The sequence below is a fragment of the Macaca fascicularis genome, chromosome 1 (genome assembly GCF_037993035.2).
Source record: "Macaca fascicularis isolate 582-1 chromosome 1, T2T-MFA8v1.1".
Classification (NCBI taxonomy): Eukaryota; Metazoa; Chordata; class Mammalia; order Primates; family Cercopithecidae; genus Macaca; species Macaca fascicularis.
In genome coordinates, this window is record NC_088375.1 from 14,370,647 (window position 1) to 14,442,735 (window position 72,089).

At 46.0% G+C, this 72,089-nt stretch overlaps 1 long non-coding RNA gene across 2 annotated transcripts; it reads right to left on the bottom strand.

The window, feature by feature from the left end:
• Positions 1–24,283: 24,283 nt before the first annotated feature.
• LOC102122044 (uncharacterized) lies at positions 24,284–30,987 on the bottom strand. Of its 2 annotated transcripts, XR_012428437.1 has the most exons (3): positions 30,238–30,987; positions 29,111–29,283; positions 24,284–27,131 (listed from the first exon to the last, which is right to left on the bottom strand). It is a non-coding gene; the product is annotated as an uncharacterized lncRNA (long non-coding RNA). The 2 variants fall into 2 exon arrangements; XR_012428433.1 differs by having other exon boundaries at positions 27,500–30,987.
• Between the last annotated feature and the right edge of the window lie 41,102 nt (positions 30,988–72,089).

Below are 72,089 nucleotides of genomic sequence, written 5' to 3' on the forward strand. Positions count from 1 at the left end.
AAACTGGCCATGGCAGGAATATTTCCACTATGGAAATCAGCAAGTGCCACAAAGCGGGGTGATTGCTTCCCGAAGAACTTACTTCTCAGTATACTGCTGCACAGTAGGCACTCAATAAATGTAGCTATCATTAGTAAACTTGGGTAAAACCCACCTTCATTCAAAATGTAGAAATAGAATACAACCCTTATACAGAACATAAAAATCACTGCTTGTTTTATAAGAAAAGTAGTATCACATCTGCCCAAAGTTGATCACACAGAAAGACGAATGTGCGGCCTCTTTTGATACATGTTGCTTGTCATTTAGATCTATTGCTTTTGCTTATGGAACTTGGGAGCATATTTTCTGTTGCTTCTAGTAACTCCAGCAATTGTCTGGCTTATAATAATGCACTGGCTAAAACCCAAACTAATAGGAAAAAAGAAAGGAGAAACACTTGTCAGTCAACAAACACTCAACATGGTGCTCGATTCCACAATGAACACAGAAATATACAAATGATTCTCGACTTCATGAAGCTCATAGTCTGCATGGGGAGGCAAGGGAAAAGGCACACATATTTTAAAGTAGTATAAAAAATGAATAGCTTTCGCAAACACATTGTATGTTACAATACGTTTTTACATGTAAGAAATTCAGGCACAGGGAAGAAGTGAAGTAAATTTTTTCGGGTTACACAAATAGTAGTAGGTCGCAGAACTGAAATGTGAACTCAGACTGTAGATTTACTTTCCACTGATAATTAGAGAGCAAGAGATGACATTACATGCCGACATAAAAAAGAGCTAAATTTTATATGTAGATTATTAGGGAATGAACAAACTATAATAAAAAGTTAATTATGTGATCCTGGACAATGTCTCAGGGTGTTTGGGCTGCCATAACAAAATACCATAGAGTAGGTGGATTATAAATAACCGATATTTATTTCTTACTGTTTTGGAGGCTGAGAAGTCTCAGATCAAGATGCCAGCAGATTAGTGTCTGGCAAGGGCCCACTCCCTGGCTCATAGATGGCAGTCTCCTTGCTGTGTCCTCACGTGGTGGAAGAGACAGATGAGCTCTCTGGGACCTCTTTTATAAGAGCACTAGTGCCATTCATAAGAGCTCCTCCTTCATGATCTAATCGCCTCCCAAATCCCTACCACCTAATACCATCTGATTGCGGGTATTTCAATATGTGAATTTTGGGGGGACACAAATATTCAGTCCACGACAGACATCAACTGCAGAAAGATCAGAAGAATTAAAAGGGGGCAGGAATCATCACATGCTAAAAACTGGCGGGAAAAGCTCCATAGGAAGATGGGATTTCTCCTGTATCTTGACAGATAGTTTGTGATATTTTCAACACAATGAACACAACCTGGTCTACACATGTTTTTGCTAAATGCAATAAGCCATCTGATGAGACTGCTGTGTCCAAGATGGATTGGGTGAACCGCCATGAAAGACAGTACAGAAAGGCAGTGAAGAAAGGCTTCTCTTTTCTATGCTTGGACAATCTGAAAACATCAGGGAAAATCCAGTCCAAACAATATTTTGGTACTATACAGACTTAGTCTATTTCTCTAATTAAACAAATCTTTCTTGTGTCTCTCACCTTCCTCACCTTCTTTCTTGGTCTAATGTGAAAAAAAAAATGATGTGTTTTTTTTCCGACTGTAGCCAACCCAAACACAACTTCAAATAATAAATACTGAAGCAATGATGACAGAGCCATTGCTTGGCTGGAGGAAGCAATATTTCATTTCAATACATCATTTGCTACTGTGCTAGGCAGCAATTTCAAAAAGCCAGTGAAGATTTGGAGAGTTAAGAAGGGAGGAAAAAAATCTCAACAATATTACTGCTCCATCTCCATTATCTTATAAGACATATTGATGCACAATAAGAGGTAGCCATGACTGTTCTGATTTACACGGTAAGGACAAGATGGCACTAAACTGTTTCCATAGCATTTTATGTGTCATGGGCTTTATTGAAAAGATAGTGATTTCTCTCTGTGGCTCAAATCTGGGTTTTCTAGAGCTTGTTTTGGGGTTGAAAGCAAATATGATGCACATGCGCTATGGACTGAGATAATCTGAGGTCTCTATGGCAGAAAAGTAACTGAAACTTGCCATCAGTCCCAGCAGCCACTATCCATCCTTAGGCTTTTGACCAAGCCAGAAAGGAAATCGGGGATCCTGTCTGCAGTGGAAGAAAGAAGATGCAGGCGATAGAGGAGGTGGAGAAGGAGTAGCTGCCCCCTCTTTCCTACCTGATTATCTGAGCTAAAGAATTCCAGTGCATAATTTCATCCCCATCCCTCCCTCATAATACACAGATTTCCAGCCTCCACCAGTTCTCCATCACTCCATTCCCTACTTCCTACCACCCCTCCATATCACAAGTTCATGTGGGCGACTCAGAAGTCATATCCACATTGTCTGGGTCTTATAGTCCTCCCTGTGCTGACACTGGAATATCTATGGTGCAGTTTCCTGACATACTGTTTGCCCTGGCCTTGCTCCAATCAATCACGAAGACTGGGTTTGAAGGTTGCAGGCCAGAGTATTAGCACACTGAAGAGTTGTTCCTGACACACAAAACCTTACCCTGATCACTCCTGAGAGGTTGTTGACCTCAGGAATGGCCAGAGTATTGTGTGTTGTTAAAATGGAGTATCAGTTACTCGTCCCAAAGAGGAAAGAGAGACCCAGATATGAGGAAGGGTGGCCCCAGGGTAGCTGACCCTCAGCTGTAGTGAGGGCAGCTGCTGGAGTCAGGCCACATCCACTTCTCCTGGGGCCCCTGTGTACAGTCTCTCAATTCTAAAGGGTGCTTCAAAGCAGGTTCCATTGGGTCTGGCTTACTGGGGATCCCAATGGCTTCCTGCCCCACCCCACCTCCTGCTCCCTCCAGACAGCCCTCAACAGCTCTCAGCCCGCACTAGGCTCTTTCCTGGACTCTAATTTCAGGAAAACATGAATTTGAAATCTGCATGACCCCTTGGATTCGTTACTTAAAACCTCAATTTCTCATCAGTGAACTGGGGATAAGAATACTACCTATCCAGTGGTGTGCTGGTAAACGTTGAACAATAGCTCTCAAATAATGAAACCAACCAATCAACAAAAGGAAACCTCTGATTTCATAGCACTTGCCAATTTCCGTGGTGTACATACTTCCACCATGGCCAATGTCAAGCTGTTGCCATGATGTCACTGGATGTGAAGATGGGAAGAGATAGACATAATCGTCCCTTGTGAGCTGGCTCTAAGACACCCCTCTTTCTATGCACTGAAGTTACTGAGGTAATGCACAGGCAGTACTTACAGCGCTAGCCCAGCGCCTGGCACACAGTAGGTGCCCTTATTATAGTAGTGCCTCACACCAGCCAGGGCTCTCAGCTTGCAAGTCTTCTTGCCTTTCAGAATGCAGTTAATGGATCCTCTCTTTTGGGAGAAGCAAACTGCAATGATTTTTAAATAATATAAGGCTGTCATTCCTGGCTCCAGATCCACTGCCCTCAGCATCTTCTTGGAAATAGCTCAGAGTCCAGTGCATGTGCTTCAGGATGGCATTGGAGAGAGAATCATTCCCTGCCACCACAATGGTTGAATTGTATGGTCCTTAGAGCCACACTAAGCTGCCTTGGCCGGTATCACAGTAGTTTTGCTAATACTCTGCAGTATCCAAAACATTGTTTGACTTTTAGCAAGCTCCTAATGTGTTTGTTCCTTTCCTAAGCAACAGCTATGCTGCTGGCCACGTCTGACAAAGAAACAAAGTCACATTGTTCAAAGCAAACAACTCCAGTATCAGTTGGAACAAATAGACAATCACACTCCCAGACCTCAATCTCCAAGCCCAGCTGGACCAAGCAGAGTGAAAAGGCTCAAGGCCACAAGGCAGCAAAACACACCTTTATCTGCCTTCAAAAGGCCTCTGTCAAGTACAGTTTTTATGTGGATTTTTCCCCCCCCAACTGTTACTAGTATCCTTTTAGAACCTGAAAATAGCCCGTCTGTCCTTACTGATGGGTTCTGTTCCAGGTGACTTTGATTGATTTATTTTTTTTCTCACCGCCCCCTGTGTTTAGAAGAGGACAAAAAGGTTTGCTTTTGCTTCTCTGTTCATTTTTTAAAGGTCTTCCTAGTAAGACTATAGTTTCATCCTTTTAAACCCAGTTTCCCCATCTGTGGGACCAGGTGATCATTTGGATTCTTCTCCTGTTAGATCTACTACAATTCTGGAAGCAGTCGTCCCTTTTCTGGTCTCCTGCCACAAGAAAGCCTGGCACTAATGGGCAGAGGGGTGTGTTGTGTGGAGGGCTTTCTGCTACTTGCAGAAGTGCCTGAAGACTGTTGTTTGCAGCCCTGTAGGTTCATGGTAAGAGACGCTCAGAGGAACCTTCTAGAGAGCTTCTCCTGCAGGCCACTGGGCCAGCAGAGCACAAGATCCAGCCACCGGCAGTGGTGGAGAGTCTCACCAAGTAGAAAGGGGTCGAGATGAAAATGAAACTAGACTGGCCCTTAGCCAGCCCTGAATATGTGGTGTGGCCTCATGCACACATTTGTTGTTGTTGTTGTTGTTGTTTGTTTGTTTGTTTAATTAGAAAAGTAACTGGTTACTTGGCAAACACCTAGTCAGGAGCTGCTCACAGGTGGGTTGGAGGCTGCTAACCTTGGTGCAACAGGGGAGTATCAGGGGAGCAGAATGGATTTGCCACTTTGAGAACCTGACCCAGGGAGAGATGGCCTTGTTTGGAGAGATTGGAAAGGTGGGCCCCTAAAGACTCCAAGGATAAGGAACTGTATCCTGAGGAAACAGCAAGATGTCTCCAGGCCTGGAAGGATGAAGAAGGGAAATCCAGGCAGAAAGAGCAGCTTGGAGAAAGGAGCAGAGACACAAAGAGCCCACAAGCCTGTGTGTGTGGACATGGGCTAATGTTTTCCTGAACAGAGAGTGGAAGAACGCGTTCTTATGAGATGACTAACTTATTAAATTATTGTTATGAGCTTTCTGGGTTCCGTGGTAAATTCATAAGGAGCATGAGGGATGGGTGCAGTGGTTCACACCTGTAATTCCAGTGCTCTGGGAGGCTGAGGCAGGAGAATCCCTTGAAGCCAGGAGCTCGAGATCAGCCAGTGCAACACAGTGAGACCCTGTCTCTACAAAAAATTTGTAAAAAAATTATCCAGGTGTGGTGGCATGTACCTGTACTCCCAGCTGCTGTGGAAGCTGAGATGGGAGGATGGCTTGACCCCAGGAGGTTGAGGCTGCAGTGAGCTATGATCAAGCCATTGCATGCCAGCATGGGTGACAAAGCAAGACCCTGTCTCTAAAAAAAAAAGGAAAAGAAAAGGGGGAACATAAGGTGACCCACCTGGCAGACACTTTTCCTTCCCTCTGTGCTCCTTAAGGTCCTGATGTTTCTCCTTTAAAGACCTCCAGGATCTAAGGGAATGAGTCCCTCCTTTTGCCTGTCAACACAATTTTCTGTATAACTCAATTTGCTATTAACTGTGACTTGCAATATCTCTTCCATCATGGTTGTTTTGCACTGCTTTTTGCATTTTAAAGTACGACTTAATTCTCTACTCTTTTCACTTTTAGATGAAGTCGCTGTCACTCAGGCTACAGTGCAGTGTCATGATCTTGGCTCACTGCAACCTCCACCTCCAGGGTTCAAGCGATTCTCCTGCCTCAGCCTCCCAAGTAGCTGGGATTATAGGCATGTGCTACCATGCCCCGCTAATTTTTGTATCTTTAGTGGAGACAGGGTTTCACCATGTTGGCCAGGCTGGTCTTGAACTCCTGACCTCAAGTGATCTGTCCACCTCTGCCTCCCAAAGTGCTGGGATTACAGGCATGAGCCACTGAGCCTGGCCTCTCTACTCATTTTTAATCAACTCAACTGGAGTATAATTTACATACAATAAGATGCACAGAATTGAAGCGTGTAGTTTGATGACAAATGCATGCATGTAAGCACTATCCCAGTCAGGATGAAGCATCTCCATCACTTCAGAAAGTTCCTGCATGCTCCTTTGCTTTTGTCATCCCCCTCCCCGTTCCAACCACCAACCCAGGCAATCCAGGCCACCCATAATCTGAGTTCTGTTATAAAGTTTTGTTTTCCCTCTTCTGGACTTGCCGTATGAACAGAATCAATTGGTATACAGTCTTTCAGGTCTGGCTTTTTTTGCTCAACATAATGACTGGGGTTCATCAATGCTGAGTAAGCCTATGAGTAGTTTGTTTCCTTTTACTGCTGAGTAGTACTATATCGCATGAATACAATAATCTTTTCTTTTTTAATTTATTAACAGATATTTAAGATTGTTTTCTCCATTCATTTTTTTAGGGGAGAGGGACTTGCCTTTCCAACTAGATTGTGAATTCTTGAAGGGCAAGGATGTGTCTCACAGGCTCTGTCACCCACCCCTGAAGCACCTTATCGAGTGCCATGTCAGAATAGGCCCTCCAACGTGTTCATTAACTGAATTATAGTCGTGGATAAGATGTGGTCCCTGCCTTAAAAAGCTGTTAATCTAATTATGGAAGCAGCTAAAAACACCAATCCATTATTCCAAGACAACACGTTTATCCATTCATTCAGCCAGTTTTTATTTTAAAGAAGAGAGAAAACATGTCCATGAATACCTAAATCATGGGGCAGAAAGTGAAACGTGGTGTAGAGGAAACTCAGGCGAGGAGACACAAAAACTGAGAGCAAAGTGATGTCTTTTGCTAAGAGGCTCCGGGAAAACTCTCAAAGGGGAGGAGCGAATGCCCAGACCTCAGACACTGGGCAGAATTTGGACACAGGGAAGTCATTGTGGGCTGACAGTACAGGGTCCAATAGACGCAAAGAGCTGGAAATGCAGGAGAAGAAAGGGGAACATCCTCCTCTTCCAACAGAGGAAGCTGGGTGAAGAAAGGCTCAGGAGAAGCGCTGCGCTGGTGTGGGAAGCATGGGGCCGCTAAGGTTGAAGTGAGTGGAGGTGGGAGGTGGTGGGAATAACTAGGGGCTAGGAAGAGAGGCTCACATGACAAAGGGGGCCTTGAGTGCCAGGCTAGGAAATCCATGAGTAAGTTCAAACACACATCACATGCCCATCAAACTTATATGAGGATGGGGATATAATCATAATGATTTAGTATCTGTCCACTGCAAGGAAAAACCCCCATTGTTGATGAATTATTACATGCATGTTACAGGTGAATAACTGAGGCTGAATCAGGATTCAGCCCTAATTTCTGTTAACTCTGCTCTGGGCACAGTGAGGCTTTATGCACAGCAGATGGTAAATGCATGTAAGAGCATGTGACTCAGTGTGTAAAGATCAGAGAGAGTTAAAGTGTGTGTGTGTGTGTGTGTGTGTGTGAAAATCGTTATAATTATATAGATATATAGAAGTAAATTTGAATTCTTTGTTTTAAGGGATTGAAACGCAATGAACTTATCATCAACACTGCATGATACTTTGAGTGCTTCCTACTTTTTCAGTAATTTTATATTCATTTTGTCGTTAGATCTTCACAGTAATCCTGAAAGTTCAACAAGTCAGATATTATTATTATTATTATTATTATTATTATTACTACTACTACCACTACTACCACAATGATTATTCTTGATTTTTCAGGGGAAGACTCAAAGGAGTTAAGAACCTTTCCAAGGGAACCATAGCTAATTAGCCAGGACTCAAACCTACATACTTGAATGAATTTCTACAACCTGTTAATGAAGAATAAGGAGTAAGAATTCTGCTAGAAGACTGTGTTGCCGAACCAATCAGTTTATCTAAAATTCTCTCACTCCCCATCCCCAACTGTCTGTTGGCCTAGGGGCGGTCTGAGAGGGGGCTTAGAATAAATCAGAAGAGGGTCTCATTCAGATTGTTTTGCTATGATCACGTGGGAGTCAGATTTTTCTTCTGTAACAAGAGGTAGTTGAAGAGGTAAATCCCTAAGCTTTCTGCCATTGTAGACAGGTGTCCTTCTCTGATCCTCAGGGCCATAGTCGGAAAGGAAGTTGTCTGCACTGAGAACAGGGAGGGATCCCTCCGTTGCTTCCGTGAGTGTGCCGGACTCATGGCTCTGGGCCTCCGAGGCACCGCAGCCTCTGGCTCCACTCCACCCTCCCCACGCTCTCCCCCAACCTCAGGCTTCTTTTTGCTGCCTGCTGTGGGGCTTCTCAGCCTGGGTTGGATCCTGGACTGACAGGCCCAGGCAGGCTGTGCACTGTGACCTGGGGCCTCGCTGTGAGGACTTCAAGAGGGCATGGTCTGGAGGAGTTCGCCTTTGTGGTCATTTTGCTTCAGGTAAATCCTGTATAACCAGGAACCAGGGATAATGAGTCAGGGACCAACCATGAGAAACACACTGCTCTAACACGGCTTCTGAAGAACCTTCTCGAGGGGGCTCCAGCTTGCCACATGGGGTGCCTCTTTCCAAGACCCAACTGCCTAATTTGGAATCTCCCAAAAAGAGTTGTTTGCTTTTGTAGGCACATGATTCCCAAGACAGTAGTGTGCTAAATGACTTGAATGAACCATCCGCTGCTCCCTCCATTTATCTACCACCTGCTTCCTTTTCAGTCCGTGACAACCTGGCTTCCATCAAACCCATCAGCCCATCACCCAACATTAGATGTTCCAAATATAAATCATTGTCTTTGTCACTTTGCATAGTCACTCTCCTCTTGAAATATACACATGTTGTGAAAGGACTCTAGAAACAAATCTTTCCTCATTAAAATGTTCTACACATGCATTAATTTCTCCTCCCTTTTCAACAGCGGACCAGTCAGCAAATAATGACTGCCCTTGGTCATCGCTGGGAAGATAAAGGATTATTAAAAGAGGGGCCGGCTGCTTGCAGATTACACCTGCTACATTTGGAGAGGAAAGAGGCTTCTCTGTCAGTGCCCCTTGCCCCCATGGAAAGACTCTAACAGCAATCTTCAACCAAAATTGTTTGGTCCATTTTGTTCTGGACCAAGTTTGCATAAGTTTTAAGCCTGAAAGTCAAAGAAAAATGAAATCTGACATGTAAACATGGCCTTTCAATCCATTGAAAAAGGCATCCTCTCTCTCTCTTTCTCTCTGTCTCATAAACACAGCAGTCTTGCTCAGAGCAATCTTGAGCTCTGAGCTGTGAAGAATTGCTGTAGGTAGGAAGAAACGTTGGCTCTGGAATTCAATTAACTGTCAGCATTGCTGTTGGAGTCGGGATGACTCACTCCTCTTCAGCAAATGGGCATGGGGGCTGTGAGCCTCCAAGATTAATGGTGATTGATAAGCTGCTGGGGCTCCAGGACGAAGCCTCCCAGAATCCTTCCCTCACCCACACACGTTTTTACATGAAAATATAATAGAGAGACAGTGGGAGAGGCTGTGTGAGCACAGAGGAGACGCTGTCAAGAATGTGCCTGTATCCTTTTCTTTCATATTGGTAAGTTTCACTGGATTCTAAGCTACTGAAGAGGAGGGACTACGTTTTATATTTATTTTCCCTCAGTTCATGTCCAAATTAATGCATCAGGTGAAAAGAAAGGATGCTGTCGATACCCCATGAGGTAGGTATATTATGAGTCCCATTCTATAAATAAGGGGAAGCAACTTGCTATTAAGAGAAAAAGAGCTAGGACTTGGTCCCAGAAAGTCTGCCAAGGGTGCCAGCTCCAACTGCTGCAGGTGCCGCCTCTTGAAGAGCACGTTACACCATTTCTCTCTTTAACACGGAGAGCAAAATGTGGACCTGACCGTGGTGAGGGCACGCTTTTCCATTCTAGATGGCAGCTAACATGCATTATGTACAATACACAACAGGAATACAATACGCAAGACAGAAAATCTTCCCTCTCCTTTTCTTCAGGCACCTGGCTGGTTCAGGCTCCCGTGGCTTGGTTTTGTCGCTGGTGTTATTTGTTAGTGTCCCCCAGCATCCCCATTCATTTTCCAGAATCCTCTGTCCCTCATTGTAGTTTTGTATTTGCAGATACAATCTAGGAAACAATTCAGATGGGAAAAGAAATCTTTTAATGAGAAAGGATGGTAAAATTAACAGAAAGCTGGTTAAACTTACAATTTCCTCAAGTATTGAGAATAAAAAAACCCGTGAGAATAAAAACTCAATGTGGATTTGTCCACAACGCTTAGGAGGAACATGTTGGAAATGCCACATGCGGGCCAGGCGAGGTGGCTCATGCCTGTAATCTCAGCACTTTGGGAGGCTGAGGTGGGAGGATCATGAGGTCAGGAGATTAAGATCATCCTGGCTAACATGATGAAACCCCATGCCTACTAAAAAATACAAAAAATTAGCGGGGTGTGGTGGCACACGCCTGTAGTACCAGCTACTCAGGAGGCTGAGGCAGGAGAATTGCTTGAATCTCGGAGGTGGAGGTTGCAGTGAGCCAAGACATGCTACTGCACTCCAGCCTGGGTGACAGAGCGAGACTCCATCTCAAAAAAAAAAAAAAAAAGAAAGAAAGAAAAGAAAAAGAAACACCACATGCATGTAAGAGTCCAGGCAGGGTGGCTAAACTGTCAGATGCACAACATTGGTGGGGCAAAAAGGATGAAATAAGATGCTCTTGAAACACATGAGCAAGACCAGCTGTCAGAGCACTGGCGCCTTTATTCACACATTTTGTAAACCTCAGGTAAACAGGAGACGACAGTAAGCACATGACCTCAGCGCGTGATCCTCATTCAAACTGGAATTCGGGTATCACTGGTCTCAGCTGCAGACATTTCAGAGTGGGTCCATTTGCTCTTAGGACCTTCCAGGGCACCCCAGCGCCACTTGTTTCTGCCTTTGTCTTTGCTTTCCTTCCCCGCATCCCTACAAAACTAAACAGACTTGCTCTCCCAGCTTCACAAAGAGAAACGGATTCCAAGAGGAAATCACTTCACAGCAAGTGAGCCCTGGGAAGAATTAAAGACTGAGGAGCCCTTGTAATGAGATTAAGGGAAAAATGCTTTTGTGCATCCAACTCAGACCCGTCCTCAGTATGCAGGACGCGAGTGGAGCCAAAACAAACATGGGCATTGTTTTGGGAAGGAAAAGGTTAACAAGCTATGAAAACAAAATTAGAGATATTTTCAAAGCATGACCCTCAGCAGAATGAGTAGAATGCAGTCTGCCCAGGCAGCAGCATTCCCTCGTCACCGACATTTATCCTGCAGCTTGTCGGGGAGCAGCCTCGGCTGTGATGTTCCCAACAGATGAGGAGGGAGCTGCACTCCTTGCGGCAGAGAAACCGCATCCACTGGGCAGAGGCATAAAAGCCTGGGTCCAGGGGAAAAAGACATCGAGCTCCTTGGCGCCTTCTTAGAGATGAGCTTAGAGAAAATTCTCTGTGGATCTTGCAGAGCTTGAAACATACGCTTTCATCTTCCCTCTGGCAAAAGCACTTAGCCTGGAATTGGAAATTCTGAGCTGGTTTCCAGATTTGGTCTCAGAATGGCCCTGAACACAAGAGCTGTGTCTCAGTTTCCTCGTTCTGTCCATTCAGGTTTATCGGACACCCATCGTATACCAGGCTGAGGGCTTCCTGCTGTGGCTCTAAAGTGGAAAGGCTTATCCTTGTCTTTATGGGACTCATGCTTTTGTGAGGAAACAGATACGCAAAGAGACAATTATTATTGCCTTATAGAATGCATATGCATGTCATGTTTATCAAATGGAACAGCTTTTAATTGGTTCCCAAATCTAGCAGTAATGTGGCCAATGTCAGCGGACATCTGATACACAAGTAGAGTGTGCGTGTGTGATGGGACACCCAGTACCCCTCCTCGTTCTTGAAGAGCCCGTGAGAGCCCCCGCCCATGTCCTAAGCCTGATTACGGTGACAGAGACTGTCACTTGGCCGTAGAGTTGGAGCCACAGCTATGACATGGTATGTGAAAGAGCCGAGATGAAGGAATAGGGAATGGTTCCTTGCTACTCTTCATCCAAAAAGATAGCTAGTGCCCACGAGTTCCCGGGCTGTCTTAGTTTAATTCCATGCACACAGACCCCAGCATTTAACCAGCAGTGCTGTTGATGATAAAAGTCAGAGATGTTTTATAAACAGTCACGAGCCCAAGCAAGAGAGAGAAGCAGGTCAGAGCGTTGAGGTGTCTGCGCAGGTTTTGTGGGAAGACACCCCGTTTTCTCCAAACAAGACTCAAAATCTTGCTTGTTGCATTCAAGTCTCAGCTCTTGCAGGGTCTTCCAGCATTATTCTTGGCATTTTAGATGAACTTTCTGAACTTGGCTCAGAATGAGGTGGTGAAGCTTATTTCCAACGTCTTTGTGATTATTTCATACTTGACACCTCACATCCCTGGCTGGAGATCTCCCAAGATCTGAATTGACGGGTTTCATTTCCATACATCTCAAAGTAGACATACCAGACGCAAGTGCGCGGGGCGGCTCGGGCTCAGAGAGGACGGGCTGTGGGCCGTGACCTACCTAAAATTGTTGCTCCAGTTATTGAAATATGGCCACATCATTTTTCTGAGACTTGTGATAATTAGCCAAGAAATTTGCTGACACTTAAAAGTAAATTTGGTGTGAGCAGGTATTATAGAAGAACAATTCTACTGCCCATTCCTTTTTTTTTTCTTTTTTTTGAGACAGAGTCTCGCTCTGTCGCCCAGGCTGGAGTGCAGTGGCGCGATCTCGGCTCACTGCAAGCTCCGCCTCCCGGGTTCACGCTATTCTCCTGCCTCAACCTCCTGAGTAGCTGGGACTACAGGCGCCCCCCACCACGCCCGGCTAATTTTGGGTCATTTTTAGTAGAGATGGGGTTTCACCGTGTTAGCCAGGATGGTCTCAATCTCCTGACCTTGTGACCCGCCTGCCTCGGCCTCCCAAAGTGCTGAGATTACAGGCTTGAGCCACCGCGCCCGGCCTCTACTGCCCATTCCTTCTTAATTCACAGAAGAATTACCTATAATCTACTTTTTGGCTCTGGTTAATTTCTGGTTAACTGTTAAGTACCAAGAGTTCTGGTAACCTAATGTGAAATTAATCAAGCTTTTTATTTCCAGGCCTGTATGTGAGATTTGACTTGTCCTTCTAGATAAGGAACTTATATCCTAACATAGGTTTCTTTGCATGTATTTACCCAGTCCTTGATTACCTGGAATAAAAATTACTAATCTTATACTGGCTTCCTCTCTTGCTTCTGGGTGACTTACCTCCTTTGTCCTGCCCACCCCAGTCAGAAATTCTATGGTACTGAATACACCATGGCACTTATTCCATGACGTGTCTTATGGGAAACAAGAAGCTTGATACCCGTTTTTGTTGCCCTGATGAATGAAGCTGACATTTGAAATTTCTTTTTACAAAATTTTAAAACATTTATTATTTTAATACTTCAAATTGTTTATGGTAACATAGGCTGAAACACCTGAAATCTTAAGTCTTACTTATTTACAGATGTTCTAAAATATTTCTGACACTCATAATAGATCCAAGGACCTTCTTGACATCTCCAGGAAGCTAATCAACATCTGCAACTCAACATGCCCGAAACTGGGCTCCCTGTTCCCCTAGGCTGCCTCTCACCAAACCTGTTCCAGCCACAACCTTCCTATCTCAGGTGGGAGCACTTCGTTCTCCTAGTGGCTCAGGCCGCAAACCTCAGAGTCATCCTTGACTTCTTTCTTTTTTACTCCACATCCAAACTGTCAGGAAATCCCACTTACTCCCGCAAAATATATCCAGCTCCACTGTTGTCACCCTAAGCCACTGCCATTTGGCCCCGGATGACAACTGTGACCTCCAATAGGTCTGCGTCTACCTTCAACCCACCAGCCAGAGTGATTCTTTGCAAATGTAAGGTAGTGCTACACCTGCTCGGGACCCTAGAGAAGCTTCCCGCTCACCCAGAGAAGAGCAGAAATTGTTACACCCGCCCCCACCATCTCTCCAACCTTATGACCTACCACCGGCCCAATTTCACTCCAGTTCAGCAGTACTGGCCTCCTTACCATTCCTCCAATAAGCCAGACATGTTATCTCTGTACGACCTTTGCCCTACTTCTCTCTCTTCCTTTCTTCCTTCCTTCCTTTCTTTCTTTCTTCCTTCTTCTTTCTTTTTTCTTTCTTTCTTTTTCTTTCTCTTTCCTTCTTCCTTCCTTCCTTCCTTCCTCTCTCTCTTTCTTCTTCCTTCCTGCCTTTCTTTCCTTCTTTTTTTTGATGCAGTTTTGCTCTTGTTGCTCAGGCTGGAGTGCAATGGCATAATCTCGGTTCACTGCAACCCCTGCTTCCCAGGTTCAAGTGGTTCTCCTGCCTCAGCTCCCGAGTAGCTGGGATTACAGGCATGCACCTCCACTCCCAGCTAATTTTGTATTTTTAGTAGAGATGGGGTTTCACCATGTTGGCCAGGCTGGTCTTGAACTCCTGACCTCAGGTGATGACCCGCCTCAGCCTCCCAAAGTGCTGGGATTACAGGTATGAGCCACCACGCCTCGACCCTTCTTGTTCTTTCTGTCTGCAACGTTCTTCCCCCTGATAGGGCTCTGGCCACTCCTCCCCTCCCAGTGCCTGCTCAGACCTCACTGCTCAATGCCCAGGTAAGTTGAACTTACCTGCAATACTGACCCCATCTACTTGGCCTCAGCATCCCTGGTCTCCCTTCTCTCACTCTGTTTTTTGTTTGTTTGTTTGTTTATGTTCTTTTTTCATTTTTTGAGATGGAGTCTCACTCTGTCGCCCAGGCTGGAGTGCAGTGGCGCAATCTCGGCTCACTGCAAGCTCCTCCTCCTGGGTTCATGCCATTCTGCTGCCTCAGCCTCCCGAGTAGCTGGGACTACAAGCGCCCGCCACCACACCCGGCTAATTTTTTGTATTTTTCAGTAGAGACGGGGTTTCACCGTGTTAGCCAGGGTGGTCCCGATCTCCTGACCTCGTGATCCACCTGCCTCGGCCTCCCAGAGTGCTGGGATTGCAGGCGTGAGCCACCGCGCCCGGCCTGTTTGTTGATTTTCTATAGCATTCCTCCTCACCTCCCAACAAGTCCAGGATCTTTGTCTGTTTTGTTTACTGATGAGTCCCTAGCCCCTAGAGCAGTGCCTGACACTTAGTAGGTGCTCAAACAAGTATCTGTCAAATGAACTGATGACTCAGGGGATTGGAGCTTGGTGTTGAAAGAGCACGGGTTTGAAATCAGATGACCAGGGTTAAAGTCATCTGCTAGCTGCCACTTACGAGCTATGAGACCTTGGGCAGATCACTTAAACTTTTTGAGCCAGTTACATAAAATCATGACTATGTAGTATGTAAGACAGTGCCTGACACATAGAAACACTCATTAAATAGTGAGTGGCATTGCTACTTCCATTGTATATGACAATACCTGCTGTAATGCAGCACTAACTCTATGGAGAGCCTGTTTAAGCCCAGCTTCCCAAGTCTGACCATAAACCAAAGATGGGGTAAATGGTCTTTGGCACCTGCCAAGCTTCCCTCTTGCCGATTCCTGTTGCTCCTCTGTATAGTAAAAGGAAGATGGAGAGAAGGCATGGAATTTCCTTGCCAAGAATCTGCTCGGCTACACTGAGTCCAACCCCCACTTACTTATGCTGAAGCTGTTGAGAGTAGGTCGGGGGGTGCTGGCAGGCAGGGACCCGCTCCTTCTGCCTTTCCTTCCCCTCTGGCTGGCTCAAACCAGCTTCATCATCATCATCATTAGTCTAGGAAGTAGCAAGGGGCAGCAGAAGAGGCATGACTTTGAGAGTCTCAGCTCTGCTCCTTGCTAGGTGGGTAGCTTTGGACAAGACCCTCCTGCACCTCACATTTCCCAGCTGCACAGTGGACAAAATACACCCTCGTCAATGGAATTCACGTGACACTTACCAGGTGCTCAAGAGAGTGTGGAAGGGCCTCACGGCATGAGGGGACAATCCCACCCATGGAATAACCAGCACTTTTTGAATTTTTTAGAAGGAAATTGTTCAGTCATTGAATGGGCCTTCTCTTGAAGTCGGGAGGTAGCTATCTCTAAAGGCGTTCAGGAAGAAACTGGACATCCACTTAACCGATGAGATGACCAGCTCTCACTCAGGTCTCTAAGACCTGTGACTGCAATGAGGTTTCCTCCTCTGGTTCCCCTGACCCAACAAAGCCCCTGCCTCGTCCCACCATAAACGTAACCAGGCTCTTGGCCTGGCGGAGACAGAGCTCGGCCTTCTCACAGCTGGCTTGTCTCACTCAGGAGAAGCTGTCACTGTAGAATGAAGGCACAGAAAAAGAGACATGCTCAGAGGGCTCATATCAAAATATATATGTGGTCAGGTGCAGTGGCTTCATCCCAGCACTTTGGGAGGCTGAAGAGGGAAGACCACTTGAAATCAAGAGTTCGAGACCAGCCCGGGCAACTGAGCAAGACCCCATCTCTACAAATAAAATAAAATAAAATAAAATTAGCTGGGCATGGTGACACGTGCGTGTAGTCCCAGCTACTTGGGAGGCTGATGCAGGAGGATGGCTTGAGTCCAGGAGTTCAAGGTTTATATTACACTGTGATTGCACCACTGCACTCCAGCCTGGGCAAAACAGTGAGACCCTTATCACTAAAAAAGTGTCTATCTATCTATCTATCTATCTATCTATCTATCTATCTATCTATCTGTGATAGACCAGGAAATGTAGTCAGTCTATATTAGAGCTGCAATGTTAAATAGAGCAATATTATGTTTGGAAGAAATGTCTGACACTGTCCTGCTTTATTTAGGGAAGACAAGCTTAAGAGGCACTCTGAATGACGGACAGGTATAAGTATGGAAAAGAAGATGAGGAAAACGTCTTCTGCTTTGAAAAGTGTGAGAGTTCTCGACTTCTGCCACGCCTGCTGAATATACAGGGGTAGATCCAGGGGCAGGGGTGAAAAATGCATCTGTACAAAGAATGCTTCCAGAAATCCAGAAAGCCTAGGCCCAAACTCACACTGCTGCTTTTCACTGCATTTCCCTGCAATTCTTTGTACCCCCCTCCCAAAGTGGCCCATCGCGCGAGTGTGTTGCCGTGGCAACGTGCTCAGTGGGGAAGCCACTCGGCATTACCCAGTAATTCACATCTGTGCTTGTTTCCCTCTCTCCCTTCTCCCCTCTCTCCTGGCTCCCCTCTCTCCCGGCTCTTCTCTCTTTTTATCTGTAAATGGAAAGCAGCTTAGGAGTGACACCACCTTGAAGCTGACAGTTTCCAGAAAAAAGGAAGAGTAGACTTTCTTTCTGGGGGCTATTTCCCCCCAGAGATTTGTTTTCCCCATATCCAGAGGTGGCACTCTTTCACCTAGGGCTGGAAGAAGCTGCCTCAGAGAGGCCCCACAGCTGGGAATATGTGGAGGGACCTCTCCAAGGACAACTGGACACCTGCCATGTCTATGACCTTTGCTTCAGATGAGGTTCCTCTTAAAAGGCTAAAGAATTAGCCTTCAGGCTTTTGCAAGCTACCTGACTTCAGGTGGAGTCAGGCGGATGGGATGGGGGATGGGTGAGGCTGGATTTAGTGCTTCCAGCCCACGGGGCTGAATGACCACCTTTCCTTCCAGGCCTTTGCCTTTCTTCTCTTGCCTCTTATCCAACTCTCCTTTTCTCTTTTCTTATTTTTATTTATCCATTTGTTTTTTGAACAGCCCAAATATTCTTTTTATTTTATTTTGTGTTAGTTTGATGTTTACAGACTCAGGGGGTACCAGCGCACTTCTGTTACATGTGTATATTGCGTAGTGATAACGTCTGGGCTTTTCATGTTCCCATCACCTGAGTAGCGTACATTGTACCCAACAGGGAACTTCTCTCTCCTCACCCCACACCCACCCTCCCACCTTACAGAGCCTCCAGTGTCTATTATTCCACCCTCTACATCCACGTGGACACACTGTTTAGCTCCCATTTATAAGTGAGAACATGTGGTATTTTCCTGTTTCTGAGTTCTTTCACTGAAGATAAAGGCCTCCAGTTTCATCCATGTTCCTGCAATCTTTTCTTTTACTTTTCTTTCTTTTTTTTTTTTTTTTTTTTTTTTGAGATAGAGTCTCCCTCTGTCGCCCAGGCTGGAGTGCAGTGGCGCAATCTCAGCTCACTGCAACCTCTGCCTTCCAGGTTCAAGTGATTCTCCTGCTTCAGCCTCCTGAGTAGCTGGGATTACAGTTGCATGCCACACTTGGCTGATTTCTGTATTTTTAGTAGAGACAGGGTTTCACCACGTTGGTCAGGCTGGTCTCGAACTCCTGACCTCGTGTTCCGCCCACCTCAGCCTCCCAAAGTGCTGGGATCACAGGTGTGAGCCACTGCACCCGGCCCTTTTCTTGTTTTTAAATTCCCTTCTGCCTTCCATACCAAGGCCCAAAGCAATGGATGACTGACCAGGCAAGCTGAAGGGTGGGGCCTGTTCCTGTGTGACTTTAGGGGAGGCCTGTTGGAGGAGGGGTTGTTCTGCCCCTTTGCTCCCACCCCTCTCTGCTATCGCTGAATTCTGTGGCCTTACAATCAACAGGTCCATGTCAACCCACTCACCTCTTTTTCACCACTTTTCCTTCCTGTAAGATGAACTACCCTTACATTCTAGACTGTGCCTAAAGAAGTACAATAAAGGCATCCAGCCTCTCTTAAAGGGTTGACCCTGGTGGAAAAAGTTATTTGTAAATGCCATCAACATGTGCTTAGGATGGGGCTATCATTGCAACTGCATGTTTTTCTTTCGGGAGAATCATTTGTTGGTCTGGTCTAGAGCTTGGATTATTTTATGTCTCCATACTTTTGCTTTCCTCTCCTTGCTTTAAAAAAATGTACATCAGGCCGGGCACGGTGGCCTGTAATCGCAGCACTTTGGGAGGCCGAGGTGGGTGGATCACAAGGTTAGGAGTTCAAGACCAGCCTGGCCAATATGGTGAAACCCTGTCTCTACTAAAAATACAAAAATTAGCCAGGGGTGGTGGCTGGAGCCTGTAGCCCCAGCTACTCAGGAGGCTGAGGCAGGAGAATCACTTGAACCTGGGAGGCGGAGGTTGCAGTGAGCCAAGATAGTGCCACTGTACTCCAGCCTGGGCGACACAGCAAGACTCCATCTCAAAAAAAAAAAAAAAAAAAAAGTATATCTTTCTTTTTTTTAAGTAAGCAATCTATTCATAGTATGAAAATTTAAAATATCCAAGGAATTTATTCTGAAAAGTCTGTCTCCAATTCTCACCCCCTTCCAAGAGCCAACTGATATTACTAATTTGTACCAAAGATGCTTGATGTATTTACAAGCAAATTTGTGTATGTGCATTTCATTTTCTCTTTCCTTTGAAATATAGATTCCTAAAATGTAGGGTTTCTGAATTTGGAAGATCCAACTAGTAAGCATGCCCTGGCCTGTTTTGTGTCCAATTAATTTTACCAATAACGGCTATACTTTGTTCAGTATATAGAGTAAGTAAATTCCTGAGTAACCACAGATTCCCTTTGTTTGTTTGTTTTAAGTTTCAAGAATCACCTTTCTCTCCTATTGTTTCTCAGGACGACAGAGACTTAGAAAACCAGGTTGCATTTATACTTTTTACCTGGCACAGAGCAGGTGTTCAGTACTATTGGTCGGGTGAAGATGCCAGGAATGGAAAAACGACAGTTCCAAATCTGAGACTGCCTTGGGTGAATCAGGATTCCTCTAACAAGTTCACGGTGCGGCGTTGCTCTGAGGATGCAAACGGTACGGGAGAGGAGATGGGTGCTTTGCAGCCTCTGGGCCCCCGGTGAAGGAGAGAACCGTGGGCGAGGAGGACCAGCAGTTTCCAGGAGGCATTCGGAATAGGGTGGGAGGGAAGAGAATCGACCAGACTGCTTATTTGGCTCTCACTGATTCTGTCCGCATTTTAGTCAAAGCTGCTCAAAATGGCTCATGTGGGCAGACGGGGCCTGAGTCAGCCAGTCGATACCATCCATCGAGTGCTCCCTGGGTACAGAGCTCAGAGCTCGGAGCTGTGGAGCCAGAAATAAGACACGTACGGTTCAGTTCTTCCCCTGAGGAGCTGAGAATCTGAGGGAAACAGACAAGACAGATTTGCTCGAAAAAGACGCAAAGCCCATTAACACACGAATACAGAAACAAGAAGCTTGCCTGGTCAGTCATCCATTGCTTTGGGCCTTGGTATGGAAGGCAGAGGGGAATTTAAAAACAAGAAAAGACTGCAGCAACATGGATGAACACACAGGCCAGGCCCGCAACAAGCTTCCTCCTCTTGCTTTGCTTTTGGAAAGGGGAGCAAAATGCCTCTGATGTATTCCCGCACGCCCAAGCTGCACTGGCAACCGTGATGGAGCTGCTCGAAGGGGGAGGACTCGGGCTTTGCAGAAGCAGGGCTGGGAGGGACTCTCTCTGAGTGCCGCTAGCTATGTGATCTTGACGTATTTCTAGAGCTGTCTGAGCTCACTGTCCTCATTCGTAACATGGGCACAATCCCCACATCTTACAATAGTGAGATTAAGGGATGCAAAGTACCTGCCCAGTGCCTAGCATAGCTACTGTGGCTGCCCAGTGAGTGATAGTATTTCTTGTTGTTATTATTATTCGAACAGTCTTGCTAGTCTCTCACCCCCCAGAAGTCCGTGCAGGAAGAGCCCGGCTCCTCTATTGCCTCCCCTTCTTCCGAGTCTCACCTCTGGACCCAGCCTGCTGTCTTTGGTCAGCAGGGCTGCCCACCAGTGGGGAGGCTTGGGCATACTATCTACTGCCACTCAACTCCCAGTGCCCAGCATTGGAGACACCAGGCCAGGCCACGCGGGAGGGTCCCTGGAGCCTCTATGCTGAGGGAGATGAAAGGAACAGCCAGGAGATGGAACCAAAGGTCACAAGCCAGGGAGCAGCTGAGTGCTCTACACATAGACACGGGTGGGCAGGCGCAGGTGAGACCAGGAGTGGGAAGAACTGAGAGCCAGGAGGCCTAGAAGTCACCAGGTGGCCTAGTCTGGAGCAAGGCCAGGGAAGCTTCTGGTAAGACGTTTCTTTTCTGGGAGGTCTGGCAGGCCAGCAGGTAGCCATTTAAAGACAGATGCGACTGAGGGGTGTGCCAGGATTGACGGGGCCCATCCTTGAAGATAATGTGGGGTAAGCAGAATGAAGCTGTTTTGTTGATTCTGTGACCACTGCCCACGACGGGCCCCCTGCCCTGAGCCGCCCTCACCCCTCCCCTGAACCGCTCGTCTTCCGCCAGTGCCTGACAGCCTTGTCTCAATCCAGCAGCTGGAATGATCTCTCTGAAACCTGAAGTGGATATTGTCCTGGTTCACAACCTTCCAGGGGCTCCCATTGCTTAGTGGGAAAGCTGCAGTCCTCCCCGTGGCCTATGAGTCCTCCCCTGGGCAACCTGGACCTGGTCACTCCCCATTCCCATGTCATCCACTGCCACTCACCACCCACTCACTCTCCCCTCCAGCCAAGTGCCCCGCCCCCGCCGGCTCAGACACCCCAGAGCTGTCCTGCTCAGAGTCGGCAGATCCTTGTGCCTACGAGTCTCATCCCCGGAGATCCACGTGGCTCACTCCCTCGTCCCCAGAGGTCTCTGCTCAGCTGTCATCTTCACCAAGAAGCCCACCCTTCACAGGGCTTGAGCTGTGCCCTTCCACACCCCACCTCTCTGCACCCACTCTCCTCCGTTTCATTTAAAAAGTGCTTGTCACCTTCTGACAAACTCATTTAATTTTTAAAAATCTAATAAACTTTTGGCCGGGCGTGGTGGCTCACGCCTCTAATCCTAGAACTTTGGGAGACTGAGGCCGGTGGATCACTTGAGGTCAGGAGTTCGAGATCAGCCTGGCCAACATGGTGAAACCATGTCTCTACTAAAAATACAAAAAATTAGCCGGGCATGGTGGTGTATGTCTATAATCCCAGCTACTCGGGAGGCTGAGGCAGGAGAATCACTTGAACCTGGGAGGCGAAGGTTGCAGTGAGCCGAGATCGCACCATTGCACTCCAGCCTGAGTGACAGAATGAGACTCCATCTCCAAAAACATAAAATAAAATAAAATAAAATAAAATAAAATAAAAACAAAAAACAATAAAAAAAAAAAAAAACCTTTGTCTGTCTTCCTTCCTAGAATATAAGCTCCATAGGGCAGTGACTTCATTTTATTTACTGATATATCCCAAGTGCCTAAAACAGTAACTTGGCACATAAGAGGCACTCAATAAACCTTTGATGAATGAGTGGGTATTATCTTATTACAACTACTATGACTACAGCCACTGACACCACTACTAACCGGCTTGGTCACCCAGGCTGGAGTATAGTGGTGCGATCAGAGCTCACCATAACCTCGAACTCCTGGCCTCAGGTGACCTTCCTGTCTTAGCCTCCCAAAGTGCTGGGATTACAGGCACGAACCACTGCGCCCAACTCCTGAAGACCATTTTGATGACCTGCTACGTACCAGGCTCTGTGGTGGGTGATTTAACATAAGTTTCATGCACAACTCTGTGAGGCAATTCTTGCCACATTTGACACATGAGGAAACTAAGGCCCAGGGGCGTTCAGCCACTTAACCAGAATGTCCGAGTTAGAAAGTGGCTAAGACAGGACTTGAACCCAGGTCTGCCCAAATTCAGGGCCTGTGGTCTTTCCAGTCCAGCGTCTCTGCCTCAGTTGGATGTGGTCAGGCTCTGTGGTAGAAGTGTCCTTCAGGGATGGTATGGGGAGAGGCACTGCCTGGGTCCATTGATGAGGCTCCCTGGTGAACTGCACACCAGGGGCGTTGCTGAGGCAGGTGATCAGCATCCCTTGCGGCAGCGATGGTCGGCAGAGCCCACTGTCGGAACCCTCGCCCTCCCTAGAACCAAGCATGCGCCTCCTCACCATCTCCCTGCCTGCCCGGTACTCCGCTGAGAACACCTTCTCCACACAACAATCAAAAGATCTCTAAAAATTGATAGCCAAACCCATCATAGCTCTTCTTAGAGCCCTCTAGCCGTCACCCATCCTGCTCTGAAAAGCCACTGAAAGTCCTTCCTGTGCACGTGTGGGGTCCTCTAGGCTCTGGCCCTGCCTTCTCCCGTCTTTGTCTGCTTCGCTCCCTGCTCTCCGCCCTTGCCTGCTCTCCTGGCTCCTCACACAAGCCAGGCTCATTCCTGCCCCGCGGCCTTGGACCAGCTGCTCCCTCCTCCCGGAATGCCACTCCCCAGGTCTCACAGAGCTGGCTTCTCTTAAGCTTGAAGGTCACCTCTGCAGAGAGGCCTCGGCTGACTGCCTAGGTGCCCTCTCCTGTCCTTATTCGTTAGAGACAGGGTCTCACTCTGTCGCCCAGGCTGGAGTGAAGTGGTGCGATCATAGCTTCTGCAGCCTCGAACTCCTGGATTTAAGCAATTCTCCTGCATCAGCCGCCTGAGTAGGTGGGACTACAAGCACATGCCACCGTGCTCAGCTCATGTTTAAAATTTTTTTGTAGACATGGGATCTCACTAGATTGCCCAGGCTGGTCTTGAACTCCTAGCCTCAAGTGATCCTCCTTCCTTGGTCCCCCAAAGCTCTGGCATTACAGGCGTGAGCCACCATGTCCAGCCTTTCCTGTTCTCTTCTGATTCTCTGCAGAGCAGTTATCACCATGCGCTATTTCCTAGTTGACTTAGGTGGGGATTCATTCGGTTCTTGGATTCTACCCCCTAGACTGTGAGGTCCCTGGGAGCAGGAACTTTGTCCACGTTCATGGCGGTCTCCCCGCCTGGGGGAGGGCCAGGTAGAGGGTGGGTACGGATTAACTCGTCTCCAGAGAGCCGGTGACTCCTGGTTTGAGGCAGAGATGGACCACGTGAGCACAAGGGAGAGTCAGATTCTGCAGGGAGGTTATCCGTGGTGGTCTGGAGCAGAAACAGCGCCACGTCGGTCAGGTTCTGGGAAGCATCTGAGTGCATAGCCAAAGAAGCCTGCTTTCCACCAGGAGACCCCGAGATGCCAGAGAAAGCCTCAGGGGGCCAGAACCAGAAAGATTTGGGAGCATGGCAGTAGGGACTAGCCAGGGCCAGGAGGCTGGCATGTGAGAGACCGGGCTGCAGCCACCAGCCTCCCGTGCACGGCTGTGTGTGCCGGTGGCTCAGGTCCATATCCCAGCAACTTCCTGTTCCAACGCCCTCACACACATACACCCTCCGCCACCTCAGGAAGCACCAACAGAATGCTTCTCCATTTAAAATTCAAACTTACTGTCTACGTTGCTGTTTTTTTCTAACTTTGTGAGTGTTTTTCCTAATGACCAGTTGGGTTTTAATGAATCTAATGAATCATGTAGATATAAACACAGCACACAGCATGTACAAATATACCAGTTCTTGCATTTATTCACAAGTGAGTATGCGAAAAAGAACGATTGTTGGATTCTCATTATTTGTCATCAGTGGAGGCCACGGGCCTGGGTCATTGTAAAAGTATGACTCAGTACCAGGGAAACACTGTACTAGCTTTGACTAGTCGCTCTTGTTCTTTTTAGGTTTTTTGTTGTTTTTTTTTTTTTCTGCTCCTGCTGGCATTACTGCATTCCCCTTTGATGGTGAAAGAATGAGATCAATGAAGGTACCAGAGAATTTATCTGGCAGGATCTTCTCATCTTCCTTTTTACCAATTGTCAGAACTCGGTCTGATTTGCAAACCTGGAGGATGGACGGGTGTCTTGTTTGTTTCTGGTGGTTCCTTTTGTTTTATCTTCATGTTTCTGGTGGTTGGGTTTTGAACGTCAGCCTGTGGAGAGAATGCATCCTTCCTTGACTGAGATGAGAGCGCTTTGAAAATTGTAAAGCACGCACATTGTCAGTAGTTTTGTTGTTGTTGTTATTGGTTCCTTCCTCCAGACAGGGGCCTGGTTCCTGCTCTATTCCACCTTCTCCGCATTATAAAATCCTGAGCTTTAGACCATCCACCCCAGGGTCTCTGCATCTGCAGGAGAAGCGAATCTGTGGCTTCCCCTGCCCATGCTGGGAAGCCCCTGAGCTCCCTGAGATTGCAGGTGCTCTGGGGCCTGCAATTTGGTGAGCCTGTGCCAGAGCCGCCCCTGGAGGGAGCAGAGGCAGAAACCCTCTAGTTTATCTCCAATGGACGAAGTCCTTATCTCAGAAGCCACAACTCCCTGGCCAGGATGGGATCCAGGTTCCTGGACTGTCACCTAGCGAATCCACAATTGTCCAGAAGAAGCCTCCGAGACGGCCTGAAATGTAGCTTGAGCTGGCTGTCTAGGAGCTGGTGCACCATGGCGGTCCCTCCTCCCCTCTTCCCAACCCCACTGCTGCCCTGGAGCGGCTGACTCTCAGACGGAGCAGAGTCCATCCTGGGCCAGGCAGAACACAGCTGCCGTAAGCTGATGTGCAGGTGTTGCAGTAAATGTCTCTGGGGTCACTGCAGACAAGGACCGACTGTATACCTGGCAGGTCTCAGCAGGAACTCCCCCCCAGAGACTAGGCACGCCTCCCCTTCATCAGGTGTCCTAGTTACAAATTAGAATGATTCCAGAGTGTCAAGGCCTGCTGTCTCCCTCTCTTGTCTTGATCCCACTGACTGGGTTGTGACCTGTCTAACAACATCATGTAGGCTTTGCTGTGGCTTCACATGGAGTTAACAGACAATAAACATGCATGAAGTGCACACAAATCTCCGCAGCAGAAACCAGCCGGTGACTTTCTTTGGAGCCATGTCACCTGCCTAACCTAAACTCCAGCAGACACGACATAAACACTCAGGTGATCTGCGGCTTCAGGAACAGGAGCTGGGGCCTGGCATTAGCCAGATGCAGCGGCAGGGTGTGTATTTTCCAGCGTGCTCATCCTAATCCACCAAAGGGCGTTCCTGAGGCACGCAGGGGATGCTATGCAGGCTTCAGTAGACGGCTTTTATTCTTATGCTTGATACTTCCTGCAGTTTTATGTTATCTTGTGCAGATAATATGCATGTTTGCCTTCTTCTGATTATGTACAGTGTCATTTTGCCAAAAATCTACACCAGCCACAAGGATACGTTTTGGCTGAATATTAGAGACTTTTCTCATTATATTAAAAAAACAAAAAAACAGAAAAACCCAACTAACCTCTCTACTGTTATCACACATAAAGTGATGTAAATGTGTGTGCCATTGCAATAAAGTCACAGTGAGCAGAATTAAATGCTCCAGGTGTGGGCCATGACTAAGCAGCATGACTGAATGAGGCATTTTCTGGTCTTCTTGCAGGCCCTTTCCTTGCTGGGATGGTGGATGGCTCAGTGAGCCATCAGAGAGCAACCACTCAGGTGGGTCTGCGTGGCCCTGAGACTGTTCACATTTTCAGCCATCTTTAAGGCTCAGTTTGCTTCTTCAGAGGCAGGAATTTGGAGCCCGCTGCGAGGACTTTGCTGAGTTCAGACTGCGCAGCTCAACTACATGCCTTTCAGGGGCTCATCCGCTCTGCTGGTGAATAATAGATGTTTGGCATTTCCAACAAGGCCGTGTGTCTTGCCAGGTTCTATGAAGACACTGGGGGAAATGTCCTAAAATGCAACCCCTGTCCTCAACGAGCTCACTGGGTGAAAAGCATGACATACAGAGGCAACACATGAGCAATAAGTCACTTAAGTCATGCTTGAGCATATCTCTGCAAATGTGTGGAAGAGATGGATGGACTAAACCCTCAGTGCAGCAGTGCAGATGTGGAGAGGGCAGCCACGCTCTGGTAGAGCTCCTGAGTGCTTCCTGTTTTGGAATGCCAGTGGCGTCTGCCCTCCTCACTGTTCAGCATGCATTACCATGCATTATCATGGGTGATTAGTAATTTAAAATTTTTATTTCCTGTAGCTCTCACACTTGATGGAGGAATCATCAAATGCTTTAGAGATGCCATCGGCCAAAATGGGGAGATCAAGGCAATCAGAGATACATGTGATTTGTTCAACGTCTCCAGGTTCCCCGTTCATCCAGCAGCTTGAGAAGTCAGTCTTTGGCTAGCAGGAAGAACAGACAGGCCCTGGCACCACGCCAGTGGCCCTGACACCTCAGAGAGATCCATTTGGTGAGGTCATTTGGGCCTCTAGACCTCATGGCCCCCCTGTGCAGGCAGGTGAGGGTCTTGTCCCAGGATTTTCACCGACAGGCAGGTGAAGGCACTGGGTGACATCAGCACAGATTTACGCACCAGGACTCACTCTGTGGCAAGAAAGAACACTGCTGCTCTTAGCAATACATACAGAAGGACCAGGAAGCAACCTAAGAACCAGTGCCTGGCTTGCAGTCGCATGAGATGTTTCTACTGGGATTCTGGGTTGGGTTTCTCTGGTGAAGGAGCCAGGGCCTGCAAGGGTTTTAAGTGGCCCCTGCAGGTTCACTCTGACCCACCTCAGAGATGCCCCCGCAACACCCAGGGCCCTGCAGGAGGAATCTAGAGACTTAGGGTCTAGGCTCAACACCGCCACTCATTGGCTCTGTGGTCTTGGCCATGTCAACCTAAGTTGAATGGCTGCCACAGCCCTGTGGCCTTCCAGGATGTCATGAGGTATCCACATGGCCTTACGCACATGGGTGGCAGAGCTCTTCCTCTCTGTCTTGCAGTGGGAGGCCTTGTTGCAATGGGAAACAAGCTGTAGAGATAAAAACAATGAACCTGTTGACTGATCCTAGAGACGCCAGGTGGAATACATTTTTTTTTTTTTTTTGAGACAGAGTCTCGCTCTGTCTCCAGGACAGTGGCGCAATCTCGGCTCACTGCAACCTCCGACTCCTTGGTTCAAGCAATTCTCCTGCCTCAGCCTCCCGAGTAGCTGGGATTATAGGTACGCACCACCACGCCCAGCTAATTTTTGTATTTTTAGTAGAGATGGGGTTTCACCATGTTGGCCAGGCTGGTCTCAATCTCCTGACCTTGTGATCCACCCGTCTTGGCCTCCCAAAGTGCTGGGATTACAGGCGTGAGCCACCGTGCCCGGCTGGAGTACATTTAAATAGGACGACCCAAAGACGCACTGATGTGTGCAGCCGCTGACCTGCCTTGCACCAGGAAGATGCGCGATACAGCGTGTCATATCACACACATTCAAACGTTAGCCAGACTCTCAAGTCTCCTAAAAATCCTCACAACCAGTTTCCTCAGTGACAGTTTTTCAAATCACCTCTCTTGGAAACAGCTGGAGAGCAAGCACATTAGGGCCCAGTTGATTTTGTGGGCTCCTAAATACTTATTTGGGTCCTCATATGGCAAGAGCTTCCCATCTCCTGCAGCAATCCTCAAACTCTCCAAACTCCTCTGGGTGGAGCTGTAAAGACCCTCTTCATGCAAACAGCCTGTCCTGAGCCCCAGCAGCCCTGGGAGTCCAAGCACACTGTCTGCAGGAGACTGCGATGAGATGGCTGTGCAGATGGGAGGGCGGGGGCCTGAGAACAGCACTGCCTTACAGTGTTCTCCTTATACCCCCTGTGGTTCAGGCTTGAGCTCCAGGAAATAAAGAAGAAAGAAGCATGCTTATGTCCATTAAGGCAGCAGCAGTGGCGTGGAGGCCCCGCGTCTGAAGTTAGTATTCTATGATGGTGATCAGCCCTTGTATCTTTCACCAATAAGAAAACAGCGCCCCGGACACCATGAAATCCGTGTTAGAGCCTCATCTTCCTTTCTGACTCTTGACTCTCACTAACATACAAAGGCTGCTCTCCAGCGACAGGGCTAGTGACTAGTTTCACTTGTCTTTCTACAAAGAGAAGTATTTTAAATGCTTTCTATTTGTAGCCAACAAGCCCTGTGATGACTAACAGCAAAGGTGGCATCTCTCTGTACATTGATTTTTAGTGCAGGCTTAATGTCTGTATGTAATTATTTTTACCATGCAGGTGAAGCAAGAAATTAAATTGGGTTTTTTAATGAGGGGGAAAAACCAGCACTAGAAATGAAAGATCACAGGAGAACTTGAGCAGGTCACCTGTTTGCAAATAGTTTCTGCTTTGGGTCTCTGTTACTGAAAATACATTTCCCCTGCCCCCTTCCCCCACACCCTACAGATCTGCTGTTGCTTTCTTTGGGTTTCTCAGGAAAGAAAAGTCTCCTAGGACCCTCCTCTTCAGCTGCCTGACAAGCCTAAAAGGAGAGCAACATTCCTGTGTAAGGGAGGGTAATGGGTTTTCTGCAGTTTCATACATACTCCATCGAATTCGTGGATCTTGAGGCTGGAAGAGCTCCTGGAGGAACCAAATTCATGTCCTCAGGGCCGGATGAATCTACCACGCCAATGCTGGGAGGCATACACGAGCTGCCCGGCTTCCCCCTGAGAAAACAGTCTGTTCCTTCTTCAGCTTGCCCTTCTCCACTTACAGGCTATGAGAGAGAACACTGGAACTCTGAAAACAAGGCCCAGGGAATCGGATTTCCACCCTGGTCGAGGTGGGAAGGGCAGGCCCGGACATCCCCGCCAGAGGCTGGATTTCCAGGCAGTACCTGGGAAGACAAGCTGAGCCAATGGGACGCTGGCCATCAGGTTAGGCTCAGACATGCTGTGCCCCAGTGGACACCAAGCCGCTGAACTCAGTGTTGCTTCTAGAAGGTCATCAGGGGCTGGGAATGAAGGACGGGGATGTGGCTCGACCAGGCCCTGACCTGGGCATCAGCTCCAAAGTCAGTAGCCCTCTCTCACTCTGGGTAGCTGCTCTAGCAGACTCTAGGAGGCTGCTCCTCTGTCTGACATGAGAGATTCACTTGCCCTTGGTTTTGAGTCGCAGGTTAAGGAAAGGAGACAACCATCATATCAAGTTCTACTTCCAAACCTGAGCCTCTACTTAAGAAACTCAAGTTCGTCTTTGGATCAGTTCTGCACAGCAACAAGTTTTTATTTGTACTGTCTCCCCAACCTGAGGCAAAAGTGTGCCCCTGTCTGGCCTCCAGCTCCCAGTCTCCCCTAGCTCTGCCATCCTCTGGGGACCCCAAGCCTGTGGGTCCTGTTTGTATGGAACTGGTACCCGATTCTCCCCTCTGCTCCTTCCAGCTCTCCTTGGCCGTGTCCTCAGCACAGATGTCAGCCAGGGTGTGTGGGGCCCGGGGAGGCAGGGAAGGACTGGGCATTCCAGCCAGCAAGGGCGGGAATGGGTCTGCTTTGCTATATCCCCAAAGGAGGTCAACCAAGTCCCCTCACCCCCACCCCAATAAGGCCCTCTTTGCTTTATCTTAGTGCATCCCCAACTCTGAGCTGGGAATGCCTCCCGAGAAAGGCAGCCAAGGCCTGTGATAGTGAGGAGGAGCATGAGGAGGGATTTCTGGGGTCCATCTCCTACTCACCCATGTTTCCCTCCACGACCTTGACCCTCCTGGTGGCTCTGTCCTCTCCCTAGACATGGGGCACAATCATGCACACTCTGGAAAGGCCAAGGAGGGCTCTTCAGAGGGCCAGCTGTGGTCCATCTGAAGGTGACAATTTGCCAATTTGTTTTACAGGGAGGCTGCCACGGGCCTCACAATAGCAGTCCCTGCTTCCGCCTTTCTGTCATCTTCCAACTAAAGAGGCCAGGAAATGGCCGAGTCAGCTCCTGCTGCAGCACCTCCTAGAATCAGAAGACGCCTTTCCGAGAATCTTGCCGAACCCTGAGGGTGAGGAGTGTCAGGTTTTGCAGCGGGGGGAAGCTGGCAGTAGAACCTCCACTTCTAAGTAACCTTTGCTTCGGAAACCTGCCAAGTCTTTGCCTGGAGACTTGCCTTTGATCACGACTTGTCACCTCTCAGGAGATGTTCCACTTTCTAAGCAGGTGAAAAACGAACCGGATTAAAAATAAGGAACTGGACTCTTCACAGAGTCCCCCTGTCAAGCCAAACTACTGGTTGTACCTCCAAGGGGGAAAAGGGAACATCCCTGTTCCTCAGGTCCCAGGGCTCCGTGGGACCCAGGACCCCTGAACAGCCTGCAACCCTAGGACGACAGCCTGGCCACGCTCCAGCAGAGAGCAGAGGCTTGGGCCACGGCCACGGACTGGCTCCTGCTCACTGGGTTCACCTTGGTGACCAGAGGGCACTGTGACCGCCCACTTCTCCTCCCTCCCTTCCTCCTCCCCTCAGTGCTTTATGGACCTGAGTTTCTGGAGCTTTCTCAAAACCGTGGACACATTCCCAGTGGAAATCATGACATTTTCCGTTTCACATTACGCACTCCACAATGCCCCAGGAAGGGAGAGAGAGAGGGAAGGAAAATAAGGCCTGGGAGCCAGCCCCTCTCTGTCTGCAGCCAGGGCTGCTGGCTGCTCTGTTTATCCTGGAGTCACCTCCCTCCCGAACTTGACAGCCAGTGCCCCAGTGTTTTCTTCTGCAGTCAAAGGCCGCGATGAATAGGTGAACTGCCTTTTCTATCTACTCATGTGGCACATCTGGATAAAGGCGTGCCTCTCTACTTTGTTGTGTTTTTTTAAAACTTTACTTTCCACTGCCATGGTAACTGCTGCATGTTTGGCAGAGGGAAAGAGGAAAAAAAAAAAAAAGCTCGGAGAGAAGAAAAGGAGCTCTCAGCGCGGGGCTGGCGGCCGTCCAGGGTAATCATGCCGCAGAGCTGAAATGAGGCCTCTGGCGGGCAGCCAAGTTACAAAGAACAAAGCTGTCAGTTCCTAATGTTGGCGGCAATGCTTGTTTGGCACCCTTATATGGTTTCCCAGAACTCCCTGCCTTGGCCGCCTTCCATTCCCTTCAGGGCAGCAAACAGGATTAGCACAGCGCTCCGACTTGTTTTTCTCCTCTCTCCTCCAACTGTTCCAATGACATCATCCCTGCTGCATTCATTTGCCAGCAGGGTGGTTTTTTCTCTCTCTCCACCTCCCTCCTCCCTTCCTCCCTCCCTCTCCCTCCATTTCTCTCTCACACACACACATCTCTACTCCCACTCACTTCCTGTAGCCTCCCCCTCGCCTCTGACTTTCTTTAAACGCAATGTTTTAGGTCATTCTTCTTGTCCAGCTTCTCTGTTAAATTAAAAACACCCTGGTGCTTGTACATTTAGCTGAATCAAGCCAGACGCTGTATTTTATTTTTATAACTGAATTCCTGTGAGATAAAAATCTCATTTTCCTTAGTAGGCTGTAATCGGCACTCACAGGGATGTGGTTTCCAACTGCCCCAGCTCGCGCTTCCTTACGAAGCTCCGCTGAGAAATGAGCTTGGCTCCTGTTCAGGTTTAAAGGGCCCGAGGCCGGTCACACGTTGCTCACTCATACACACACACACTACACACACACACAGGATGTGCACACAAAGACCACTGTACATGTATGCACACACACACGGACACACGTTCTTGTCCAGGGAAACACCTACGGCTCCACACACAGAGAGCAAAAAAATATCCCCTGAGACAGACACACAATCAGTACCCAGTGTCATTCTTCCCCTTTCCAGGAGGAAAATAGGTGAATAAGTCAAGCTGAAAGCTGCTTCCGAAAAGACTGTTTTAAACTAGCAGGCAGGCCAGCGTTATGCAACTCATGACTGGGTTCATTAAAGGAATCGAGGTTTGCCGACTGCACAAATGTTCCCCTGCCTCCGCCCCAGCCCCCCCCACCCCACCCTGCTCTGATTCATGAACTAGTTTTCAGATTCATGAATCACTCGGGAGCCAGCAAGAGAAAAATGAGTAGTATTGATCTCATTTCAATTGAAATGGGCTCATTAAGGCCATGCTGGCTGTGGATGGCTTTGCATGACAAGACGCTGGCCAGCGTCCGAGGTCTGCAGGCGGGCGCCCCAGCCTGCGGGTGGGACAGGACTCCTTGCGGGAAGCCTCCGCGGAGGGTGCCCCTTCTTCGTATTATTAAATGGACACAATATGATCTACTGGTATAAGGGACTCTGGCTGGACTCGGCGGCCCTCATTGGGCAGGCCAGTTGCCTTCTTTTTGTGTTGCCCATTTATTTTATTTTATTTTTTTCACAGTTAATGGAATCTCAGTGCAGTTTCTCTCCTGGATCTCTGGTGACTCTCAAGGACTACCTGAAGTAGGAATTCACCTTCTGAACCAACTGGCGTGTCTTGGGGTTCGTTTTAACGCAAACAAGAAGCTTTTTACTCTTTCCCTCCAGCCCTCGGCCTTGCCGCCCACCTCGCACTGTCTTCAGCGAGAAGGACTAGGGACCAGGAACTATCTAGACTTGGAGTAATCTAATTTATGTGGGGAAAGGTTCTCTACCAACTGGATGGCTGCCTTCACGTGGACACCGGTTTTATAAAACCATTCTTTCCCTTCCCGAATGAGAGTATGGTTGAGGAAGCAGCAATAGAGCCTGGGTGCAGAGACATGCAGAGGGAGGCGTTAGGCCCCTGGGGCAGATGTCGCAGAGGCTGCCCACAAAGGAGCTCTCTTCTCTCCCACTGCCTTTCCTCTCCCCACTTGAGTTCCAGCTCCTCTTGACAGGTTTTCCCCTCCCCATTCCAGCCCTTCGCCTTACACTCGTCCCCATGGCTGGGGGATCTTTTCCTCTTCCTCTCTACAACACCGGTTGGGCACCGTGTCTGAGCAGATTGGGAGAGGCTATTAGCTTTGATTTGCAGCTTCCAAATGGATTTTTGCATGGTTTCTTCCTCCAGCTCCTTCCACCCCCACCCCGGCCCTGGGAGATTAAAAACAATGGACTGGACACATGCTTTTTAGAAACCCCAAAAAGCTGTCAACCAACACCATAGAAGGATTCCATCCTAAGAGGCATACTTTTGGATCCAAGAGTTTAGAAATGAGATTCTTATCCATTGACTTCAGAGACACCGTCGTCATTAGACGCATTTCCCTTGGCAGGGATTCGACGATGTGACCTTACTCCCCTTTGTTCCTGCAGTGCCCAGAGAAACTGGGAACGACCCAAAGAAGGAAAAGGAAGATGTGTTTGTGTGAATTTCAATCAGCCGTTGGTTCAGAGTCAAGAAGAGCTGTTTTGCCTTCCGTGAGGTTTGCTTGAAGGTGCCTTTCGGCTCTGAGCTGCCCGAGCATTCTTGGGCTGAATCTGCAGTCAACCGGAGCCCTGGGCCTGCCGCTCCCCGTGGGTTAAAACCCCTCCCACAGATTTGCTGGCTGGCCTTAGAGCAAACGGGGATAGTGGGTTGGCTCAGGTTTTGCATTAACTCGTCTGATTTTTTCCACTGCAGCCTCCCATTCTGTGATAAAGCTAAGTTGCTAGGAAAGCTTTATGTAACACCCACCCAGCCTCAGCTTCTCAGACCAGCAAGTGTTGTTTTCAGAGTTCCCCATAAACCTGGCAGCACATCAAAACCTCTGTTTCATAACAGACTAGAAATAGGATTTTCTAATAACATTCCGAGGACTGGGCTTATCGTGCAGGGATCTGCACTTTTATGAATTGTTAATGGTTAACTAAACAAAGACCCCCAGGACACCCAACCTGCTATCTCTGGGGTCAGGATGGGAAGGGAAGCTGGAAGAATGTGGTTTCTACATCCATGATCTGTTGGTTAGTGACCCAGGGCCCCTTTCCAAGAATTTGCTCAATAATCTCAAACATATTGGAGGATCTTATTCTTGTTTTTAAAAAAGAAAAACAACTACCTTCTTCCTGCTTCTTCCTTCATTCATGGAGAATGTGGTTTCCTTTTATTTTGTTGCCAGACACACTACAGTTATGGATTTAACCCCTAGCTTTCCTTTGGGAGAGAGCAGCTTTCTTCCAGACACACCTAGATCTGGGGGATCCAAATATCTTCATGCAATAGGACAAACCACACATTTCAAACTCCCCTCCCAGAATCGTGGGTTGACAGAGTGATTACAGAGAGAAGGGAGCATGAGGTTGCCACGTCCCTCCTCCCTCACACCCATGCGCTCCTCCCGAGATGCGGTCCACCCCATCTCGTCCGGTTCTGGATTAGATTATCACAGGGATGGCAGCTCCCTCCAAAAGGCCATTTGCAGCCTATTTAGTTGTCACTCAAGAAACTTCTTCCTGGGATTCCAACGATATGTTCCTTTGTTCCGTGTCGTCACATTGTCCCTGCTGGTGTGGCGGTGCCTCCCTTCCTGGCTCTTTCCCATCCTCCTTGTGCAGTAAGTACGTGGATATCACTTCAAAGCAAAAGTAGCCCTTGTCTGTCCCTGTTGAGGTGAGAAGGACCATCACCAAAGCCCCCAGACAGGGTAACTGTGGAAGGCAGGGCCTCAGCATTAGCAAGGCTGACCTTAGGGAGAGCCTGATGACAGGTAGCTGCCTCTGGGTGAGCATGAGCTGCCTTAAGAGGATGCTGTTTTATGGGCTCTCCCTCACTCCCTCCTATGACCCTCCATGCCCTCAACATTCTTCCCTGGGTGAACTCTCTGGGCTCACCCACAGGAGCACCTCGATTCCCTGACCAGGACCTAAGGTTTCGCCCAACTGGAGCTACACTGCCCCTTCCCTGCACAGCCCTCAGCTCTGTGCACCCTGTAATGTTCCTTTTTTCCAGCTTCATCGTCATCTCTCCCTCTCCCCAATCTCCTCAAATAATTCTGCTTGGTAAATCTCTTCTAGCTTCTTGCTTTGGAATATTGGCTCCCAGAGGTTCCAATTCTGGCCTTTCCAGGATACGTCTCACGTGGTCATTTCTTCCGTGGCTGTCCACGTAGTTTCTTCCATCCAACTGGCATTAGCAACATCTTCCCATTTAGTTCCATTTGACTGTGATTTACCGGCTTTTTACCCTTTCTTCTGGATTATTAGTAAACATGAAAAAGAAAAGGCTCCCCTCTCACCAGGGCTGTCGCTTGCGTCCAGCTGGGCCCTCAGGAAGAAGCCCCATGCCCCCTGACCTGCACACCAGCCCTCAACGTGAAACGACTGACTCCAAGGAAACTGCAGTCAGAGTGGGCTTCCCTCACCAGGCCGAGATTTCATATCCTTGAGATCCATTTAGTGCCTGGACACCTGGTTGCTATGGGGATGGTTGTCATGAAAAACACACCAATCTGTAGAGAGATATAAAACGGATCCCGGTGGTACACACTCGGGCGCATTAGCTCTGAGAAATGGCTTGCTGCTTATCACTTTCTTTTGTGGACACAGTGCCTCTGCTTTTCAAATTCAACCTGGGTGACCTTCTTAGAACCAGGCCAACACAAATCCATTTTCAGTTATTTCCTAAGGGACAATCAAGGGCTTCCCCAAATGCCAGATGTCCCCCATCTTCCTGTCCCGAGCTGAGTCAGCTGAGAAGAAGAGGACATTCTTTTCCGGCACGGTTTGTCCTTTACTGACTGCCATTGATCCATTAGCAAAACAGAGCAGGCAGAACAAAAATACTGACCCTGACAACGCTTCAGATCAGGTGGCTCCGATGAGTGACAGATGTTAGCAGGAGACCTTGGATGCACCGCCCAGTTTGCAGGGGCAGAAGCTGAAGGGGACACTAGAGACCAATTCAGGACACAGCATAAACCTGCATCAGGACTGGGTGATTCAGCAAGGTATTAGCTCAGGGCTGGGTAATTCAGCAAGAGACACTGAAAAGATGTATAGGGGTGTTGATTAACCTTACTTTCTCCACATTCTCAGAACTTGCATTTGGTTATCACTTGCTGAAGGTCTCTTTCTCCCTTGGTCTGGCTTATTTGCAGAAACCAGTAAAACATTTCATGCATCTCTCCTGGGCATAGACCTAGACTCCACGACTCTGGAAGGGTAAAGGGGCAGACACTGGTTCATTTTGCAATTCACAAAGAATAGCTGGAGGCCTTCTGGCATTTACTTGGGGTAAGGGGTTGAAAGAATGGTTTGGTGTTCCGATTTTAAGCTGTGCCATTGGCTAAGTGTAACTTGGAGTAGGCAAATGGGGAAAATTAACTACAGCAATAGTCACGTTATAAATGCAGGCAAGGTCTACTTCTGAAATGGTTCCGGCCGGGCGCGGTGGCTCAAGCCTGTAATCCCAGCACTTTGGGAGGCCGAGACGGGCGGATCACGAGGTCAGGAGATCGAGACCATCCTGGCTAACATGGTGAAACCCCGTCTCTACTAAAAATACAAAAAACTAGCCGGGCAAGGTGGTGGGCGCCTATAGTCCCAGCTACTTGGGAGGCTGAGGCAGGAGAATGGCGTAAACCCGGGAGGCGGAGCTTGCAGTGAGCCGAGATCTAGCCACTGCACTGCAGCCTGGGCGACAGAGCGAGACTCAGTCTCAAAAAAAAAAAGAAAAAAAAAAAAAAAAAGAAATGGTTCCTAGCGCTAGTGGGACTCCCTATCTGAAAGCCTGCATTAAATACGTTCTTTCTTTTTGGGGGAATATGTCTGAATTCTTAAAAATGGGTCAGAACTTAGTCACTGACTTGGTGTTTCATCTTCAGCAATTCCTTTGATTACTCAATCCCTCAATGTCCTTCTTTATTACTGGGAGAAGTGATTTTGTTTCTGTTTCATACTAAAAAGAGTTCTAAACATCTTTTGGTCAGTCCCATCACATTGCTGCTAAGAGTGAAGGTAAAAACTAGACTCAGATGAATGCATGAATGTGAGAACAATGAATGCATTTATCATGCACAATGTTAGTATAATGTGCTATACAATGTTAGGATGTGTGTTCTTAGTACTCCCTATAGACTGAGTGGTTTTAAAAAAGAAGTCCCCCTGTGGTGTTCCAAATTCTTCAGCTAGTTCCACTAACTACACTGGGCTACTGTTATTTTGACCTCTCATTTGCATATCTTCAATTTCTCTAAATACTCTTTTAACCCTTCCCTATCAATAGTTTACTGACTGCATCCTCCCAATCATTCTTACCTCTTATCTTTATCTTTCTCATTTAAGCTAATTTTTAAAAAGCAGTTTAAAAGCTCAGCTAATTTAGTCATTTCCCTTGCAACACCCTTCTCCTTCATTAATGGACCTAGTTTCTCTTTTTCCACACTCTTCCCCCGGCGCCTGCACACACACACACGCACACACACAAAAGCAAACATGTTTATAAAAACACACCTTCTTCCCCTTAGTTCCTTTGGCTGGCATTAAATCATTCCGCCTTTTTTTTTTCTCTCCCGCCCCCATATTTTTCCTAAACACGTTAACTTGGCCTTGGCGTTCTTTCTAATTCTCCTCCCCCTGTGTCTCCATTTCTTGAACAAGTTCAAGAGAGAGTTGCTCTTTTGATTTTTTTCACCACCCTGGCCCAGCTGAAAGCACAGGGAACACTTCTTGCTGCTATTTTTTATCCTGTTTTCATGGGACCTGGAGTCTCAGCCCTGCAATTATGGCCTCTTTCATGTTATCTTTCTCCCAAGGCAGCAGCTCACATCCTGGCAAGCGACACAATGGCAGTGTGGGTCTTGACTTAGCTTTCATACCTTTTGTTTCAGAATGCAGGATTTCCTTATAGTTTGTTTGGGCTTTTAAAAAAGCTTATTTACTGATCCTGAGAGGTGCCAGATTTACAACCCTGAAGAATAAAGGCCAAGTTTCTATGTGCCTGGAAATACTCCATCATGTCCAGGCCACTGTGATGTTTTGAGCCAACCTAGAGGCTGATTTGATGGCTGTGGGTTCTATCCTGTTGTTGCCAAAGAGGGGCTGCAAAAACAGACCAGACCACAGCTCACTGTGCCTCTTGTTGCATAGAGAGGACAGCGCGAGGAATTCAGACCAGGATAATGTTTGAAAATGGGGAGAACGTTGATTACATTTTAAAACTACAGTCTTGTTTATACTCTGGTAGTCAACACTAATCATTTATTTGTTTAAATTAAGCTCCCTCGCCTTAATTAAAAGTTGCAATGTGATTTTAAAAAATTTATCCAACTGTGTTTAAACCTCACATTCCTAGATTTTGTACCAAGGCCCTATCTTTATACAATAATTTCAATACAATACAGCATTTTCACAAACAAATACTTAAATGGAGACATGAGGTCTTTTTAGGAGAGAGGATATGTGACCTTCATGGTGGAACCACAGACAGGGCCTTAAGCATGAGCACATTGTAGGTTTACTCAGTGATCTCCAACCAACGGTGTCTGGTTTTTTTTTTCCTTGAAGCCAGGGTAATGTCGCTGCCTGAGAAGCACTGGAGGAGAGGCAGGAATACAGACAGATTTGTTGAGAGCACTTACACGTGTGCACACACAGTAACAAAGGGCAGGCTTGTTGTACGGCCATATCACGGAGCCAGGGGACGCACCTTGGGAAGATGAAATGTCAGTACTGTCTTCATAGCACAGAACCCAGCTCTATACCAGTGCTGTTAGGGAGCTCAGGTCTGGGTGATTTCAGAGGCCCTGATCCAAGTAACTTTCCTAATAAGTCTGACGCTGTGTTCCAGATTTGTACTTTATGTTTACTCCTGGCATCAAGACAGTGTCTCCAGAAGTTTCTTTTTAAAACTATTTTTTCCCCTTAAAACGCTACATCCCCTGCCTGAAGTGATGGTCTCAGCCAGCCCATGTGCTTTGATAGCGCATTGTTCGAGTTTTGAATCAAATGCCGCCTTTTCATGGAGAACTTTCTGAATCTGCAGTTAAAATTTCATTTTTTTCTGGGTGTCCGGAGTAAAACACCCTCTGTGAAAGATTTATCACTTCCGCTCTATTACAGCTGCCTGTGGGCATCCCTCAATGGTGAGCTCCGTGAGAGCAAGGACTGCATCTTTGTCCTCCAGATCATGACTCGTGCTAAGTACTGCTCTGTCCAGAATTTATTGTTTTGTATTTTGACGTCTCTGTCCAGATGTCACTCTGGGATCACAGACAGGGAGCTCTTTGAGCACACGGACTTTGTCTTGTTTATCTTTATAGCCCGAGTGCTGAACAGACTGTCACACCAAAGGTGCTCACATGCCTGTCGGATGATTGAAGTTCTACAACCTGTAGAAAGAAGAGCTAAGTGTCCACGCAGCCTTCCCTACTCTTTTCATTCTGTGTACTTATCTTGCTGTTGCCATTTACTCCCTTCTTTCTGTTTCTTTCTCTCTCTCTCTCTCTCCCCTCCCCCCCCACTTTCTTTCTTTCTTCCTTCTTGCTTGCTTGCTTGCTTGACAGAGTCTCAAGTTATCACCAGGCTGGAGTGTAATAATGGCACGATTTTGGCTCACTGCAACCTCTGCCTCCTGGGTTCAAGTGATTCTCCTGCCTCAGCCTCCCGAGTAGCTGAGATTACAGGCATGCGCTACCACTCCCTGCTAATTTTTGTATTTTTAGTAGAAACGGGGTTTCACTATGTTGGCCGGGATGGTCTCGATCTGTTGACCTCGTGATCTGCCTGCCTCGGCCTCCCAAAGTGCTGGGATTACAGGCGTGAGCCACCATGCCCGGCCACTCCTTTTTAGTCCAGTGAAATCTAGCTAGCTTCTCCCTTACCCATAATTGTTTCATTGTAACTTATTCTTGCTCAGATTGCTAGAGCTATATATATATATATATATATATATTTTTTTTTTTTTGAGACGGAGTCTCTCTCTGCCGCCCAGGCTGGAGTGCAGTGGCCGGATCTCAGCTCACTGCAAGCTCCGCCTCCTGGGTTCACGCCATTCTCCTGCCTCAGCCTCCCGAGTAGCTGGGACTACAGGCGCCCGCCACCTCGCCCGGCTATTTTTTTGTATTTTTTTTATTAGAGACGGGGTTTCACCATGTTAGCCAGGATGGTCTCGATCTCCTGACCTCATGATCCACCCGTCTCAGCCTCCCAAAGTGCTGGGATTACAGGCTTGAGCCACCGCGCCCGGCTTAGAGCTATATTTAGACATCTTAAATAGTATCCTCCACTGCCTACAGTCCAAAGGACTGTATTCAGTTCCCATGACCACTCCCTGGCATGGTAACTCTCTCTTGCCTTAGTTTCCATGGCACGACAGCCTTCTGCTTGCCTTCTTGTCGCAGAGCTCATGTATCCAGCAATTATTGGTGCTCCCAAGGTTCCTTGTTCTTCCTCCTTCAGAGGCGTGTGCTCCTCAACAACTCTGGTTCCAACAACCATGCCAATGTGAAGGACCCTAGATTTCCAACCCCAGCAAGGACCTCTTTCCAGAGCGTTGGATGCGCATTCCCATTAACCTACTAAACAGCTGCACGTGGACATCCCAGAGCCCCTTTAAACTCAGATCATCATCTCCCCACCAAAATCTGTCCTCCCCTCAACTCAGGACAAAGACCTCACTGTAGGAGAACCAAGGAAGCGGAAATCTAACAGGTGGCAGGTCACCTATAAAACCTTAGTGCCATGCAAGAGGGCCGTCCCAGGCGGTCATGCTCGGTATTGAGCCAATGTAACGAAGAAGCGCATAGTGTGCGCTGGGCATTTTCCATGATGTTTCGGCGGCCCCACATGGCTGAACTTCCCAGGAGCTTCCCAAAGCTCCTGCTTTGGCTAATGGTGAGCAGTTAGGCCAGATGGCCTTGCAGATCTCTTTCCTACATGGGACACACTGTTGCAGCCTTGCTGTAAGGCGTAGCCTGCCTTTTTCTTTTTTTTCTTTGTATGATAAAAGAAATGTGGCATATTAATATATTCTCCCTGGTTTTCAAAGATTCCCAGTGCATTTTTCTAATACAGCAGCTATTTACATTATATTTTCTTCTTGATTCATCATTTTTGAACGAGGCCTTGTGGGTTTGAGGGCTGGTAAGAAAGAAATAGTGCTGGGGAGAGGGTGAGGAAGATTGCTTTAGATGAGAGGCACGATTGTAAATCTTGAAGTAAAATTATCTTTGTGAACTAAATGGTACCTGAATTCTATTCAAGTGAAAAGCTGGGCAATTGAGTGTGATTTAAAATGATCACTTTTTTATACTTCAAATGCACTGAAACAGGTTTCTTTTGCAATAACCCGGAGAATATATGCAAATTGAAGTTATATTGATTAGTCTGAAGAAGTGAAGGCTGACTGAATAATCGGACTGCAAGGATATGAAGTATTATGTTGAGGATATATACCGTGATTTACCATTAAATAGTACACAAAATTAAAACGGACTTAAAGTGCTCAGGAAATATGTAGGTTAGATAATTAAAAAGTTAAAATTTCTAAAAATAGCTAACGCTTCATGGATTTTCAAAGTGTTTTTTTGTTGTTGTTGTTGTTTTGTTTGTTTGTTTGTTTGGAGGTAAGGAGACGATACTAGGGGAAAAAAGCAGATGGAAAACTGCCTTGTGTTTTTTCTTTAGTAGCCCCGAGTCTGTCCTAAAGAGCAGAGATTTCAGACTATGGTCTTGGAAACCTTTGTGTTCTTTGTTTCTTGTAAGACGCCACACGCCTCTGTCCCTGGCCAGAGGCTGATTTCGCTGTATCTGACGTGGGTTTCTTGATCTGCTAGGAAGGCCCAGTGTCTAATTTCCTGGTCTGCACCCTGCAGAAACCAGTGGAAATTAAGCAGTGATCGATTATCCTACCCCATCACAGCTTTCCTAGATCAGATGATGCTGACTGAGGCTTTGAAGTATTGACAATACACTCTTTTTTCTTTTTACACCTTTTCTTCAGAGGACCTGACTCATTCCCTGTAAAGAGAGGAATCACAGCAGAGACACCCCCTGTAGCCACACTGCACCCTTGCGGGGGCTGAGGGGTGAGAAACTGGATGTTGGTAGTGGTGTTGTTACCCGTCATGACACAAATCAGGCCCTTCCTCCATACCCTTCATTGAGGGGATTCTGAAATGGGGTTCTTGGGTTGCTCTGCTCTGAAATGGAGCATGGAGTACCACCTTGCAGTGTTGCTCTGGCCTCTGTCTTTTGCCTGGGTCTAACTTAACAAGGGCAATGGCAAGAAAGGGTTTGGGAGTCAAGAGACTATTAATTCCAAGGGTCAAGGATTGGCACATCTTGGAAGATTCTAGAAGTGTCCACTCAGATGGCAAATATGGGGACAACCTTACCGGTCCTCCTTCCAGTAAGGAGGCTAACGTGGACCCACTCACTGCTACCAACCACCAACCCTTGACCCTTGGAATGAACCAGTCTATTAACTCCCAAACCCTTTCTTGCCATTGCCCTCACTAAGCTAGACCCAGGCAGAAGACAGGCCCCAGAGCGGCGCTGCAAGGCGGTGCTTCGTGCCACTTTCATCAGAGAGGCGCCTGTGAGATTCTGCCTTGTCCCCATGACCTAGTTCATGCCCTCGATATGCCGGTGAGATGTGCAGGAGCTTCCTCAAAGGCCCCATCATCCAGCCTTTATTTTTGTACTTCTGTATGAGTTTTTCTCAACTCCTGCTGTCCAGTAGCCTCACTTAAGGAACCTATAAATAATACCTATGCTTGGGCCCCACCCCAGACCCATTAAACTGGATTCTCTGGGGAGGAAACCTGGCAGTGGTGCTTTTTAAAAAGCTCCCCCGATGACTTTAGTGTGCAGCCCGGATTGAGAATTGCTGGATCAATTGCTGGGGGAAGAGAGAGTTCTGTGCCAGCATATGAGTGGGTTTTCATAGCACTAAGGAGCCTTACTCTGTGTAGGTAATACCTACACTTCAACCAGGAGTTCTGACAGATCAAGGACCATTGCCCTACCGGCTGGGGAGGCACACAAGAGAGGCACGGGCAAGGAACCAGTACAGGGAGCCCATTTATCTGGGAGAGCTGTACAAAGTTCACTGCAAAGGGTGAAAACTGAATTGTCTGCATTACGCGTGGGTCTTTGGCAGATAGAGATAGGGAGACAGGACATTTCTGCAGAAAGGACAATGTGCAGGTGTGATGCAGCATGATTTTTCAGGGGCACTAGAAGGTAAGTGCCAAAAAAGCAGACTCCGGGGCTTCCTTGTCTCTTTCCAGGAGCTGAGACCTGAGCTAGACACCATCAGGTGCATAGCAAATATGAGTGGAAGGAATGAATTGGTGGACATGGAAGTGTTGTCTTCTCAAGGGTGCAGGGGGTGCCTGGAAATGAGGCTGGAGACAGCAGGAGCCCTGTCATGGATGGAATGCTGCACCATGTTAATTAGACTTTACCGAGTAAGCTAGAAGTTCTCACCTGGTTCAAGGATGAAGACCTATATTTAATAAGAAAAAACAAAATTCTTTCAGACTGTCTTATAGTGGTAGTAGTCGTCATCGTACTTTAAGAATCGTTGAATCAGTAAATGCATATAGACTAACAAATGACTCAAAATTTAATTATTTTTTAGTGGTGTTTTTTGTTTTGTTTTGTTTTTTGTTTTTTTTTTGTTGTTGTTGTTGTTGTTTTTTGAGATGGAGTCTTACTCAGCTGCCCAGGCTGGAGTGCAGTGGTGTGATCTTGGCTCACTGTAACCTCCATCCCTCCGGGTTCAAGTGATTCTCCTGCCTCAGCCTCCCAAACAGCTGGGACTACAGGGGCATGCCACCACACCCAGCTGATTTTTGTATTTTTAGTAGAGATGGGGTTTCACCATGTTGGCCAGGCTGGTGTCGAGCTCTTGACCTCATGATCCACCTGCCTCAGCCTCCCAAAGTGCTGGGATTACAGGTGTGAGCCACCACGCCCAGTCCAGTGGATTTTAATTTTGACCACAACAGCAAGGTATAGGTTCTATATCTGTTTACAACATCAAAGGTTAAGAAATGTTTACCTTTTCTTATCTTTCTAACATAAATCATGACTGTTTTGAGCTCCTAATAGATTAGAGTCTTTCTTAGGCCAGGTGTGGTGGCTCACATCTATAATCCCAGCGTTTTGGGATCAGGCCTAGGCAGGAGGACCGCTTAAGGCCAAGAGTTTGTGACCAGCCTGGGCAACATAGTGCAATACCACCTCTAAAGAAAATAAAAAATTAACCAGGTGTGGTAGTTCATGTCTGTAGTCCTAGCTACTTGGGAGGCTGAGATGGGAGAAGCCCTGTAGCCCAGGAGTTTGAGGCTGTAGTGAGCTATGATTGCACCACTGCACTCCAGCCTGGGAGACAGAATGAAACTTCATCTCAAAAAAAAAAAAAAAAAAAAAAAAAAAAAAGAGAATATTCACTAACATTTATTGGGTGTGCTGTTCACAGTGCTTGACACTTTATTGCCTTAACATTTCACTGTCACCACCACCCTAAGAAGTAGGTACCACCATTTCCTCAGTCTTACAGAGAGAAGGAGAGAGATTAGGTAAATACGTGTGAAAATCAATAGAATTTGATGAACAACTAGATTTGGGGGTGAAGGAGGAGGAGGATGGTCCAGGATGACTCACAGATTCCAATTCAATAACTGAGTGGAGGGAGATGCCATTAACTGAACTGGGGTCCAAGGGAAGATTCTTCAGCCTTATCGGGAAGTTTGTTGTCTTTAACCTTCCAGAGCCACTCTTTCCATTTCTATTTCTCTCATACATTTCTTACAAAAACATATAAATTACTCATTAGCAGTTAACCAAATTCTTAACTATTGATTGAACCAGACCCAGTCAAAGGGATAACTCTTTGACATTGACTGCTAAAAATGGATTATCTCGATTTCATTCTTTCCCTAGTCTTTCACCATGACCCTGATTCATTAGAGTCAGTCTTCAAATCAGCCTTGGAAATTGAAAGAGAAAAATCCCTGAGCTGGGCCTGTGCTTTGTGTGTGCCCAATGAATTGGCTGTGCTGTGGCCTGGCTTCGGGGACCTATTCCAACGACTGGTTCTGTGTGGACTGGATTTCGAGCTACGCGAAGGCATCTCACCCTTTGTCAAACACAGCTCTGTCACTCACTCTACAGCTGAGCTGAGGCTGCTAGGTAACTATGAACCAAATGCAATGTGCCAAGTTGCTTTTAAAAAACAAGTCTTCCATCATTCATCTGAAAGGTATTCCTATGATTCCATTAGTCAATCACTTAGCAGATATGTATTCAATGTCTTTTCTGTGCAAGACATTGTGCTATATAAGTTAGTAAAATTAATAAATGAAATAGAAGGAGGTATAGTAAACAAATTTTAATCCAATGAATGAAAAATGGTGTCTAACAAATGAAAGTACACATAAGAACACTCATGCATGTGATACTGGAATTGGAGCTATTCTGGGACATCTTGGAGGTGACGTTGCCATCGGTACAAGGTGAGGGATCTCTGAACTCCAGAGGGACACATTTTACTTAGCTCCTCCGAGGTCTCACAGTTATGGTCATAGCTGCAGCACCCCTGCTCCGTTGACCCACCCAGGACCTATGGCATCCCACCGAGTCCTCCCCTCCCCCACTGCCCCGCCCATATGATTCTGGGAGCTTCCAGCAGGTGGTTCATATGTGTTCACACACCTCTGTCCTGCAGCCCCTTGTTGATGCCACTTGTTCATGAAATCTCCACCACTGCTCCAGTATCTGGTTCCCTCCCAGTGAATGTTATTGTATGTGAAGAGAGGGGACACTCCCCAGGGCTCCTCAAAACTGCCTCTTGGAGGGGCCCAATGGCCATCATTCCTTGAGGCACTGGCCTGGAGCAGTGCTGTATCTGCCTTCCATATGGGAGGCTGTTCCTTGTCCCAGTTTTATGGGTCATACATAATCATCTGAGGCCAACAGATGGCTGGGGTGCAGCTGGGCAGAGCAGGCTTCACGTCCCATTGTAGGCCCAGCCTGAGCCCAGTACCAGGGGACAGTGGTGACTAGCAAGATCTGCATGCCGGGTGGCTGGTAATGGGAGCAAAACTGAATTCTCCTGGACCCTTATGCAACAGTTGTTCAGAGAAGGCCCTGGAGGCCTGAGGCTGGCAGAGAGCCTTTGCAGAGAAGGAAGTACTGGAACCTAAGGGAGGCCTGAGGCTGGTGCCTCCTGCACCCCCTCCTGAACCCCTGCTTGCATGGGTGTCTCCTAGCAACCGCGCAGGGCACTGGGACACTTCAGGGCTCAAGTGGCGAATGGCGCTCACTTCAGCCCCGTCTGTTTTGCGTGTTGCCCGAGGTGACCTTCACTCTAAAGTGCTTTTGCATCCTAACCAGCAGCCCCAGGCACAGCAGTCACCCCGGTGGAGTCAGGGGCACCATGAGAGGCGCTACCCAGGAACAGCTGTGTGCACCTTGACTGCTCACCAGCCAAGCCTAAGTCCCTGAGCCTGCTCCTGACACCCAGCTGGCTCGCTTCCCCGCCTCATCTTTGACTGCTCTTCCTTTCAGTCACCCCTCATCTTCCTTCTACTTCTATGCAGGCCCAAGCGTCCTTACTGTGGCTTATTTTGTTCTCTCTGCCTGAAAGAGGTCTCTTCACCTGTCAAACTCCCAGGTACCCTTCAGACTGAGGTGACTGTCCCCTTGAATGTGAATTTCCCTGAGGCAAAACTCACCGGTTCTGCTGCTGTGTCTGTGTTCCTTCAGCCCGTTCTCCATGCGGGGCCAGTTCACGTCCCAACGAGTTTAGAATGAGTCCACATTCTTCGGTGACCACATGCCTGCCCCACTGGGCCATCTCTGACCTCACTCTCACCACGCTCCTCTTCCTTCTAGCACCATCAGCCTCCTGGCACTTCCTGGAACTGCCTCAGGTCTTTCCTCTTGCCTCAGGTCCTTTGCACAAATGATTCCCTCCTCTCTTTCCCTGGAATTCTCACTGTGTATCTTCCAGGTCTCTGTTTAAATGTCACCTCCTCAGACAGGCCTTCCACACCTTCCTCTCTAACAGAGGTTGTCACCATTGTCTCATTATAACAAGGCTAGTCTCAGTCCATGTAGGCTGCTAAACAAAACACGTAGAGGGGGCAGCTCATAAACAACAGAAATGTATGTCTCACTGTTCTGCAGGCTGGGAAGTCCAAGGCCAAGGTACTGGCTAATTTGATGTCTGGTGAAGACCCACTTCCACGTTCATAGATGGTGCCTTCTTTCTTCATTGTCACATGATAGAAAAGGTAAGGGAGTTCTCTGGGTCTCTTTTATAAGGGTACTAATCCTATTCATGAAGGCTCCACCCTCATGATCTAATCACCTCCCAAAGCCCCACCTTCTAATACCATGACCATATGGTTTTGCTGTGTCCCCACCCAAATCTCATCCTGAATTATAGCCCCCATAATTCCCATGTGTTGTGGGAGGGACCAGGTGGGAGGTAATTGAATCATGGGGGTGGGTCTTTCCAGTGCTGTTCTCGTGATAGTGAATAAGTCTCACGAGATCTGATGATTTTATAAGGGGGAGTTTCCCTGCACAAGTTCTCTTCTCTTGTCTGCCGCCATGTGAGAAGTGTCTTTCACCTTCCACCATGATTATGAGGCCTCCCCAGCCATGTGGAACTGTGAGTCCATTAAACCTCTTTCTTTTGTAAGTTGCCCAGTCTCAAGTATCTCTTTATCAGCAGTGTGAAAATGGACTAATACACATCACTTTGGGGTTGAGGATTTCAACATACGAATTTTGGGGGAACACAAAAAATCAGACCATAGCATTTAGTCATTGTTCTCTGTCTTTCTTTGTTGACTTCAGTTATGACCACCTCCTAGCTAGAGTGTGAGCTTTGTGAGACAGACCTGTGTTGCAGCAGAATATTTGTTGAATAAATTAATGAAGTATTATTAGGTATTGCCATTTTAATGAGCATGTTTCCTTCATTGCTCTGCAAGTCCATTGAAACTATTAGCCTTTGTGACTTTGATATATATATTTTGGCCTGGCCCCAAATCCAAATATTTGCAGAATTGAAGAGAACTTGACTCGTGATTGGAATGAACTGCAAAGAGGAAGCTTTCAATGCTTGAGCACTTCAAACTGAGCCTCTGAAGTGGGACTGAACCCAATGCAAGCCCTAGGCCAAGATTCAAGGGCACTTCCTTAATGTTGCAAGTGACTTAAGGAAATGATCACTGGCCATGGGCAGGCAGAAGAAAGCAGACTGAGCTGAAGGGAAAGTTACTGGTTTACCTCTGGGGTTTCCCTCTGTCCCTGAGTCTTTTCCTTTCCTAGGGCAAGAGCCACGCTATGGGGTTGGAACAGGGTTTTGAGCCTCCTGCAAAGGTGCATCCTGGGCCCTGGTAAGGAGATCACGGCCTCACGGTTTTTGCTTCTCCTTCCTATGCTGTTATTGGGGAATGATTGCCAGCAAGGGGAGATTGCGAAGAATGAAGAGGGCACTTCAAATGGGCTATTAAAACACACACACACACACACACACACAAACACACACACCCACACCCCAGGAGGAAATGCTCCTGAGAACTCAGATTGTAGACCGGGGATCTGAGGTAGTGGGCTTAGCTCAGGGGCCTGAGGAGGTCTCATGATGCTAACAACTGAGTCCCTGGTCCCACTATTCACATTACCAGTGTTGACAAGTATTGAGGTTTGAGCTCTGCAAAACCTGGAAAGTGGCCTCATGCATTCCTATTTTAAATCTCTCAGGTTTGGGAAAAATGAAACTAGTGCTTCCTGATAAGAAGAGAAAAAGCCCCCAAGAGAAGATCCTCCTGCTAATAAATAATCTCTTGCCCTCTCATAGGCTCTCTTGGGGCTTCCTCTTGGGGTTACCCCAGTTGAATCTCCCTTTTAAGCCTCCAGGAAGGGTTTGGATGTGATTAAACTGACTTGGAAGTGAATACTCACTCGGATTCCCAGGGCCAGGAAGCCATGGGGTCCATCATCACCCTACCCTAAAATGCTTTCCTTGGGGCTTACTCAAGTCCACTCTTGGGAAGCACATGTAGGAAGGAGGGGGTAGAAGACTTTGATTCTGCTGGTGGAGGGAAATGGACTCCCCTACCCCTTCTGTATCCATCTGCTCATTTCATTGACCTGTGGCACAGAAAGTGCTTACACATCTTGGCCAGGTGCGGTGGCTCATGCCTGTAATCCCAGCACTTTGGGAGGCTGAGGTGGGCAGATCACGAGGTCAGGAGATCGAGACCATCCTGGCTAACATGGTGAAACCTCATCTCTACTAAAAATACCAAAAAAAAAAAAAAAAAAAAAAAATTAGTCCGGCATGGTGGCAGGTGCCTGTAGTCCCAGCTACTCGGGAGGCTGAGGCAGGAGTATGTCATGAACCCGGGAGGCAGAGCTTGCAGTGAGCCGAGATTGTGCCACTGCATTCTAGCCTGGGCCACAGGGTGAGACTCCATCTCAAACAAAAAAAGAGAAAGTGCTTACACATCTTACAGGGACAAGATACTAGCCCGCTTCATTGCTCCACATTACAAATCAGTACTTCTCATTCTCTTTCCAGCCTTGTCCATGAGGCTTCTCCTTAGCAGAGCCAGGCAGAAGTTTGCCTTCAGTAGTCCCCTCTCACTCTCCTTTTCTCCCCCATGCCTGGACCTTTTTGTGTCCCCACAAGAGCCCAGTATTTTCTTGCAATTGAGGCTATTCACGACCTCCAAGACACCCAACGGTATTCTCAGACTCTCTCCAGGTCAATCTTTTTACATTCCCCCAACAAAACACAACAGTCCTATTTCTACTCACTGTTGAGGAAGAAGTTAGATCTCTGATTCCACCCTCTTCTTTTTCCTCAATAGCAATTAGCTAAATTGTATTAGATACCACTTAAAATGCTGTTCTTTCCAGGGTGTTTTGAGTGATAACAGAGGCTTCCTGAAGGTTTACCACCCAAACTTGTACATCTGGCATCAGTTTTCTTCTTGTGCTCTCATCTCCAGGGTCTATCACACAATTCAGACTTCAGTATACATAACTTGTCATATTTTGGGCTATTTTCATATGGGTTATTCCTGTCTCCCCATCTAGATTTTAAATTTTAAATGCATATATCTTAGCAGAGGGCTAAAGACATTGCTTCACACTTACGAATGAGTCTCTAGTGTACATGAAGTCAGCACAGAAAAGAGAATCATAAAATACTTGCAAGTTTCAGTGAGGAGGACCTTGTAGAATCTAGTTCATCTTCCTCATCTGATAGACAAGAAAGCTGTGGTTCAAAGAAGTCTAATAACACATGAAACAGTGAATCATTTATTAATTCAAGAACGAATATTTATTCCATGTCTAATCTCTTCAGTATAATGGGAATATAAAGATGAATCAGTCATGGACCTCACTCTCCGGCAACTTAGGACTTGATTTGAGAAGGAAATAAGATATGTGTGAGCATCAGTAACTGTACTATGCCATAGGAAGCACCATGAAAGTGCTAAATGAACTATAATCAAGTGCTTAACATGGAGAGAGTGAACTTAAAATGCTGTGAGTGTCCAGGAAAAGCAGAGCTGAGGGCAGGGGGTGACAGAGGAAATGTCCTAGTAGGTCCATGTCAAACATCTAACTGGGATTATAGGCATAAGCTTACTGCACCTGGTAATGAAGCCCACACCATGCTGCCCTTTGCTTGGTTAGTGATGACTCTCAAGCTTGCTTTATCCTATGTTTATGGGGAGTGTATTGTGTGCCCTGTTGTGTATGGTAAAGAGACCAAGAAGGAAGCTAAAACAGCAAATGTGTCAAATTGCTATCTTGGGACCTTCCAGCTCAATCTGACTCTAAAGAAGATAGCAACTTAGAGGAAAGAAAACTGTCTTTGCTCCTTTTAAATATCCTCTCTTTCCACCAAGTGACTATTGTTAGGTTTCAACTCTGTGTTGGGTTTTTCTCCCCAACTTCTTCCTATTAAATTAATGCTTGCAAGATGTGCCAGGATAATACAAGTAACTTTCAAAGGCACAGCCCAGCTCTCAAAAGATGATGAGTCCTGATACTCCATGCTTCTTAAAGACTTGCCTAGGTCATCTGAGAGACAGAAGGCAATGATGATCAGGGTCAGGTGCATTCATGACTGCCTCAATTCTTGCATTTTGTGCTATTGGGACAACAAAAGAAGCTGAAGCCACAGTTCTTGCCTTCAATGAGATTGCTATCTAAGGGAGAGGAAATGGCCATGGTCGAAACCATGACCCCTAAGTGCAACATAGCATGGTTTGCATTACATACACGCACATGTGCGTGTACACGCGCGTGCGCGCGCGCACACACACACACACACACACGCCCTAGAGCAGGGTTGTATTTTGTTGCCTGGCGGCTCCACCACTTTACCCAGCTTCTACCCACCTTTCACCTTAGAAAAAGAAGGGTGGAAGCTCTTTAGAGGCTACCTTGCCACCTGACCCCTCGCTGCCCCTCCTCTGAGACTTCCAGCCCTCTGTGAGCACAGCTCTATCTTCAGCCCTCAATCCTGTCTCCTCATCTGGCCCCTTTCCCATGTCCTACAAACATGACAAGACCCTGATTCTCAAAAACGTGTCAGCAACTCTCCCTTCCTCCAAACTACTGCTCCACTTCACCCCTTCCCTTTGGCACCAATCTTCATTCTATAAAAAGGCTGCATTCACTGTCCCTACTTTCCCATCCTCCACTTTGCTGTGGTTCAGTGTTCCGCCATGGCTCCGGCTCAGCTTCTGCCAGCGCCGCGCCACCAGGATGGCTCCTGTGCTCACGCCTGCTCTTGGGATGTGATGATCTCTGAGTTTCAGTCTTGGGACCAGCTCTTCACTTTCTCTGAGCAAACATCCTTTGCTTCTCCTGGCTGATGACTCCCAGAGGCAGATCTCCAGTCTTGGCTTAAACCTTAGGGGTGCAGAAACTGTATTTCCAACTACCTACCCAACAGTGAGTCTACCTGAAAACCTTTAATACAACATAACCCAAACGGACTCATCCCCTTCCCCCTCAAGTTTGCTTCTGTAACAGTTTCTGTGATCACCATGATTTCCCAGGCAGCCTTCAAGCTAGAACCTCAGGATTATCTTAGGTGCCTCCTTCTCTTTCATGCCTGCTATCCAATTACTTCCTAAGCATCTCTTAAATCTCTTTCCCCTTATCACTCCATCCCTGATCCCTTGTCACTCTATCCCTCATCCCTCAAGTCCAGGTGGCCCACATACTTTGTCCTGGTGGCCCCCAAAAGGTGTGAACACCAGCTCTTTTAGGCAGGCACTCCGGTTCCCTCTTCACTGTTCTCAGCTCCAGGTCTCCTATCCTTTGCTCCCCACCCCTTTATTTCCAATTTCTGGCCACTTCAGTTTCATTAGTTTTAGATTTCCATATGATTTTCCACAATAATGCCTCATCTGTCTTATACTTCTGGTTTTTGGTATAAAATCACACCCACGGTCTCTGGTGAAAAACATCCTAGTCCAGTTCTTACGCCTGTGAACCCCACTGGCCAATCTAGTCCCCAAGGCTCTGTCTCTGCGCTTCCTTAGTGATGCCATTATTTATGCACCCATTTCTTTCACTGGACAATAAACTCCTTTATGACAAGAACTATTATTTACTTCTCTTCAAATTCCATTACAGGCACATAGCAACAGAGATAATGGGATTATTGAAATAAAAAGAGGCCAGGCATGGTGAGCTTATGCCTGGAATCCCAACACTTTGGGAGGCTGAGGAAGATGAATTTCTAGAGGCCAAGAGTTCGAGACCAGCCTGGGCAACATAGGGAGACCCCACCTCTACTAAAAATAAGAAAAAATAATTAGCCAGGTGTAGTGATGTGCACCTGTAGTTCTAGCTACTCAAGAGGCTGAGACGGGAGGATCATGAGAGTCCAGTAGTTTGAGGCTGCAGTGAACTATGATCATGCCACTGCACTCAAGCCTGGGCAGCAGAGCAAGACTCTGTCAATAAAATAAAATAAAATAAAATAAAATGGGAAGAATATGGTATGTACAGGAAATATTCAGGAGCGATTCAAGGCAATGCATGTACTGTAGATATGCAGCCTGAGGTAAGGGCTATTGTGGATTGAGTCAGCACAGGAAGCTGGATCTTAAACTGAATACAGACATTGTAATTACATATCCTAAAAACAGGAAAGCGCTGGTGACTCTGATGAAGCCTATCTTTTAATTCCTCCCAGTGCCCTGAATTCTTCCCTGACTCTGTTACCCTCTCATAACACAGCTGCGATGACTACTGCCTGTAACACCAAGACGAGCCGTCCAGACTGTCATGAGAAGCTTGGTGCAGCCAACTTGAAGTCATGAGCCGACAACTACCTCCCTGCACATGAGGGCCAGAAGGTTGGGAGGACCCCTGTTCTGCTTACTTAGACCAAAGGGATCTTGGATCTCTGCTTGGCCCCAGAGTAGCTCCAGAATCAGAAATATTCATCATTCCTATGAGCACATATCCAGGGAGTGTTTGACATAAGTTCTCCCCAGAGTCAAGTCTTCAGCCAAGTGCGAACGGCCCTTGCTGAGGCTCAAGGGCCTTGTTAGGTTTTTCCAAAGAAGTATCCTAGGCCTTCTCATTGGCTTCTCCATTTACTGTTTCCTGTAATGCGAACATGTGATTGGAATACTGCTGTCCTTAAGGCTGTGTCCCTTTGGTACGATGAGCTCAAGTTTTGTTTCCTCTTCTCCTGGCCTTGCCTCTATCCAACCCCCTTGGCTGAGAAACCACTGGACTGCATCAGCCCGGATTGTTTTCTTCCGAGATCTTCCCGATCTAACCTGTTTATCACAGGCACAGCTGTGCGTGCAGTTCATGCCCCAAATAGATAGGTAGGTTCTGCAAAGGGTACGATTTGGGTTTGGCTCATAATGAAGGAAAACTCAGTTCATAAGAAGCAGCTTGGCCATGCTTACGATCGCCTCAGATTGGTTTTGGCAGCCTGGACGCTCTCTGGCCCCTTCTTCCTTTTAGCCACTCACCCTTACCTCATCACTTTTCCAGCTGCTACAGGCCCCAGATGTTGCAGAGTAGCTGCAAGCATTGACTATTTATGATGAGGCTGTGCAGGTGTAAAGAAACATGGCCAATCACACTACAAGTGGTCTAACAACATGGTACCCAAGGGAAAGCATGTCCTGAGCCCCAACCTTCTTCAGCATGGGTTTGTCTCTCTCAAGATGCAGATGCCCGTCTCAGGATATCATTGAATTCTGGAGCTTGCCACAGAGATACTTACAGCTCAAGCAACTCCCCAGTGGCTCAGTGATCTTCTCCAGGGTCAGTTTGTAAGCGATCACAAAACCCATCTTCTGGTTTCCTTGGTTCCTGGAGAAGCTTGATGAACTTTTCATAAAGATAATTTGGGCATATGATAGTAGGCAAGTTCAGACTCAGGGAACTAAAAATCCAAGTCATAATGTGATCACTCACCTCTTTGGGTTTCTAAATCCAAAAGAAGGACCTGTGCCTCAAAAGTAAGCAGAAAGAGGCCAGATATGGTAGCTCACGCCTGTAATCTCAGCACTTTGGGGGGCCAAGGTAGGTGGATCACTTGAGGTCAGGAGTTGGAGACCAGCCTGACCAACATGGCAAACCCCCGTCTCTACTAAAAAATATTAAAATTAGCTGGGCATGGTGGCAGGCGCCTGTAATTTCAGCTATTCAGGAGGCTGAGGCAGGAGAATGGTTTGAACCTAGGAGGCGGAGGTTGCAGTGAGCCAAGATCGCACCACTGCACTCCAGCCTGGGCGACAGAGGGAGATTCTGTCTCAAAAAAAAAAAAAAGAAAGAAAAAGAAAAAGAAAAAGAAAAAAAAAGCAGAAAGAAAGAAACAATAGAACATGCAAATACGTGAATAAAGGGAAAGATTCTGAGGTTCTAGAAAGCTTCTGTTATTATCTATTGATGTACATCCAGGCAAATGCCTTTTCTTCTTGCCCAATCCAACCCTGTCTCCAGCAACAGACAGATGATAAATAAATAGATAGGTAGGTAAATAGATAGATCCAAAGAAAAAACTGCTGCAGTATCACTCTCGTTAGAGTAGTTCATTCTAGTAAGAGGAAGACCCTAGTTCTACCACACATGTTAAACTTTCTATGCATTGGCCTGGAATTTCTACCATCTTTGTTGATATAGATCACCCTGAATAAATCATGGGATTGATCAGTCCTTTGGCAAATGTTTCCAAGTATAATTTATATGCACTGCCATTAGGAGGGCAACTGACTTGCTGATATTTTTAAACGAATCCAGGTTTGGTCACCTTGAAGAATGTTTGCTCCTTTGCAGCAGATGGCCCAGTAGGCCCATCCTGACCCATCCTCTTCAGTCCCTTGGGCTTTAGGCTGCCTGCTTGCTGTGGTGGGGGCCAGAGTATCATTTGCCATTTTGATTTGGTGCTGCTCAGCTAATGCTTTGTGCTTCCCTGCTGCCTGCTAGCTCACAGCCCTGAGTCAGAGAGGGGCTCCCCTGAGAATCTGCCTTATGTCATTTGTACATGGCTGGGTCTGGAAATCTTGACAAAGCGCTTTCTATAAACCACTGTGAGGGAGGGCAAAAATAACAGTAATAAATAATGCCTCTGAGTCATCCATTAACCTCTGCTGATGCCACCTCCGTGTCAGCTGTCACATGTTGATAGTGTCACCTAGAATCCCTGACAGGGCCATGCAAGCCTGTGCATGTTCCCTCCCCCACAGCAGTGCTGATGAGCATCCCTCCCGTACAGCCCATCTGTTCTGGTTCCATGTGGCTGGTCCTGTTTCTCTTCGAGTTGCTCTGAGCAGAGCAGATTTTATTTCCATTACTCTTTCCATGAAGGTCTCCAAATCCTAAGCTTCCCTTTGGTCTTTGCTGTAAACCACAACGTCTGCTGTTTGGTGATGCACTGCTTTGCCAGCTTGCCTTTAGGTCAGGCCTCTGGATTTCCAAAGTCCCTGAGTGGAATTTGTCTTGGGAAACCTCCACCCACCAGGGCCACAGGGCTCAGCCCACCAGGGGAGTGTCTGCAAAGCTGAATGGGCTATTTCTCTGGCCTGTGCCTCCCTCTTCCAACCTGTCCTAGTTCTTGCTTAGCTAGACTCTCAAGACTTATTTTGACATTCTTATCTCTGTATGGCCCTGCCCTAAGCAGACATGGCAGTAAGTGCACACTGATGGCTCACCTCTATGTGGGGCAAAGTCTTCCTCTCCATGAAGCCTGTGAATTCAGTGAGCTGAGAAGCACTAGCTGAACCAAACTTAGACCTTGTTTGCAGCCTCTGGTCAAAACCACCTCTCCATTCCAGACAACAGATTCATTATTTAGCCTCTAGACTTTCTCTAGCCCTCATGTCTATACTGAAGTATCAGTGCGGGAACAGGCAAGGGGCCTCCTCTGGGTTCAGAGGTTCTCAAAGCATTTCTTCCTTCTTTTTTTGAGACAGAGTCTTACTCTGTCACCCACGCTGGAGTGCAGTGCAGTGGCGTGATCTCGGCTCACTGCAACCTCCGCTTCCCGGGTTCAAGCAGTTCTTCTGCCTCAGACTCCCAAGTAGCTGGGACTACAGTTGCATGCCACCACGCCTGGCTAAATTTGTATTTTAGTAGAGATAGGGTTTCACCGTGTTGACCAGGCTGGTCTCAAACTCCTGAGCCCAGGCAATCCGCCCGCCCTGGCCTCCCAAAGTGCTAGGATTATAGTAGTGAGCCACCACACCCAGCCCATTTCTTTCTTTCCTTCCTTCCTTCCTTTTTCTTTCTTTCTTTCTCTCCTCTTTCCTTCCTTCCATCCTTTCCTTTCTTTCCTCCTTCCTTCCTTCTGTCCTTTCCTTCCATCCTTTCCTTCCTTCCTTCCTTCCTTCCTTCCTTCCTTCCTTCCTTCCTTCCTTTCCTTCTCTTTTTCTTTCTTTCCTTCCTTCCTTCCTTCTTTTCTTCTTTTCTTTCTTTCTTGACAGAGTCTCACTCACTCTGTCACCTAGGCTGAAGTGTAGAGGAGTGATCCCGGCTCACTGCAACCTCTGCCTCCTGGGTTCAAGTGATTTTTCTGTCTCAGCTTCCTGAGTAGCTGGGATCACAGGCGTGCACCACCACACCTGACTAATTTTTTTATATTTTTAGTAAACACAGGGTTTCACCATTTTGGACAGTCTGGTCTTGAACTCCTGGCCTCAAGCAATTCACTCACTTCAGCCTCCAAAAGTGCTGGGATTACAGGCTTGAGCCACTGCGTCTAGCCTCTTCCTTCATTTTATTAATTGCACAGCATGTGGTATTTGGTCGCCTGTTATGAGCCTGACTCCATGCCAAGTGCTGAAGCTGTCACCATGGTTAAGATCCCCACCATCTGCAGCCTACTACGGGGGAGGCTACATTCCTGAAGGTAAGTTACAGCATCAGCAAAGTGCCGCGGGCCCCTGAGCAGGAGGTTGGGGAAGCCTTTACCAAGCCAGTGATGCTTGATTTGGGTCTTATGGGAAGACAAGGAGTTTAATCAAAAGTGAAAGGGCAAGGGAGGTCTAGCTAGAGGGAGAGTGGCAGGGGAGCGGGACCTGGTGTGGAAGTCATGTGTCACACTCATGTGTGCATGGACCCCAGCAGGGGAAGTGTGAGGCCACAGGCAAGGCCCCATGTGCCATGCTTAGGGGTTCAGACATTGTCCTGGAGATGATGAAGAACCCCTGAGAGTTTTAAGTAGAGTTGGGTGTGAAGATGGATCTGAGAGGCCAAGACTGAGCAGGGAGATAAGTCATGAAGGTCCTGATCTGAACCGGTGGGGGAGGAGGGAACTGGCTTTGAGACAGTGGAAATGCAAAGGCAGGTGACATTTCTGGGAGAGGATTGACTAAATCTAGTGACCTATTGGATATAAGGAGAGAAAATAAGGTAAGCATAGAGGATCACACTGAGGGTTTGCATTTGAGAGGCTAGAGTCAGGAGACAAGGCAGGATAGGGGTGGAGAAGGGGAATGATGGGGCTGAAATCAGACGACAGTGGTGGTAGGAATGTGGACACTGAGGAAGAGGAGGCAGTGAGCACACCAGTCTTTCATGATCTTTGGTGTTGAAGAGAAGGAGGGATGTTCTGTAGCTTTAAAGGATTTTTCAAAAGTAGGACAAAGAACCTGTTTGTAAGTAGAGGGAAGATACGGTAGAGAGGGAGAGATCATAGGGTGTAGAGAACTGCCATCTACTGAGTGGGTGCTGCTTGCAGGCCTGGAGCCATGCCCTTAACATGCATATCTCATTTGAGCATCATGCCAACCCCATGGGGGTAGCTCTACTTATACCCATTTTCTGAATGGAGAAACTGAGGCCAACTGATGGATTCACCCAGGGATGGGACTTGCTGAGCAGTCGAAGCAAAAGAATAGAGTGACTAGGAAGGGAAGAAAATGAAGTCAAATAAAAGCTAATAGAATGGGGCGGGGGAGTGCGGGGCTTGACGGGCTGAGGGGTGTCTATATTCCAGACAACGGGATTTGGAGTTGTTCTGGCTGATGTCAAAGACCACACACAAGGACATGGACCTCAATGGCTCATTCACATGAGCATGACAGTTACCCAGGATGAACTGCAAAAAGCTGTCCGTGGATGGTAACTGCAGGTGACCTGAATGCATGTGCCTCCTCCTTCTTTTTCTGCTTTTTGTCTTTTCCTTAAGCATCTCTGAACAGTATCTTCAGAAGTGTCTGTTTCCCACAGAGCACGGTGTGTCCAAGAAATACCCAACGTTCCCATTGCCTCTGCTATTTAATGCTGCAGTTGGGAGAGGCAGGCTTGCTTTCTGCCTGCCTGTCTTTTTGGAGCACATATGAACCACAAATAGATACAGCCCACATTTTGCCTCAAAGATATATTCTTTGTTTTCTCCAAGTTGCCAAGTTGAACTCTAAGCTGATGTTTAATTTATCTGTGGTAATGAGGGACGGGGATAGCCTTGCATAATTGGAATCTGAAGATAAGCCAAAAGCTTCTTTTAGCCAAAATTCCTACATCCTTTCCCACCAACTCTTTATGCCTGTGTTGCTAACAAATGGCAAATTGACTAATCTGAGTTTCACTAGTTCTTTGTGTGGTGTATCTGACCTTTCGTAATGGGTTCATACCAGAGTCCACTTCCATGGTCCTTCAAGATGTGGGTGTCTTGTTCTTAGGTAACCAACCATCTTCACAGATCACAGTAAACCAAAACGTTGGTACCTACCACTCACGTGTATTTCTGCTGAAGTTAGAAAAGCACCCCCTCAGTCTATAACTAACCTCTGGTGAAATTGAGAAATGAATGAATTGCTAAGCCATCTATAAATAGAATTCCTCGACAGTTCATCTGATGTGAGAGACAACCCTTTGATAGGTTTCTGAGAAGATGTGTGAAGCCACTGCTCTCAACTTGTTCTTTAATTTACTTTTTGCTAATCAAAGCCCCAAACATATTCCAAAATGTGAGATGTTTTGGAAGATTAACCAAAACACAAGATGAAATTTACCAAGGGTTCCGTATAAAGTTATACCCTTAGGCTTTTATTCTTAAAGCCCTCCCAAGTACAGAAGTATAGAATGGGATGATATGACACAGAATCGCAGAGTGGGAGGAGCCCACCATACTTCAATTCAGTATATCCAGAAGGAAAACTAAGTAAGGTTCAAAGACTTGCTTAGGGGCCTAGTCAAGGGACTATTTGTTCAGAACCAACATTCATACAAGGAGTCTTACATTTAAAAGTGGATTCATTTCAGAGAAATCTCATGGAAACCAGTTGAAAGAGGGTTAGTGGGGACTTCTGGGAAGTGAAAAGTCGCTGGTTAATTTCCCTGTTTCTATCTCTGTGGGGCCTTGCGGATTCTTTTCTTTGCTTCCGGGAGCCTTCTTCATATCTGCAGTAGATACGAGGTGATAGGGTTTGGCTCTGTTTCCCCACCCAAATCTCATCTCGAATTGTAATCCCACAATCCCCACGTGTCAAGGGCGAAAACCAGTGGGAGGCGACTGGATCGTGGGGGCAGCATGCTGTTCTCGTGATAGTGAGGGAGTCTCACAAGATCTGATGGTTTTATAAAGGGCTCTTCCCCTTTGCGACTCACTCCGTCCCGCTGCCCTGTGAAGAAGGTGTCTCCTTCCCCTTTACCTTCTGCCATGATTGTCAGTTTCCTGAGGCCTTCCCAGCCTTGCTGAACTGAGTCAATTAAACCTCTTTCCTTTATAAATTACCCAGTCTTGGGTATTTCTTTAGAGCAGTGTGAGAACGGACTAACACATGAGGCTTCGCTACTCTCTCATGACCATCCCAAAAGGCAAGGTCAGCTTCCATGTCTCGATGGCCTTCCAGTGAGGCACCTCACAGCTAACTGACCAGGGCAGGGGTCTCCTTGGTCCAGCTGAGATCAGGGCCCGGCTCTGGCCCATGCCTGTGGTAAGAGTGGGACTATCCCTTGTGGAGCTGACAGGGGCTGACTCTCTCTAAGGGTGGGTAAGGCACTGCTGGCCACTCTGGTGCCCCAAGATGGCACAGGCAAGTCAGAGCTTGGCTATCACTCCAGGCCAGCCTTCTGCCACTGACTGGAAAGGTGGGCTCAAACACAACTGCAGTTAAAAGAAAGGAATTGCCCCAGAGGCGAATGCAGTCGTAGGGGAAAAGGAGGTGAGAGGCCTGCTCTACTCCCCCTGATCTGATGCCATCCAAGGGCACATGGTTGACACATTTGAAGAAAAACCCAGAGTCAACTCAGAATCCAGCCTGATAAAAAGTGACTGTGATGGGCCAGGCGCAGTGGCTCATGCCTGTAATCCCAGCACTTTGGGAGCTCGAGGCGGGCGGATCATGAGGTCAGGAAATCGAGACCATCCTGGCTAACACGGTGAAACCTTGTCTATACTAAAAATACAAGAAATTAGCCAGGCGTGGTGGCGTGCGCCTGTAGTCCCAGCTACTTCGGAGGCTAAGACAGGAGAACGACTTGAACCCGGGAGGCGGAGCTTGCAGTGAGCCAAGATCCCACCACCGCACTTCAGCCTGGGCAACAGAGCGAGACTCCATCTCAAAAAAAAAAAAAAAGTGACTGGGATGATGAAGAGATTCAAAATTATGCCGCAGAAGGAATGACTGGAGAGTCTAGGCATATTTCGCCTGGAAAAAGGAAGCTTTAAAGGAGATAAGAGTCTTTTGTCCAAATGTGTAAAGACTGACTAAATTCTTTAAAGAGTTTTATGTTTCCGTATATCTGAAGAGGTCCAAAACTAGCATCAAAGGGTAGAATTTAAAGGGAAGAAGATTAAAATTAGGAGCCACATTCTTTCTGTGAGGGTATCTCGATATTGGCTGCCCTGTCACGTTTAAGAAGGGATGGGATGACCATTTGTAAGAGAAGCTGTAGAGCTGATCCATGAACTAAGGGGGTACTGAAGTCTATTCTAGTTTGGAATTCTATGGTCCTGCTGCAGGTGCATCTGGTTGGCTGGACTGATTGCTATCACAGGGGCAGAGGCCACTGTGTATGATCACTTGGGTCAGTGGAATCAGTAGAGGCCAAGCGGCTGCACCAGTGAAGGACAGCAGGTTGCCCTGATCCTGAATCCTTTCAAAGCTGGGCCTTCTCACGTCTGTTTGAGACAAGCCACTTTCAGCTAAGATGCACTAGATCCTTCAAGCCTCCCTACCACCCACAGGGTCACCATCTGCTGGAGTGGCCAGTGGGGCTGCAGGTTACCCATCAAAGCCCAAGCTATGAAATTGTCATTGAGAGGAGTGCTTTAGACATAGCCTCATTTGGTGGCAAAGATGAGAAGCTTGTTCAAAGTAGCTTGGAATTTTTAAACGAGTAAGAGAAACATGTAAAGGTGTGCATTTTTAAGATATAAAGTGGTTTTTCAGAAACTCAAGAAAAGCTGAACATCAGGAGTGAGGGGGGACAGGAATTCAAACCACAAGAGTTCACCAGTCTTTCTACTAGCGTACTACTATTCATGTGACTCAGCTCCTATCCTCAGGGCTGCTTATTCCCTCTCCTTGTGTCCCTTCACTCAAAACCCATGAGAGGACTGTGAATGCTAGTTGATAAATTGGCTGGTTGGATCTCATTTTTTTGTTTTGTTTTGTTTTTTGAGACAGAGTCTCACTCTGTCACTAGGTTGGAATGCAGTGGTGCGATCTTGGCTCACTGCAACATCTGCCTCCCAGGTTCTCCTCAAGTGATTCTCCTGTCTCAGCCTTCCAAACAGCTGGGACTACAGGCGCGCCACTATGCCCAGCTAATTTTTGTATCTTTAGTAGAGATGGGGTTTCACCACGTTGGTCAGGATGGTCTCGATCTCTTGACCTCGTGATCCTCCTGCCTTGGCCTCCCAAAGTGCTGGGATCACAGGCATGAGCCACTGCGCCCAGCCGGCTGGTTGGATCTCTTATCCATCCCCAGACTAATAAACCTTAGCCTGATTATCCAGGGCTGTACCTACAGCAAGTTAAGCTAGAAAGAGAAATTGGGATTGACAGAAACGTTGACCAAATCCTTCAATTTTGAGGACAACCAAGAGTCCTGAGTAACCCAACAGGATGTGCAGCCAACCAGTCCGTGCTAATTTGGGGTCATTCATACCTTTGCAGTTTTAACTCCTTTTCTCTTCCTCCACTTGCCTTTCTCTTTATATCAACAAAATCTTATTGCTCCTTATTGGTTCAATCATCCCAAAATACATCAGTATGCCTGCTAGGCCAAGCACTTGTATATAATACCAGAGTTTAGGTATATAATGTATATAACTACTAATATACAATTGCTAATGAGTGAATTAATTAGAATGAATAATCAAGGCTTGATGTTCAATGAGTTTATAATACCTAATGTATATAATACCTAAACTCTGGTATACACAGGCGCTTGGCCTAGCAGGCATACTGATGTATTCTGGGATCATTGAACATCAAGCCTCGATTATTCATTCTCATTAATTCACTCATTAGTAATCGTAACAAATAATTATTAAGTGCTGAATTATGAGCATAGCTGTCTTCTAGAAACAAAGAATAATCATCTATGGTTTATGTCCTCAGGCAGCTTGCAGTCTATCTGAGAAAACAAAACGTACCCTCAAGCAGATAAGTGCCATTTACGGCCATGCCTATGATCTCAGCGCTATGTGGGTTTAATCAGCCTTCTGCTAAAAGGAACCAGGTCCAAGACATTCAGCATGGCATGGTAGCTAAGCGAGACCCAGTGTCTTCATTCAGCACTGACAGAGTCACTGTCTCTGAGCAGCACTTAGCTACAGAAACGTTGAAGCCTTCTGCAATGTATTATGCTGAGTGCATCTAATCAACATGTAGAATAAAGATGGAGCTCCAGAAAAGTTAGCACGCAATCTGGGTGACAGGTGCTGAGCAAGGACAGCCTCTTCCCAGTGCTCTCCATGAGGCCTGCTGTTTCCAGGGAATGATATTATCATCCTTGGCATCTAGAACAGGACTCAATGTAAGATTGTCTAAGGCAGTCACTGGCTACAGTTCATAGAAGCTTCAGGACTGCACTTGGCATGAGCTCTCAGAACTATGGAAAAAAGAAGCTCTTAGGTGGAATATTTCTAGCTAAAAAATGTATAGGTTTTTTTTTTGTTGTTGTTGTTTCTGTTCCTTTCTTCATTTTTATTTTTAGAAATAGGATTTCAAAGGGCATTTGTCCTGGTCCCTCAGGAAAGAACATTTTCTAAAGCGTCCTCATCAACAATGCCTCCGGTGTCATAGCTCCCTACTCTTGGCCATCCAGCTCTGCCGCTGTGCCTGGATTCTGCATTTTCGCAGTGACCAGCTTACCAGCAGCATCCTCTTCTGCCTCTTGACTCACACAGATCCCATAAAGAAGCATTCACTGAGGCCTGCTCTGAGTGAGGCTCTGGGGAGAGTGCTGTGGGAGCTGCAAGAGCAACAGCAGCCCTGAGCTCCAGGAGCTTCCCCTCTGAGGGGGGGAATTGTGATGCATGGAACATCTCCAACACACAAAGCAGATTCTTGCTGGGCTTTGAATTGGAATTACACTGATAGTATTAACTCGGGGGAGACCTGATATATTTAAAAGAAAAAAATAAGCCGGGCATGTTGGCTCACACCTGTAATCCCAGCACTTGGGGAGGCTGAGGCAGGTGGATCATTTGAGGTCAGGAGTTTGAGACCAGCCTGGCCAACATGGTGAGACCCCCTCTCTACTAAAAATACAAAAATTAGCCAGGCGTGGTGGGTGCTTGTAACCCCAGCTACGTGGGAGGCTAAGGCAGGAGAATCACTTGAACCTGGGAGATGGAGGCTGCAGTGAGCTGAGATCACACCACTGCACTTCAGCCTGGGTGACACAGTGAGACTCTGTCTCAAAAAATAAAAAAAAAAAGAAAAAAATTTTTTTAAAAAAGGCGATGGAACAGAAAAGTAGGCAGTGGCTATGAAGATGCGATCCAAATATAAGGTAACACTTATCATCAAAGACATAGCAATTAAGACAACCATGAGACAGCATCTTGTGTCTGTCAGATTGGGGGAAAAATACTAAATTGAATAATGTCGATTGTTGTTGAGGATTGAGGAAATAGCCTTCCATGAAATGTGTCTAGAAGTCTAAATGAGTGCAGAGACTCCTGAGAGCAATCTGGCAGTATTTAGCAATCCCACACCTGGGCTTATAACTTGGATAAACTCTGATTATACCAGACTAGGCCCAAGGATATGTTTATTGCAGTATTATTGGTGGTAGTGATGAGTTGGAGGCAATATAAGTTTCTACCACAAGGAGGGTTGATAAGAGCATTTGATGAATAGTATGCAGTAGTCAGAATAATAAAACAGATGTACACTCAGCATGGAGAGATCTGAATAAGATACTGTTGGCTGATGACAGTAAGACATGGATTGAGATATATAGTAGACTGTCATTTCTATAAATTCAAAATACATGCACAAGATGATCATGTCTCTAGTAGCTACAAGAGTGCTTGATATACAGTAGGCCTTCAATAAATGGTTTTACTTGTCAATAAAAATATATATACTAAATAGATCTCTAACATTTATGTAAATTAAGAATACATAGATATACACATATTTTAAGGGTGTACACAAATATGGAACATAATTTAAGGGCACTGCTCTTCTGGATAGTCACCCAATGTTCAAATGTAGTTCCCTGGATTAAAGTAAAATTAATTCACAAATCTCTGTTACATCCAAGGTCAAATACCCTCAAGAACAGCCACTCTCCGTTCCCTGGTTTTATACTCACTGAGTAACATTCTGAAGCCTGAGACTTTTATAGATACCCAGTTGCCAGAAAAGGCAGAAAGAAGGTTTCCCCAAAAGAAAATACATGAATATTCCATTTATTTAAAAACATCTGAGCAGGTCTGAGCAATATAAATTAATATAGTAGCATCAGTGTCTTGTGAGTTATTAAGATGAGTATCCTAAGATTTAGTTGCTTAACTGATTCCTCTATGTCCCTAAATCGAATGATGAAATATAGATTTAGGTTCAATTCTGTATACTTCCTACTGCATACATTTAGGAGGGAGGCACATCGTGTGTGGTTGTCTCAATTTTAGTAATGCTGAGATTGGTCAGGGGGTCCAGGTGGTGTCTGACCTTATTCCATCATTACAAAAGAAGTCACCATCTACTTTTTACCAAGTGATTTCAGTATCTTTGGATAATCACTACCTGGATTTATCATGGTTTGCAAAAGGATTTTCTAATTCTGTGGTTCCTTCTATATACACTAGCTGAGATTCTTCAAAATGTAACTTACAAGACAAACAAACAAAATCACTATCAAAACTTGATGTTTCTTCTTCCTTATCAATTTTCAGAATAGTGATAAAAGTTACCATTAATTATTTCTAGTGGAGACCAATATGTTTTTCTCATCATTATATACTCTTTCTTTCTTTCTTTCTTTCTTTTTTTGAGACAGTCTTGCTCTGTCGCCAGGCTAGAGTGCAGTGGCGTGATCTCGGCTCACTGCAACCTTCGCCTCCTGGGTTCAAGCAATTCTTCTGCCTCAGCCTCCCAAGTAGGTGAGACTACAGGTGCACACCACCACACCCAGCTAATTTTTGTATTTTTGTAGAGACGGGGTTTCACCATGTTGGCCAGAATGGTCTCGATCTCTTGACCTTGTGATCTGCCCACCTCAACCTCCCAAAGTACTGGGATTACAGGCATGAGCCACTGTGCCCGGTCCATGAATTTTTATATATTTGATGAGGCTGAATTAATTGCCATCATTATTCTCTTTTCTCTCTCTCTTTAGGATATTTTAAACAGCTTATATTCAATCAACTGCATATGTTTAAATGGTACACTTCGTAAAGTTTCGGCATAGTATACAGTTGCAAAAGCATAATCGAGGTAGCAAACATATCTATTGTAATCTAAAATGTCCTTGTGCCCTTTGTAACCTCATGCTCCTCCTCCATACTATATCCCCAGGCAACCTCTGATTTACTTTATGTTGGCATTTTCTAGAAATTTATACAAATGGCATTATTTAGTATGTACTCTTTGTGTCTGACTGCTTTTACTTAGCATAATTATTTTGAGATTCAACATGTTGTTGTCTGTATCAATACTTTTAATTGTCAAGTGGTATACTATTGTATGACTATGCCACAATTATTTAGCCATTGATGAACATTTGGGTCATTTCCAGTTCGGGGTTACTACAAATAAAGCTGCTAAGAACATTTTTGTATAAATCTTTGTGTAGACATAGATTTTATTTCTATTGGATAAATACCTACTAGTGGAAAGGCTACATCAGATAGTAGGGTATATACTTAACTTTTCAAAAAAACTGCCAATGTGTTTTCCATAGAAGTGCTATTGCACATTTCTACTGAGTACGAGAGTTTCAATTCTTCCCCATTCTCTCCAATATTTAGTATGGTCAGATCTTATAATTTTATCCATTTTAATAGGATTATATTATGGTTTGAATGTGTCCCCTCCAAAATTCAGGTGTTGACATTTAATGGCCAATGTGATAATATCAAGAGGTAGGACCTTTAAGAGGTGGTTAGGTCCTGAGGGCTCCTCACTCACGAATGGGATTAAGAGATGTCATGTGGCTTTTGGCTCCCTTGCCCTTTACCCTTCACATGTGAGGACACAGTGTTCCTCTCCTCTAGAGGACGCCACAACAGGGCGCCATCTTGGAAGCAGGGGGCAGTCCTCAATAGACAAAGGAACCTGCCGGCATCTTGATCTTGGACCTTGCAGCCTCCAGAAACTATGAGAAATACATTTCTGTTCTTTGATAAATCACCCAGTCTTCTGTATATTGTTATGGCAGCACAAAAAGATCTGTGACACTGTGTACATGTACTTAATCATGGTTTTACAGTAGTCTCCCTTTCTCTGCTGCTTCACTTTTTTGTTTATTTGTTGGTTTTGAGATGGAGTCTCATTCTTGTCGCCCAGTCTGGAGTGCAATGGCGTGATCCCAGCTCACTGCAACCTCGCCTCCTGGGTTCAAGCAATTCTTCTGCCTCAGCCTCCTGAGTAGCTGGGCTTACAGACACATGCCACCATGCCCTGCTAATTTTTGTATTTTTAGTAGACAGCCTGTTAGGCAGGCTGGTCTCGAACTCCTAACCTCAGGTGATCTGCCAGCCCCGGCCTTCCAAAGTGCCGGTATTACAGGTGTGAGCCACCACGCCCAGCATGCTGTTTCACTTTCTGCAGTTTTAGCTACCCATGGTCAACCATGGACCAAAAATAGGTGAGTACAGTACAAAAAGATATTTTGAGAAAGAAACATTCACATAACTTTTATTACAGTATATTGTTATAATTATTTTTATTATAATATTTTATTATATAATATTTTATTACTAGTTGTTGGTAATCTACTGTGCCTAATTTATAAATTAAACTTTATCATAGGTGTGTATGTATAGGAAAATCATAGTATACATCGGGTTTGGTACTGTCTGCTGTTTCAGGCATCCATTGGAGGTCTCAGAACATACTCCCCCCTAGATAAAGGAGGACCATTATAATTTGCATTTCCCTAATAACCAATGTTACTAAACATTTTTTCATGTGCCTATTTTCCATCTGCATGTCTTCTTTGGAAAAGTGTCCCAACCTTTTGTCTATTTTTAAATTGTGTGGGTTTTTAAAACTTACTGAGTTTTGAGAGTTCTTTATCCCGTATATGCTTTGCAAATATTTTCTTCCAATCTGAGGCTTACCTTTTTACTTCCTTAACAGTCTCTTATGAAAAGCAGAGAATTTCTAATTTTGATGTTCAGTTTATCAATTTATTTTTCTTTTATAAATTGTGTTTTTGGTGCTGTATCTAAGAAATCTTTGCCTAAACCAAAGTTACAGAGATTTCTTTTCCTATATTTTCTTCTAGAAGACTCATAGTTTTAGGCTTTACATTTAGGTATATAATCCACTTTAATTTTTTATATAGCATAAAACAGGAATCAAAGCTCCTTTTATTTGCATATGTATATCCAATTATTCCAGCACCATTTGTTGAAAACACTATCTTTTCACTACCAAATTGCCTCGCAAAAATTATTTGCAATTTTTAAAATACATGAAAAATTAACTTAAAGTGGATCAACCTTAGTTGACAATTCGTAGTCTAAGTATGTGTGTGTCTATTTCAGGACTGTTTATCTGTCTTTATGTCACAAATACACTGTGTTGATTATTGTAGCTTTATAATAAGTCTTGAAATTAGGTAGCATTAATCTTACCATTTTGTTCTTCTCACTCAAAGTTGTTTTGGCTGTTCTAGGTTCTTTGCATTTCCATATAGAGCCTAGAATCAACTTGTCATTTTCTACAAAAGAACCCCCTTGGGTTTTGATTGAAAGGATATTGAATCTATAGATCAATTTGAGGAAAACCAACATCACAATATTGAATCTTCTGACCCATGAGTATAGTACATCTCTCATTATTCAAGTCTCTAAAAAATTCTCTCACAATATTTTATAGTTTTAATGTTTAGAGTTTGCACATCTTTTGTCAGACAAGGACTTCGTATTGTTGATGCACTTGTAAGTGGTATTTTTTGAAATTTAAATTTCTGTTTATTGATAGTGTATGGGAGTACAACTGATTATTGTATATTAATCTTACATCATTGCAGTAGCCTTTTTGTAGAATCCATCCTATTTTCCACATAATCATGTCATTAAGAATAAAGACAGTTTTACTTCTTTCCTTAAAATCTGGATTCCTTTTATATCTTTTTCTCCCCTGGTTGCACTGTCAAGGATTTCTACTAAAATGTTTAACAGAAGTGGTAAGAGCAAACATTCCTGACTCGTTCCTGTTAAGTATGATGTTAGTTGTAGATTTTCTTACATGATTTGTGTTGGATTAGGAACATTTTCCTCTATTTATAGTTTGTTGAGATGTTGGAATGATCAGGAACAGACGTTCGATTTTATCATATTTTTTTCCTGTTTATATCAAGATGATAATATGGTTTTCATTTTTAGTTAATATTTTAAATGACATTAATTTTCTAATAGGAAGCCAACCCTCTTTTCCTGGAATAAACTCCACATGAAACCCATATATTATCGTTTTTACATATTGTTAGATTTGATTTGCTAAAATTTGGTTAGAAATTTTGCACCTTTGCTCATGAGGGATATTAATATGTAGATTTTCTTTTTCGTCTTTTCCTGGTTTTGGTATCAGTAATGCTTGTCTCATAAGAAGTTGAAAAACAAGGGGACCGGGCACTTGGGCTCACACCTGTAACCTCCCAGCACTTTGGGAGGTCGAGGCGGGCAGATCACTTGAGGTCAGGAGTTTGAGACCAGCCTGGCCAACATGGTGAAACCCTGTCTCTAATAAAAATACAAAAATTAGCCAGGTGTGGTGGCACATGCCTGCAATCCCAGCTACTGGGGAGTCTGAGGCAGGAGAATCATTTAAACCTGGGAGGCAGAGGTTGCAGTGAGCCGAGATCATGCCACTGGATTCCAGCCTGGGTGACAGAGTGACACTGTTTCAAGAAAAATGAAAAGATAAGTTGAAAAACATTTCTTCCTCTTCAATTTTCTAGGAGTTTTGTAAAATTGGTATTTCTTCCTTAAATGTTTAACAGTGTATGTCTGCTGGCGATTAATTCTTTCAGCTTTCACATGTTTGAAAGTCGTTTTTATTTTTACCTTATTTTTGAAAGATATTTTACTAGGTATAGAATACTAGGTTTACAGAGTTTTTCTTTCACGCAGTGCTCTAGTGCTTTTTTGTAGATGTTGCACCATTGTCTTTTCACTTGCATTGTTTCCTATGAGAAGTCTGCTATCACCCTTACATGCGTTCCTCTATAGATAAATGTACTGCTTTGAAAATTTTCTCTTATCACTGGGTTTGAGTATTTTTATTATGACGTATCTTGGTATAGTTTTCTTCATAATTTTTGTGCTTGAGATTCATTGAACTTTTTGGATTGTAGTTTTAACAGTTTTCATCAAATTCGGGGGAAATTTTGACCATTATTCATCAGATATTTTTCTATTCCCCCCTCCCTTAGGATCACCTATTATATTAAAAACTTGAAGTGCCACAGCTCATTCATGCTTTTTTCATGTTTTAGAATTATTTTTTCTATCTTTTTTATTTCAGATGTTTTTTATTGCTTATGTCTTCAAGTTCATTAATCTTTTTTAAAAAATGTCCAATCTACTGTTAATCCCCTCACCCATTCAGTGTATTTTTCATCTCACACATTGTAGTTTTCATCTCTAGAAGTCTAATTTTAGAAAAATATGTTCCATGTCTTTCTTAACTTTTTGAACATATTGAATACAGTTAGGATAATTGCTTCAAGGTCCTTGTTTGCTTATTCTAGGATCTGTGTCAGTCCTGAGTTGGTCATTAAGTGTCATTTCTTACTAAGAAGACCAAGCCTCCTTGGAAAAATGAATAATTACAGATTTGGGACAAGAAATGTCCAAGATGATCCTGGGGCATCTTTTGGTGTCAGAAAAAAGGAAGTCATCAAAGACCTCTTGCTACTGAGTTTTCATTTTTGCCAGGCCTTTTCTCTTAAGAGATAAAACTCTCTCTTAAGAGAGAGTTCATGCTAATATTTCCAATTCAAGTTTAACATTATAAGGCCTCTGTTTAAATTCTTTGGTTTTATAATCATACCTCTTTTCCTAAGCTGTTTAAATAGATATGCATATAAGAATATGTGGAGTGAAATAGCATGATGTCTAGGATTCAATGTAAAAACTTCAGCAAGGATAAAAATACAAACAAAAAAAGATAAAATGTTGCAAAATTTTGCTAATGAATCTAGGTGATAGGTATTTGGGGGTGTTTTATATTATTCTATATGAGTGCTTGACATTTTTTAATTTAATTTTTTAAAAAGAGAGATAGAGATTGAGAGAGGGAGATCCTCTTGCCTAATAAGATTGTCACCCTCATACTTTCTCACTCCCCTTTCCCCACCCAGGCTGTTGCAACATTGGCTTGTGCTTACCATTTTGGTGTTCATATCCATCTTCATTTTTTACCCTAGGGATATTTCTTACTTTCTTGGAATTCAAATAATGAATTTAAAATAATATTACAGTTTTTTAATATTTCTAGATGTTTTGTAGTAGAAAAGATTTTAGGTAATCTAATCCCTATTAGATTACC